A 71,087-nucleotide genomic window follows, 5' to 3' on the forward strand; every position below is an offset into this window, starting at 1 on the left:
AGGTCTTCCTCCTTTCTTTCTAAGCAGACTCCTGTTCACTCCTGTGGCAACAAACGGTTAGCGGGCGATCCCAGAAAGGACCCCTTGTGTTCGCCCTTCCCCCTCAGTGCCATTCCACAGTCTTCCTTCCCCTTTGCCCACCTTGTGTTTACCAACCCCACCCTCGCCTCACAGTCCACCCTCGGTTGAAGCGCTAGTTTCTGAAAGTGGAGGCCTGCATTAGTGCCACACACAGTGGTGTTCCCTCGGGACAATGTAGGCAAAGAGCAGGAGCAGACCAACCCTACAGCCCCAGCAGAGTGGCGTTCATCGCAACAAGACCGGCTCAGGGCTATGGCTGGTAGGCTATGGATGTTCCACTCACCTCGAAGTTACCAGTGAACTGAGGTCTGACTTGTGCAGGTCAGCGCTTTTCAAATGGGTTTGAGGCTGATGTAATTTCCCACAAGATTGGAAGATGTGACACGATTCTGGCGAGCAGCTGGTTTAATGACCGTTCATGAGATGTTAATGAATGCAAATGGCGCTCACAGCACTAGTGTGAGATAACCGACCTGCCATAAACCGGCCATCAGGAGAACTGCAAGCTGTTTTTACAACGGTGGGTTTCTGACTTGTTGCCTACCGCTGGATTCTCCTCTCCCGCCCACCACAAAACCCACCCCGAGCACGATGGGAAAATTCCACCCATAATCTCCAGGCACAGATGTGATTGTGAAGTCATGACAACTGTATGTCTTGAGAAGGCATAAGGTGAAACCACAGAGGGAGGGAATGTGTCAGCGAAAACCAGCTATAGAAAGGGAGTGGCTAGCATTAGAGGGGTTAAGGGTGAAATAAAATAGACTGAATAATGATCAGAGCGTAGGAATTTAACATTTAGGAGCAGGAGTAGGTATATTATTAACATTAGGTGAGTGTGAGGATGGAACTGTTTGGGTAGAGGAGGCAAATCAATATTAAATCAATATGTTGGAAAACCTGAAACAGGGCTGTGAATGCAAATCAACTCCCTGAGGTACTCATGGATTGTTTAGTCACACAATATGTGAGGCATTTTGTAGAGCGAGACTGTGTTCAATTTGCTTTTTAGCAACTTGCTAGAGCCAAACCAGAGATTATTAACCCGGAGATCAGTTATCCAAGATCCAGTAATCGGAGTATTGGTCCAGAATTTAAGAAGCCAAGGCCACAAAGAACAATGGGATCAGGAATCTGGGGTTAGGGATATTGATAGAGAAAATTACAAAGAGACATTAATAGATCAAAAGTGTGGGTGAAGGATTCCAATTCATAAATGTGAGGTCATCCATTTTGAATCAAAAAAGCCAAGGGGGAGGGGCTGGTCAATGGGTGGGGAGGGGGCTGGGCCCTGGGTGGGGTCTGGGGCTCGGTGGAGAAGCTGGGCCTGATGGGGGTGGGGGGAAGATGGGGGAGGGTATGTGTGGAAAGGTAAGGACTGCAACCGTTTGATGCAATTGGTTTATGCCAATGTTTAGGCTCCACATGGCCCTCCAGCCACCTCAGTCTGGTCTCCATATTATAAAAATGTAGAGGAGAAGATGTAAAACAAATATTTACTAGGATGATATCAGAATTGAGAGGTTATATCTATCAGCAAAGATTAAACACACTGGGGCTGTTTTCCCTAGAAAAATGAAGTTTAAGGGGTGGCTAGATAGAGACTTTAATATTAATAAAGGATTTGTTAGGGGTCACATAGAGAAGATGTTTCTGTTTGTTGGGGAGACCAGAACTAACAGGCCATTAATATAAGATAGTCACTAATAAATCCAACAGGAAATTCGGAAGAAACTTTTTTTTACCAAGAGGGGTGAGAATATGGAAGATGAACTCATTATGGCAATGGTTGAGATGAATAGTATAGGTGCATTTAAAGGGGAAGCTAGATAAACATGAGAGGGAATTGTACAGAAGGATATGCTGATGGGGTGAGAAAAGGTTCAGCATTGAACCTGTTGAGTTATATGGCCTGTTTCCGATTGTAAATACTTTGTTATACTTCGTAAGGAGTATTGGCAGTGCACTCAGTGCAGTCCCACTAAAGTTCTAAACAACAAGTTCGATATAACTTGTGGGGGAATCTAGAATGAAGAGGCACAGTTTCAGAATAAGGGGCCTCCCATTTAAGATGGAGATGAGAATGAATTTCTTCTCTAAAAAGGTTGTTAATCTTTGGAATTCAAAGAGAATAGCAGATGCTGGTCATTGAATATATTCAAGGCTGAGTTAGATAGCTTTTTGATCAAGAAGGGAGGGTTGGGGGGGGTGGGATCAGGCAGGAAAGTGGAGTTGAGGCCACAGTCAGGTCAGCCAAGATCTTATTGAATGACAGCGCAGGCTTGAGGGGCCGAATGGTTGCTATGTAACTTCTCTTTTCAATTCTATACCTCTAGAAATTAACCCCTGCATTATTTTTACATAAATGATTTGAGCTGCCGGAGGAGCAGAGTATGGCTGGGACTCAGGAAGGGTAGATGGTGTCTTATCTGTGAGAGAAGTGACTACTCCAGAGACCTGAAGATCTGTGAGAGAAGAGGCTACTCCAGCTCTGAAGAAGTGTCATGCGGACTCGAAACGTTAACTCTGTTTTTCTCCCCACAGATACTGTTAGACCTGCTGAGTTTTTCCAGCATTTCTGATTTTACTCCAGAGACCTAACCAAGTTCAAATGATGTTATATTGGTGCCATCTCTAAGCTACGTGAAAGAGGGACTGCTAGCTGAAAACAAGTACAGAGTTAAAATGACAAGACTTCAGCCATTGGTCAGTTAAACATAGTCACATCATTGTAATTGGAGGCAAAATGCATAGATTTTGGACATTAGAGATGCAGAAGGATATTTACCAAATTAGTCCTAGGGAGAGAAGTCATTAGATCCTTAGAGCAGATAAGTTTGAGGGGTGATTTGAAAGGTGTTTAAAATAAGGAAGGCTATTGATAAAGAAAATAAGAAAATGTTTGCAATGGCAGGAGAGTTGGTAACCAGAGGAAAGGGTTTTAAACTAATTGAATGATGAGGAGATCCTTTTTACACAGTGAGTTGTTGTGATCTGGAATGTGCTGCCTGTGGAAGCAGATTCAATATTTATTCTTTCATGGGATGAGAGTGTCACTGGCAAGGCCAGCATTTGTTGCCCATCCCTAATTGCACTTGAACTGAATGGCTTTGTAGGCCATTTCAGAGGGCAGTTAAGAGTCAACCACACTACTATGAGTCTGGAGTCACATGTAGGCCAGGCCAGGTAAGGACAGCAGATTTCCTTCCCTAAAGGACATTAGTAATTTCAAAAGATCAGAATAATTTATACTGCAGGAGAAAACAGTGCTGATTGGTTGGCAAGTCGATTCTGATTGGCTGAGGTGTTGTCATGGAGAAAGCAATGAGGAACTATAGGTTCCCCAGGCAATTCTTAAAAGGTGCAAGGCTTGAACATATTTCTTTTGTTTGCAGAGGATGGGTCCCTAAGCATGAATGTATTTTGCTTCTAGCAAGCATAAATGAAGCATGTTACAAGCTCAACTGATCATCTTAAATGAGTTGTTAGTGCAGCTATTAGCTCACTCAGAATTGTTCGGCAAGTGTTGTCCAACCAATTCAACACCCTTTTCTCCTGTAGTATAAACTGTTGCATTGTTTGAAATTTGGTATTCTTGCATTTGTCCTGATGAGTGCAAGGTGAAAAGCTTCAGCAACATGTCTCTCCTTTCAGCAATAATCAAGTTCTGTAACACCAAGTGACTGGTATTCTGTAAGTGAAAGGAGGAAAAGCAGGACACAGGGACTGATTGGATAGCTCCTGTTTAAAATCCCAGCTGAAGAATCTGGAAATTACAAATTTGTAGTTCAAATTAAAAAGTGCAGCAAATGAAAGTTTGTAATATCTTGTTTCAATTCTGTGAAGCTGTTTTGTAACTGCTCCTGTGTTTCAGGGAGTGTGTGGAACTGATGTGTCGTTTTTTTGTTCAACTTAGTCTTTAAGAAGGTCAAAGAACCAGCACATACGTGGCGGACCGAATGGCCTCTTTCAGTATCATTCTATGATTTGCACATTGAAGAAGTTGCATGAAGAGCGTTGATTGTATCATTCGGAGTGTGGCTGCAGTCAGGCTACTGCTAGGCCAGGATTGGGGCTGTCACTGGTGACGTTATGTAGAATAGTTGCTTCTATTTTCGAGCATCTCCCTCACTGGTGGGGAGTTCGAGTCCCAGTTTCTGCTAAAGCTGAAAGTTTGTCTAAATTTGGGCTCCAGCCGATTCCCGAGAGGAAAAATCTTTATATCCAAAAATCGGATGTGATATTGAGTCCTGAACACATGAATCAATGATTGTTGGTTCTCAAATGCCTTTAATGAGAAATTTGCAGCAGGTTTTATATGAACAACTAAAGCTGCTGATGCGATGGTTGGAATATAACCCGCCCCAAATACAGGGCAGCACCTTCACTCAATACTAGCCTTTGAATTCTTAGTTATAAATAACAAAGTTAAAAGGTAATTCTGTTTATTCAGTGCTGGTAGTTGTTGAGTTAAACAAATTAAGGAGGATGAGTTGGCTCCGGCTGCACAAGCTCTGATGATGATATGCAAATAATTCTTGTCAGGCACCCGAACTCACACCGAGCGAAACTGTCAAAAGCAACTGCGACCCACCTGCAGCGACTCAGGGAATCCAAATTTGCCTAAATTATACCGAACTCTTAACTGCCTCTCACCTGCCGCTTCAGCGGGGAGTAAGTAGGTTATTTTTTAAAAAGAGGACCAGAAATGAGGGACTATGTGGAGAGACTGTTAGATCTTTCCTGGTGAGTTGGAGAGTTCGGCCCGAGTTAAGCAAGGTCATTATTGCTGAACATTTTACTCATTAGGAAGGGGAAAAGTCTATTCATCTACGTACCTGAAGTGAGTTTCTGTTGTGTTTGAAGGTAAGAGTAGGAGCAAGAAGGAGAATGAATGATTCATTGATTCTGTCATGTTATTACCCATTTGATGGCTTCATTTTACTGGCTGTTTCTGTGTTTTATTAAAATCAGCTGTTTCCTTTCGCGACTGGAGGATGAGTGTCGGCACAAATAAATCATCGGATGTTAGAACTGGTGTCTCGCAGCAACACGAGCGAACAGGTAAAAGCGTTTGGAACTTAAACTTTGTATGTAGGTTATGCACCTCGCTTGTTGTGAATCAGTTTTACAATAGATGAGTCACTAATTGTTTTTACAGCAAGTGTCCTGAATAGAGACAAGTCACAGCCGTTAATCTGGTATCTAACTATTTCCATCAATGATTTAATTTCCATCCTCGGAAATAGTCTCTTCAGAATGGAACAGAATTCATTAATCTTCCGAGAGAGAGTGACCACTTTATTACTCTAAAATGTGATGCACTCCATGGCCTGTCAGCCTTCAGAGGGCCGTTACTAGCAGTTTACCGGCACAGCTATTCCTTTATAAGCTGTTTATCATCAATGACCAGAACAGCAGAAGTTGTTTGAAGAAATCCCTGTCAATGTTTGCAGTATTTTGGGGGGGGTGCGCGGCAGGAAATGTAGCTGCCCCTTTTCAATCTCTCTCTTCGGGTTTAGACTAGTCCCAACACCCAGAGTTTACAGGATGAAAGGCGGTCCCAGATCCCACTGGGGTTTATTGGGGGTTGAGATTGAGGTTTGAATCTGAGTGAATCGATGTACTGGATTAAATTGAAATGATCCTTTACCCGTCCTGCTGCTATTGGCTGTAACAATGTCCGCCATGAACCCTCTTCTCTCCTATTTTGGTTACATTTGTTGGTGACCCTGTGCTGTCCCGGTCTCAAACACTCCTTGTGAAATGATGGAACCTGTGGGTCATTCTTGTTGTTTTCTATGAGAATAACGAGTGTTTCCTGACACTGCTGTAACATTCAGCAGTCACCTGGCGTGTGAAGAGTTAAAGAGGATGTGAAACTCCTGAGGAAGGACAACTCTCTCTAACCAGAGTGTTCCTCACTCCCTCACCTGGCTGCACTTTCCCGGAGGCTGTGGACAGACTATTGTCCTGGTTACTGTTTGATTCAGTCTCGGTGTGAAATTGGGAATTGGCTGTCGGGACACGCGATTTGCTATCTTCACCTAAACCCCTATCGGCCGCGCTTCCCTTGCCCAGGTCTCTCTGGCCACCTCTCGGTGCCTCCCTCTCCTGTTGTGAGCACTGACCATTCCTCCGGGGAGAGGGGAGATCGGGTCTGCTCGCTTCATTCTTTCCCGGGTATTCGGGACATTGTCATTGGTCAGCACACTGGGCAGAAGCAGCCAGTGGGGAGTCTCTGAGACACCGAGTCACAGGATTGGAGCGGAAAGTAAAGTTGCTGCAGCGCTCACACTGCGGGAAAGTGCTGCTTTATGTAGTTGCGGGTAATATTGTGAGGGTCTCCCTCTATTCCAGGCAATTGGAAGGATTTGGGTGCTTCTGGTAATAGCGGCTTGAAGGCTGACAGACCATGGGGTGCATCACAGTCAGTCTAACCTGACTTTAGCTGATATTGAACCATGCAGCCTCCAGCGGGTTAATTTGGAGCAGGATACCCCTCTCGCTGCCTCTTCAAGCTCCGAGTGGAACCCAGCGTGACTGACTCAGACCCCCCGCAGTTTGCGCTCCTGTTCAGCAATTTCATACCTGTTACCCCATTAACAGCACCTATATCAAAGGCCAGTCACTCAACCTCTCGGAGCTCTCTGAAGGGTCATTCAGACCCGAAACCTTAACTCTGTTTCTCTCTCTCCACAAATGCTGTCAGACCTGCTGAGTTTTTCCAGCATTTTTTTGTTTTTATTCCAGAATCCTTCATAAGCCTGAAGGCCTCTGTCAGCTCACCCAGTTCTCCAACTGCAGCCTGAATAAAGCCTTGTCCAAGGCTGACCAGGAATTCTAAGTTGACATTTTGATGTTAGGGGCTGTAGACTGAGTCTCTGTTGGCCAGGCTGTGCAGTCAGGATTTCCAGAGATATTTTCCAACATGTTGATGGATAAGCTGGAAGACAGCTGCACACTAGATTGATAGAATATAAATAATCTCGGAATGGAAACCACATGACAGTATCACAGAATCTTTACAGTGTAGAAGGAGGCCATTCGGCCCATCGAGTCTGCACTGACTCTCTGAAAGAGCATTCCACCTAGTCCCACTCCCCTGCTTTATCCCTGTAACCTTGCACATTCTCTCTTTTCATGTAGCAATCCAATTCCCTTTTGAATACCTCAATCGAACCTGCCTCCACCACCCTCTCAGGAAGTTTGTTCCAGACTCCAGCCACCCTCTGGGTGAAAAAGTTTTCCTCACATCACATTTACTCCTTTTGCCAATTATTTTGAATCTGTGCCCTCTAGTTCTTGATGTTCTCTTGTGTGGGAACAGTTTCTCACTAATTACGCTGTCCATACCCCTCAGGATCTTTAACACTCTGTCAAGTCTACTCTCAGCCTTCTTTTCTCCAAGGAAACCAGTCCCAACCTCTCAAATCTATCCTCATAACTACAGTTCTTCATCACTGGAATCATTCTTGTGAATCTCCTCTGTACTCTCTCCAACATCTTCACATGCTTCCTCAAGTATGGCACCCAGAACTGGATGCAGTACTCCAGAGGCCTAACTAGTGTCTTGTACAAATTCAACATCTGGTGCAATAATTAACTAGTCACTGACAGACTCCAATTAATGCAGGATTGTTAACTGTATATAGAATTAACTTGAGAACACTTGGGAACATAGGAGCAGGAGTAGGTAATTTGGCCCTTCAAGCCTGCTCATGGTTGATCTTCTATCTCAACGCTATCTTCCCGCACAATCCACGTATTCCTGAATGTCATTGGTACCTAGAGATCTATCAACCTCTGCTTTCAACATACTCAATGATTGAGCCTCCACAGCCTTCTGGGGCAAAGAATTCCAAAGATTCACTGCCCTCTAACTGAAGAAATTCCTCCTATCTCCATCCTAAATGGTCTACCTCTATTCTGTGTCCCTGGTTCTAGACAACCCCCTCCCCTCCCAACCAAGAGAAACATCCTTCCACATCTACTCTGTCAAGCTCTGTAAGAATTTTGTACACTTTAGTGAGATCACCTCTCATTATTCTAAACTCTAGAGAATACAGGCCCAATCTCCTCCATCTCTCCTTCTAGGACAATCCTGCCATCCCTGGGATTAGTCTGGTGAAGCTTCATTGCACTCCCTCTAAGGCCAGTATACCCTTAGGAAAGGAGACCAAAAATGTACACAATACTCCAGGTGTGGTTTCACCAAGGCTCTATACAACTGCAACAAGATTTCTTTATTCCTTTACTCAAATCCCCTTGCAATAAAGGCCAACATATCATTTGCCTTCCTAATTGCTTGCTGCACCTGCATGTTAGCTTTCAGTGACTTAAGAACAAGAACAACCAGGTCTCCTTGGACATCAACACTTCCCAATCTCTCCCCATTTAAGAAATCCTCTGCATTTCCACCAAACCTGCCTGCTGTTGGTTAGACAGGTGATAGGGATGATTGGGGAGTCTGGAATGTTGACTGAAAGTTGAAGTTGATATGATTTCAGAGCAAGGGTAAACCATTCAGTCCCTCGAGCCTGCTCCACTATTCGATAAGATTATGGTTGATCTGATTGTGGCTTCTACTTCCTGTCTACCCCTATACTGTTCAACTCCTTAGTCGGTCAAGAATCTATCTAACTCGGCCTCAACCCAGCCTCCACTGCTCTCTGGGGAAGATAATTCCAAAGACTAACAACCCTCTGAGATTAAAAAAAATTCTCCTCATCTCTGTCTTAAATGGGAGAGCTCTTATTTTTAAACTGCGTCCCCTAGTTCTAGTCTCTCCCAAAAGGGGAAACATCCTCTCAGCATCCACCCTGTCAAGTCCCCTCAGGATCTTATGTTTCAATAAGATCACCTCTCATTTGTCTAAAATCTAATGGATACAGAACCAGAAAAAGCAAAATACTGTGGATGCTGAAAATCTGAAATGAAAACAGAAACTGATGGAAAAACTCGAGGTCTGACAGCATCTGTGGAGAGATTAACACTCCCTTTGTCTTGTGTCCATACATCTCTGTCAATCTCTCCTTAGCCCTCACCTATCACTGACCTTCTAACCTGCTCCACCCCCTTAAGCGGTAGAAATTTCATCACATTTCTACTCTTTAGCTCTGAAGGAGAGTCATACGGATTCTCTCCATAGGTACAGAACCAGCCTGCCCAATCTTTCCTCATAAGATAAACCCTTCATCATAGGAATCAGCTGAGTGAACCTTCTCTGAACTGCTTCTAATGCTATTATATCCTTAAAGTAAAGAGACAAAAATTGTACACAGTGCTCCAGATGTGGTCTCAGCAATGTCCTGTAGAGCCGTAGCAAAACGTACCTACTATTACTTTCCATTCTCCCTGCAATATGGGGAGAAGGCGGTAATGTCACTGGACTAGTAATCCAGAGGCCCAGGCTAATGTTCTGGAGACATGGTTCAAATCCCACCCTGGCAGCTGGTAGAATTTAAATTCAGTTAGTAAAATCTGCAATTATAAAGCTAGTCTCAGTAATGGTGACCATTATGAATCTGCAATTTTTGCTTGGTCTGGCTTACATGTGACTCTAGATCCACAGCTGTTCTCTGAAATGACCTAGCAAGCCACTCAGTTTAAGGATAATTAGGGATGTGCAGCAAATGCTGGCCTTGCCAGTGACACTCGCTTCTATGAAAGAATATTTTTTTTAAAATCCCATTTGATAAAGATATTCAAAATCACAAGGGATCTGGACAGAGTAGATAGGGAGAAACTGTTCCCACTCATTAGAGGATTGAGAACGAGAGGGCAAAGATTTAGAGTTATTGGCAAAAGTGATGAGAGGAAAAACTTTTTCACACAGTGAGCGGTTAAGGTCTGGAATGCTCTGCCTGAGTGTGGTGGAGGCAGTATTCAAAACAGAATTAGACTGTTATCTGAAAAGGAAGAATGTGCAGGGTTACGGGAGAAGGCAGGAGAACTGCACTAAGTGAGCTGCTCCTTTGGAGAGCTGGTGCAGACACGATAGGCCGAATGGCCTCCTGTGCTGTAACAGTTCTGTGATTCTGTGAACTGCCTTCCTAATCACCTGCTGTACAGCAACTTTTCCTGATTCAGTTCACTGACAGCACAAAACTAGGTGGGAATGTGAGCGGTGAGGAAGATGTAAAGAGGTTTCAAAGTGATTTAGACAGGTTGAGTGAGTGGGCAAATACATGGCAGATTCAGTATAACGTGGATAAGTGTGAAGTTATCCGCTTTGGTAGGAAAAACAAAATGGCAGAGTATTATTTAAATGGTGATAGATTGGGAAATAAAAACAAAAAGCTACTGCGGATGCTGGAAATCCAAAACAAAAACAAAAACAGAATTACCTGGAAAAGCTCAGCAGTTCTGTTGAAGGGTCATTAGACTCGAAACATCAACTCTTTTCTTCTCCACCGATGCTGCCAGACCTGCTGAGTTTTTCCAGGTAATTCTGTTTTTGTTTTTGTGATAGATTGGGAAATATTGATATACAAAGGGACCTGGATGTCGTTGTACACCAATCACTGAAAGCAAGCATGTAGATGCAGCAAGCAGTTAAGAAGGCAATTGGTATGTTGACCTTCATTGCGAGAGGACTTGAGTACAGGAACAAGGATGTCTTATTGCAGCTGTACAGGGCCTTGGTGAGACCACACCTGGAGTATTGTGTGCAGTTTTAGTCTCCTTACTTAAGAAAGGATATACTTGCCATAGAGGGAGTGCAGTGAAGGTTCACCAGACTGATTCCTGGGATGGCAGGATTGTCATATGAGGAGAGATTGGGCTGACTAGGCCCTGTATTCACTGGAGTTTAGAAGAATGAGAGGATCTCATTGAAACATATAAAATTCTGACAGGGCTGGACAGACTGGATGCAGGATGATGTTTCCTCTGGCTGGGGGACCTAGAACAAGGGGTCACAGTCTCAGGATATGGGGTAGACCATTTAGGACTTGAGATGAGGAGAAACATCTTTATTGAGGGTGGTGAACCTGTGGAATTCTCACCACAGAGCCCTGTGGGGGCCAAGTCACTGAATGTGTTTAAGAAGAAAATAGATAGATTTCTGGACTCTAAAGGCATCAAGGGGTCTGGGGAGAGAGCGGGTGTATGGCGTTGAGATATAGGATCAGCCACGATCATATTGAATGGCGGAACAGACTCGAAGGGCTGAATGGCCTACTCCTGCTCCTATTTTCTTTGTTTCTATGTACCAGGACAGCCAAATGTCTATGTACCTCAGAGTTCTGAATCTTTCTCCATTTAAATAACGCGCTGCTTTTCTATTCTTCCCAAAGTGGACAAGTTCACATTTTCCCACATTATACTCCGTCTGCCAAATGTTTTGCCTATTACTTAACCTATCTATAATCCTTGTGTTCTCTTCACTACTTGCCTATCTTTGCTAAATTTGCTGATGTCCTTCGGTCCCTTCATCTCAGTTCTGTCAGTCCAAGCCCATTCTCTCAATATTGGCTCAGTCCTCGGTTGGTAGGGGTGAAGGCTGGGATTGCGGGGGTACTGGGGGAGTTGGAGACTGGGGTATTTATTGTTCTTTCTCGAAAGGCCCAGTCACCGCATCCTGAATACATTGTTTTTGCTGAACTGTTCCTCATTTGCATATTTATTCGGTTATGTGAAACTAGGACTTATTTTCCTCACCTTTTTAATCACTTACTTTGTCATCTCTCCTCTCGGGGCCAGGAATACTTTACTCAGCAACTGACCAACTTCGTTTTTAATCTCGAGTTTTGACCAGCGGGGACTGTTAAACCTGTTCCGTGTCCGCAAATGGTCAGTGTCTGGTGCTACCTCCTGTTGGGGTAACTGATGCAGTCAGACCAGACACCCCCCGTCGCCACCGGACTCCCCCCCCGTCGCCACCGGACTCCCCCCCCGTCGCCGCCGGACTCCCCCCCCCCCCCGTCGCCGCCGGACTCCCCCCCACCCCCCCCGTCGCCGCCGGACTCCCCCCCCCCCGTCGCTGCCGGACTCCCCCCGTCGCCACCGGACACACCCTATCCCCACCTTTCCTGGAGTAATTAGCCTCTGATCAGCTCATTTATCAGTCAGAGGATCAAAGGACAATCTCTGAACTGGGTGACTCAGTCCTCTACATGGGTACACACACACTCCGAGGCAATGGAGAGGTTGCCATAGAGATGGGCTGCGGCTGATTTGCATTTTTCTAACTAATTTTCATAGTGGAGCCTTGTGAGAAGGAAGGATTTACATACTGGAGGAGGGCAGCCTGGCCGTGTGGGAGCAAAGAGGAGCTTATTTGAAATTCAAATCGGGCACCCATCAGGACTGCAGCGTTTGTGGAGAATTAAATAACATGGAAGTAGCAGCTTTTGTTACGTTCCATTCCCCACAATAAATCCGAGCCTCCCCCCCTCCCCGGAGGCATCGCTTGTTCCCATGGCAATTAGCTATTTGGCTATGGAAGGACATTTTGCTGTCGAGTTAAATCCTCAGGTTACACACTACAGCCAGTTTGTCCCATTGGTATAGTTGGGGAACACCCCACCCCCCGTGTGGACTCAGTCCCGCTGAAGCTAATATGTGGAAACAAACTGCGCCTAGCCCTTCTCGATGTGTGTGCGGGGGTAGGAAGCTGGGGTGGGTGGGTAGGGGATGGGGGTTAGGTGGATGGCGGTGGGTGGGGTGGTAGAGAGAAAGTCACCATATTTAGCAAGTGTACCTATCAAGTGAAGGAAGGCTAGACTGGGCTATGGTGCTTTTCACAGTCAAATAGCTGCCAAACTGTGCCTGACTCATGGTACCACATCAAAGGTTATTATGAAAAGTAAAAGTGCATGGTATTGGGGGCAACAGCATGGATAGAAGATTGGCTGGCTGGCTGGCTGGCTGGCAGAAAGCAGAGAGTATGCATAAATGGGTATTTTCGGATTGGAAGGATGTGTCAAGTGGAGTCCGGCAGGGGGCTGTGTTGGGGCCTCAACATTTTACAATTTACATCAATAATTTAGATGAGGGGAGTGAAGACGTGGTAGCTAAATGTGCAGGTGACACAAAGATAGGTAGGAAGGTAGGTTCTGAAGAGGACATGAGGTTGCAGATGGATATAGATTGAGTGAATAGGCAAAGATCTGGCAAATAGAATTTAATGTGGGGAAAATGTGAAGTTGTTCACTTTGGCAGGAAGAATAAAAAGCAGAGTTTTCCTTAAATGGAGAACGGCTGCATTATTCTGAGATGCAGAGGGATCTCCGTGTTCCAGCACGAGTCACAAAAGTTTAGTATGCAGGTACAGCAAGTAATTAAGGCTAATGGAATGTTATCCTTTATTATGAGAGGGATTGAACATAAAAGTAAGGATGTTATGCTTCAGTTATACAGGGTATTGGTGAGACTGCACCTTGAATACTGTTTGCAGGTCTCCTTATTGAAGGAAGGATGTAAATGCATTGGAGGCAGTTCAGAGGAGGTTTACTAGGTTGATACCTGGAATGAGTGGGTTGTCTTATGAGGAAAGGTTGGACAGACTGGGCTTGTTTCCACTGGAGTTTAGAAGAGTGAGGGGTGATTTGATTGAAGTATATAAGATCCTGAACGGCCTCGACAAGGTGGACGTGGAAAGGATGTTTCCTCTTGTGGGTGACTCCAGAACTAGGGGGCACTGTTTTAAAATTAGGGGTCACCCTTTTAGGACAGAGATGAGGAGAAATTTTTTTTCTCTGATGGTTGTGACTTGAAATCTCTGCTTCAGGTGGTGGAAGTGGGGTCATTGAATATTTTAAAGGCAGAGGTAAATAGATTCTTGTTAGGCAAGGGAATCAAAGGTTATCAGGGGTAGTTGGAAATGTGGAATTCAGCCATTGAATGGCGGAGCAGGCTCCAGGGGCTGTATAGTCTACTCCTGTTCCTATTTCTTATGTGTGATTTTGTGGAAGATAGCTGGAGAAAGGGGACAATACAGCACAGAAGGAGATTGGGCTCGTTTGTGTGGACTCTTTGCAAGAGCAATTTAGTAGTCTCCACTCGCCCACCTTTTTCCCTCTGGTCCTACAATTTTTTTGTTCAGATAATCCAGTTTCCCTTTTTGAAAGCTAAGATTGAACCTGCAGCTTGTCCAGCCCACCACCCAACCACAATCAGGCAGTGCATTCCAGATCCTAACCACATGCCATTCAAAAAGGATTTTCTTTATATTGCCTTTGGTTCTTTTGCCATTCAGCCTCTACTTCTTGACCCTCTTTGACCCTTCTACCAACAAGGAACAGTTTCTGCCTGACGATTCTGTTCAGAACCCTCATGTTTTTGAATGCATTTATCAAATCGTCCTTCAACTTTCTTTAAGGAGAACAGTCTCAACTTCTCCAATCTATCCACGTAACTGAAGTCCCTGATCCCTGAAACTATTCTCGTGAAACTTATCTGCACTCTCTCCAATGCCTTTGCATCCTTCCAAAAGTGTGGTGCTTGGGGTTGGACACACCAATCGAGTTGAGACCAAACTAGTGTTTTATAAAGGGTCGTCATTTCCTTGCTTTTGTATTCTATGACTCTATTTTTAAAGAGACATCTTATAAAAGATCTCTATGCCTCATTAACTGCTTTTTCAACCTTCTGTACAACTTCAATGATTTCATACACCCCTGGATCGCTCTTGTCATACATCACTTTTGAAATTGTAGCCCTTGTTATATATTGCCTCTCCACATACTTCCTATCAAAATGAATCACCACACTTTTCTCTGCATCAAATTCATTTGCCACTTGTCTGCCCATTCCACCAACCTGTCATGTTCTTGTGAAGTCTATCACTCTCTTCCTCACAGTTCACAATATTTCCAAGTTTTGTCATCTGCAAATTTTGAAATTATGCCCTGCCCACCCAAGTCTAGGTCATTAATATAGATCAAGAAAAGCAGTTGCCCTAATGCTGATCCCTTGGGAACTCCACTATATAATTTCTTCCAGTCTGATGAACAACTGTTCACCACTACTGTCACTCAGGCAAAATATTGTATCTATGCTGCCACTTTCCCTTTTATTCCATAGGCTTTATCTTTGCTGACAAGCTTGTTATGTGGCACAATATCAAACACATTTTGGAAATCCAAGCACACCAAATCAACCTTTATTACCCTCATCAAAAAAACTTACTCAATCAGGTTAGTTAAAAACAATTTGTCCTGAACCAAAGCAGAAAATGCTGGAAAAACTCAGCAGGTCTGGCAGCTTCTGTGGGGAGAGAAACAGAACTAATGTTTCAAGAGCTCTGAAGAAGAGTCACACAGACTCAAAACATTAACCCTGTTTCTGTCTCCACAGAGGCTGTCAGACCTGCTGAGTTTTTCCAGCATGTTCTGTTTTTATTTCTGATTTCCAGCATCCGCAGTATTTTGTTTTTGTCCTGAACAAATCTGTGCTCGATTCTCTTAATTAGTCCACCTGGTACAAGTGACTATTAATAAGGATTATTGTTTCTAAAAGCTTTCCCACTATTGAGGTTACACTGACTGGCCTGTAGTTGCTCCCTTTTTGAACGAGGGTGTATGATTTCCAATTCTCCAGTATTCTGGTACCACTCCTGTTTCTAGGGAGAATTGGAAGATTATGGTCATTTGCTCCTGCAATTTTCACCCTTACTTCTCTGTGTCCTGGCATTGAGTCTGATCTGGTCCTGATGGCTTAACAACTTTTGAGTTCTGCCAGCCTTTCTATACCTCCTTTATCAATTTTTAGCCCACCCAGTGTCTCAGGTACTTCCTCCTTCACTTTTGGCAGCATCTTCCTTGGTAAAAGCAGATGCAAAGCACTTATTTAGTACCTCCTCCATGCATTAAATCCCTTTTTAGATCTCTAATTGACCTTACCCCTTTTTGCCACCCTTCCACTATTTATATGCCTATAAGGTTGCTTTTGGATTCCCTTTTATGTTAGCTGCCAATCTCTTCTCATGCTTTCTCTTTGCTTCTCATTACTTTTTTCATTTTCCTCTCTGAACTTTGTATATACAGCCTAGGTTTTGCTTGTTTTATCAATCTGACATCTGTCACATGCACCTTTTTTCTGCTTCATCTAACTCTCTACCTCTTGTATCCAGGGAGCTCTGTCTTTGTTTGTCCTACTGCTCCTTTTTGAGAATATACCTTGACTAGGTACAATCTAGTCATTAGAGGCAGCCCATTGTTTTATTGCAGTTTTGCATGCCAATCTTTGATTCCAATTTATCTGGGCCAGGTCTGTTCTTGCCCCACTGATATTAGCCCTCCCCCAGTTAATTACTTTTACTCTGGATTATTCCTTGTTCTTCCTGAACTAGTTTAAACCTTATGCTATGATCATTGTTTGTAAATGTTCCCTTCTGATATTTGATCCACTTGACTCCACCTCATTTCCCCGAGAACCAGATCCAGGAATGATTCCTTCCTCATTTGGCTGGAAACACATTAATCTTGAATATTCTCCTGACCTTAGAAACGCTTCTACCTCTCTTCATTATCCAGTCTATATTTGGGTAGCTAAAATCCATTATAACAACTCTCTTTGCGCATCTCTGTAATTAAGAAAAAATTGTTCCTCTGTTTTTCCCACTAGTGGCCTATAGAATACACCCATCAGTGTAATGGCATCTCTCTCTCTCTCTTCTTGGCTCCAAGCGCGTAGTTTCATCTTGACCCCCCTAGCACATCCTCTCTCTCTCTCTCTCTCTCCAGCACTGTAAGTTCTTAATCAATACAGACACCCCTCCTCCCTTCTTTCCTGAACACCTTGCATCCAGGGATACTTAGTACCTAGTCCTACCCATTTTTGAACCAGGGCTCCATTTATCACCACATCCTATTTCCATTTGGACATCTGTACTCCATGAGCTCACGTGCATGCACCAACCTAATTTAGACCTTATTGCATTCCCTTTTACTGACCCCACCAAATGTCCTCCTATTTCTCACTCCAGTGCTGTCAGTCAGTCCCAGGGCTTTGTGCACCCTTTTTTCCTTTCTAACATTTATATCCTGGTTCCCATTCCCCCTCCCAATTATAATCTCAACCCTCCTCAACAGCAACAATTGTTTGGGGTGAATACTGACTTATTGACTTGGTGTTGAGAGCAGGTATCAACTTTGGCTATCCAAAAGGATAACTTGCCTTTGACTCCTAGTATGTAAGGGGTGAATGTGGCATAGTGTCCTGTGGTTTAAGATGCTGCTGAACTCCCTCTGCTTCCCTGCCCATACATCAGCTTGTGCTCTGGCACAGTAGGTGGTGCTGCTCTGGGCTTTCATCATGTTTTTTTTTCTGTCAGGTATTGAACGAAACAGCCTGGATTTCACTCGACAGGTGAGTGTTGGATATGCAGGTGTGAGACTGACAATGTACCGCACTCTTGACACACTTTGTTGTTTTATTCGACTTGGTCATTGAATCTTTTCCTTACTAAGTACCAAACACTGCAATATTAAAAGTAAAACTAAATATCATTCATAAAAGCAAAATACTGTAGATGCTGGGGATCTGAAACAAAAACAAGTTCTGAAAAAAACTCTGGACTGGCAGCATCAGTGGAGAGAGAAACAGTTAACGTTTCGAGTCCAATAAGACCCTGCTTCGGATATCATTCATGTTGGGTTTAGGGTTCGACATTATGGTTTTTAAAATTCATTTCTGAGGTATTGACATCGCTGGCTCAGCCAGCATTTGTTGCCCATCTGTAATTACCCTTGAAAGTGGTGGTGAGCTGCCTTCTTGAACCACTGCAGTCCATCTGGTGTAGGTACACCCACTGTGCTGTTAGGGAGGGAGTTCCAGGATTTTGACCCAGTGACAGTGAAGGAACGGCGATATATTTCCAAGTCAGGATGGTGTGTGACTTGGAGGGGAACTCGCAGGTGATGATGTTCCAATGTATCTGCTGCCCTTGGGGTTTAGTCATTGGGATTATGGTTAAGGTTAGCAATGAGATTTGAGTTGGTTAGAGATGGGGCTAGATTTTGGTCAGGTTAGAAGTTGAAGCAATATTTGAGGTTAATTAAGTTGGGATTTAGGTACCGGATGAGTTTTGATTGGAATGTTCTAGTAGTTGGAGATTGTTCCAGTTAAGGGAATAGGATTCGGGTAGGATAGATGGGTCAGACAGGCAGGAACCTAACCCATGTGTCTATCATCCCTTCTATCACTTAGCTCTATTTGATAATATTTAAATTCCTTATCTGAGATTTTAATCAAATTTTAGCTGTTCAGAGTGAGATTTTAAAATTTTTTTGTATTCAATCCCGGGATGGCTATGCTGGCTGGGCCAACATTTATTGCCCATCCCCCACTGCCGTAGTTGTACCATGCTAGGGTTAGTCTACAAACAGTGGCCAGCAAGGTTAGGGGTACCAGAGCCAAGGCTACAGACTTGGTCAGCAATCAAAGTTGGGACCATTCCATAAACTCTGCTGGGATATGAGAGATGGATCCTGGGATTGTGCCAGAGGCTTCTGAAGGGTTAGCAAAGAGTGAAATCCATAATCCCAACTTCCTGCAATCCTCTGCTGAGTCTTAACCCCACATCTTCACGTGACATTCACTGCATCTCACCAGGTCACATTCTCTGTCACTGAAACCCTTACTCAGGCTGCTTCATCTCCAGATTCGACTCCAACACTGTTTGCAGTCCTCCTGTCCACCATCCTCCACAAAGTCCGAAACTTTGCTGCATTTATTGTGTCCCAAACTAAGTCCAGCCCTTTACTGGCTTCAAGTCTCCCAGCTCTATATATACACACGCACATGCACTAATCTTTGCAAATCTCCTATTGGCACCACATCTCCTGGCAAATGCTGTATTCCTCTACATCTGGACTTTGGCACCGTGTAGAAGTAGCTTTCCTCTGTATCTAACCCCGTGCTGTACCTGTCCTGGGAGTGTTTGGAACAGTGCAGATTATAGATGAAATCTTTGATCCTTTGCTGCGATGGTGACCAGGGTAACTAAACAGCTAACATGATGAATGGCCCAAGGGTGGGCACAACAGGTATCTGTCAATTAAATTTTGCCTGAAAAGAATCGGTGCCTTCAGGAAATAGGGGTGAGTAATAGATTCTGTATGAAGCCTCATGCTGTGCCCAGTTCATTCAGATAATCCTAGTTGGAACCAAAGTGACATTTGAAATGTTTAGTTAGCTGAAGCCCCTCTGAAGCTAAGGGAAGGACTGCCTTTCTGTATTTGGGATTTTCAGTCTGTATTAGTTGTTTTTGCCTGTATTCTGGGATCACTAGTTGAGCTGTTTGCTGTGGTGGATCTTGAGGTTGTGGTTAGGCTCAGGAAATGGAGACCTGGAGTAACTGTAATTTGCATACAGAGAGAAGGTGGGGCCCGAGTCTACCCAGTCTAACCAGTTTGTTTCCGGACCTGTGACTGCATATCCAGTGACATTTAACACACTCGGTGCATGCATTTAGTTTCAGGCTGAAAAACCTGGGTCTGAAACTAGTATCTTACATTTTAAAGGCAATTACAAAGGTATGAAGACAGAATTGGCTAAAGTGTACTGGGAAAATAGATTAAAAGGTAAGATGGCCAATGAGCTGTGGCAGATATTTTATATTTCTCAAAAAGATATTCCAATGAGAAAGCCAGTCACTACAAGAAAGCTGAACCATCTGTGGCTAGCTAAGGATAGTAATCTGGCTGAAAGAGAAGATATACAATGTTGTGAAGATTGATGAATTAATCCAGAAGATTGGGATTTTTTTGGAAACCAGCAAAGGATGACTCTAAATAGATTTAGAATAAACTAGCAAGAAATATAAAAAGACATATTAGCTTCTACAGGTATATAAAAAGAGAGTAGCTAAAGTAAATTGGTTACTTGGATGAGATGGGAAACTAATACAGGGATATAAAGAAATAGTAGAGGCTCTGAACAAGTTATTTTGCATCTGTTTTCACATTAAAAGACACTAAAAGCATCCCAATAACAGTAGAAAATCAGGGGGTGGTGAGGGGGCGGTGCAGAGGAAAGGGGAGTGAGGAAAACCTATTACTAGGAAAGGGACTATGGGGTGACGAGTCCCCTAGCTGGACCTGATGACCTGCATCCTAGGGTCTTAAAGGAAGTAGCTGCAAAGATAGTGGATACATTGATTGTAAATCTCTCTAGATTCCAGGCAGGGCCCAGCAGATTAAAAAGCTGGAAATGTAACATCTCTATTCATCAAAGGAGGGACTGGTCTAACGTCTGTCATTGCAGAAAATGGTGGAGTCCATTAGTAAGGGCATTTAGAAAATCATAATCAGACAGTCAACATAGTTTATGAAAGAGAAATCAAGTTTAACAAGTGTTTGAGGATGGTGGATAAAGGGGAACCAGTGGATGTACTGTATTTGGATTTCCTAAAGGCATTTGATAAGGTGCCACATAAAAGATTAATGCAAAGGATAAGAGCTCATGGTGTTGGTGGTCGTAGATTAACATGGAGGAGTGAACTGGCTAACTAACAGGAATCAAAATTGGGATAAATGGGGCACTTTTAGGTTGGCACCTGTAACTAGCGGAATTCCACAGGGATCAGAGCAGGGACCTCAACAATTTACAATCTATATAAATAACTTGGATGAAGGGACCAATTGTATTGTAGCCAGATTTGCTGCTGATACAAGAGGTGGGAAAGCAAGTTTGTGAGACGGACTTGAGTCTGAAAAAAGGATATAGATGGGTTAAGTGGGCAAAAAAATAGCAGATGGGAATATAATGTGGGAAAATGCGATATTACTCACTTGGTAGAAAAGCAGAATATTTAAATGGATCTGGGTATCCTTGTACATGGAAAAAAAGTTGGCATCCAGGTACAGTAAATAATTAGGAAAATAAGTAGAATGATGGTGTTTATTGCAAAGGAGTTGGAGTATAAAAGTAGGGAAGTCTTGCTAGAATTGTGCAGAGCATTGGTGAGGTTCTTCCTAGAGCAGTGTACAGTTTTGGTCTCCTTATTTAAGGGGGGATATACTTGCATTGGAAGTAGTTCAAAGATGCTTCACCAGGTTGATTCCTGATATGAAGATGTTGTCTTATGAGGAAAGATTAAGCACTTTAGGCCTATACTTACTGAAGTTTAGAAGAATGAGAGATGATCTTATTGGAACTTGAGGGAATCTAGAACTAGGGGGCACGGTTTCAGAACAAGGTTGTCCATTTAAGGAGATGAGGATTTTCTGAGGGTTATGATTCTTTGGACTTCTCTACCCCAATGCTGTGGGGGTCTGTGTATTGAATATATTCAAAGCTGAGTTAGGCAGATTTTTGAATTACAGGGAAGGCAGGAAAGTGAAGTTGAAGCTCAGCTCAGATCAGATCAGCCATGACTTCATTGAATGGTGGAGCAGGCTTGGTGGTCCCTGTGCCCTACTCCTCCTCTTTCTTATGCTCATGCTGAGTCCCAATGGAGGCTCCGACTTCTGACCCCTTCATTGATCTGCATATTGGGCAGCAGGGGCAGGGGTGACCATGTGCCTCTTGAATGCATCACCTTGTTTGGTTCAGAACCATTCTGATAGGGAAGGACAAAGCTGCATTGGAGATACCAGATGGTTAGTCTCCATGACCCTGGGCAAGAGGAGGGTGGGTTCTTGCAGTCTGGAGCAACACAGTCATTTTGTGTGAATTTTTTGTTGGATGTCTGACATCAGCTACCTTCCAACTTCTAGATCAAAACGGAGGACCGGAGTGATTCTCCTGCTCGGGTATCAGCAGAAACAGTTCCCCTTCGGCCTTGTGAGGCCTCTTCTATTGTGTCGGGGAGCCAGATGTCAGTGGTAAGTACTTGCACAGGTCACAATGACCCCATTGCAAGATGGTCCGTCCAATGGGATATTTCTTGCTGAGAGTGACCAAGACTCCTCTCGGCTCACTCATTGGCTCAGGGAGGGGAGAGCTACAGTCAGGACTGTTTCCCTGCTAAACATTTCTTGCAGGCAATGTGTGGATGCTGGGATTACTCAGTGTGGAGTTTTTGCAGGGTGGGGAAGGGGAAGAGAGGGAATTGGACTGCATTTGAATCACTGACCGTCTTCCCCACAAAGGGAAACTTTCCTTTAAAATTGAGATCTTTCACCACCAGTGAGCTTTGTGCTCATGTGTAAGACAAACCTGAGTGTTTTAAAACAGGGGGTGAGGTGGTGGTGGTGGTGGGGGGGTGGGTGTTGCTGACACGGAACTGGGGCATCTGAGGTTATCCAATACCTTGTTTATGTTCAGGACCTGCAGCCACTTCACACCCTGCAGCAGCTTGTGGTGGTACCTGGACATCACTTGCAAACCGCAGCAACATTCCTGCTCCCTCAGACGCAACAAAGTCAGCAAGGTAAGGTCTATTGCTTCTGTTCGGTTACTGATAGACTGCAATTGTAGCTCTGTAGCCCCAAATTGTAATGGGAAGGGGCTATAAGTACATTAGAAATAGGCCCTACTACTTCTCCAACACTTGGTTTTCCGCTCACTTGAGTAGGAATGAGATGGGAACTGTGGGAATCTGCTGGGATCATCAGTATCAGCTCCCTGTTGCATCATGGGATCCTCTACCAGCACCAGGATCAACTGGAACAGTGCTTCTACAAGAGGGAGCCACTGTTTGCTATCTTCCCCATCTCTCTCTCTCTCTCGAGGATGTTCACAACAGGTTTTTGTCATGGATTTCATTGCTTCTGTGATTTGAGTTTGGTTTTTAATGTTTTTGTCTCCCTATAGATAATTTTGTGCATTATTGTAATGGTTTGTAATATGTAAATATCTTCTCAGGTTCGCTACAATCTCCAAATCTGCTCCCATTATCCCAGCAGTCACAAAGCAGCCTCCTGCCATCTCAACCTGGCATGGGGGTCACTCCACAGGTTAGTGAGCCTTGCAAACTGTTCCATTATATCTTATCCCAAAGCAGCTTCACTCTTGAGTTGAGGGGCAGTTTTCAGATTCCACTTAAACTCCTGTAGCTCAGCTGGTAAAGACTCTCTGTAGGGACCATGTAGCATAGGCTGGAAGGTTAAGGTGCAAATAGTCATTGACCATCAAAGAATGTTGCAGATGGGACCAATGCCAGACTCAGACCTTTGTGGTATCAGTCTGTCCAAATGGAATTGGGATTTTAACCATTAGAACTATATTGATTATTGTGAAAGCTGTTTCCAGATCAAACAGCTTTCTTGCTAAAAATCCTGCTTGTTGAGAAGAATTTAAAAGTTTCTCTGGATGACTCAGTTTCCATAATTTTGCTGCTCTAATCAATGAATTTAATTTATTTTCACAGGCAGTCATTCGCCCAAGTCTCATGGGCTCAGCCCTGGAATCTCATTTGGAAACTCTTCCTCCACTCCAGATCCCAAAACACATTGCCCCAAAGCACGTCACATCTGTTCAGGCAGATGAACCCAGCGACCTGGAAGAGCTCGAACAGTTTGCAAAAACGTTCAAGCAAAGGCGGATCAAACTGGGGTTCACACAGGTAAAAGGACAGGGTCTGGGGATACAGTGCAGTGAAGGAGGCTTGTATTTGTGTATTACCAGGATCCTATATCTTCTGACGATTGGGGGGTGTGGGAATGCTGGCGTCTCTGCAGATGTTTGTGCTCAGTGAGGATTGCTGTGCCCTTATCAAGGCCTGTCTAAGCCAAGCTGACCATGTGCTACTGCCTAACAGGGTGGGTTGATGGGGGGAATGAGGTTGATGTGGTGTACATGAATTTCCAACAGGTGTTTGTTAAAGTGTCACTTAGCAGGCTTGTCAGCAAAGTTAAAGCTTATGGAATAAAAGGGACAGTGGCAGCATGGATACAAAATTGCCTGAGTGTCAGGTAACAGTGGTGAAAGGTTTCTCAATGGATTAGAGGACAGTATGTAATAGGGTTCCCCAGGGATCAAGTGTGAAGTGATGCGTTTTGGGAAGTACAGGAGCAAGTGAAGCTGGGGGTATATGTGCACAAATTGTTGAAAATGGCAGGACTGGTTGAAAGCCATAGGATACAAAAGCAAGCTGAATATGGTAAACCCTTATAAAACCACCGATATGGCCTCAACAGGAGTATTATCCAAGTACCAGATTTTTGGAAGGATGTGAAAGCATTAGAGGGTGCCGAAGAGAGATTGGTTCCAAGGATGAGACGCCTAAATTATATGGATAGACCTGTGAAGCTGGGGTTGTGCTTGGAGAAAGTTGACAGGAGATTTGATAGAGGTGCTCAAAATCCTGATGTGTGGACAGGCTAGATAGAGAGAACTTGGGTGGTAAGTTCGAGAACTAGACGATACTGATTTTTAAGGAGAAACTAGCTGGTAAGTTCGAGAACCAGAGGATACTGATTTTCAAGGTGTTTGGCAAAAGAACCAAAGATGACATTAGGAAAAGCGATTTTACATAGAGTGTGCTTAGGATCTGGAATACACTGCCTGAGTGTGGTGGAGGCAGGGTCAGTTATGGCCTTCAAAACAGGAACTAATAATTACCTGAAGAGAAGAAAATTGCAGGGAAATGGTGTGGGAGTGGTACTAGCTGAAATGTTTTTGCGGAGATCTCACACAGGATCGATGGGCTGAACAGCCTCCTCCTGTGCAGTTATTATTCTATAATTCTAGGTTAGAATAATTCCCCAAATGCACCGTTCTGTTGGGTGAAATCACGTAGTCAGAAGTTCCCCACCAGCTTGGATCTAGACTAGACAATAACCTAGGAGCTCCCTTCTACAATACAGCCAGGTGAAACGGACAATAATATTAGTGCGAGCATTTGGTCTCTGTTACAACCCACTCAGTTCATTTCAGGGTGAAAAATGACAATGTAGAGAAGTGAGTGATGGTCTGTGTGTCCCTAAAATCCCTTTGATTCTTCACAGGGTGATGTGGGATTAGCAATGGGCAAACTGTATGGAAACGATTTTAGTCAAACGACAATCTCCCGGTTCGAGGCTTTGAACCTGAGCTTCAAGAACATGTGTAAACTCAAACCGCTGTTGGAGAAGTGGCTGAGTGATGCAGGTATGCCCTCACAACCCCCAGCAGTCTGTGCAGGGGTAAAAATGGGCCATCAAAGCAAACCCCTCCTGCACTCTAACTTTCCTATTGTGGCAGGTCTGAAATATCTGTCTACTTTTTTCATTTTTGGTTGAGCTTCAAAATGTACTTGCAAACATTTTTATCTGTCCCCTGTTGTTTTACTTTCTTCCCCCATCCTCCCTGTTTCTTTTTCTCCCCTCTCGTATTTAATATTTGCCTTTTTAACTCTTTCCCTAATAGATTAAAGTTTTCCTGATCTTTTGACAATTTACCCCTTTTATACTGGGTCCTCTCTTGCATCCTTTCTAGGGCTGGGATTTGATTGGTGGTGGGTTGATCAAATTTGGCAGGAATATATCTAACTTATACTCACAATTGCACACACCTGATGTGATGAGGAAGTGAGCCGCTTCCAATAGTGGGTCAATGTATATGTTCCCTCTAATACATGTGCATGTACTCTCTCTCATGTTTAGATACATATTTAAATGGCTTTTTCTTTGGTAGAAAATGTCCCCTCTGATTCCACACTGAACAGCCTGACATCTCTCCCTCCACAACTGACTGGGTTGGAAGGTCTCGGCCGCAAAAGGAAGAAGCGAACGAGCATTGAGACCAATATTCGCGTAACCCTGGAGAAGCGTTTCCACGAGGTGAGCAGGTCAGGGGTGTTATCTCTGATCAGATCTGCGCTCAGATTGGAGTGAATGGGTTCCTCAATTGCCTGACACAATTTGTCCAACTAATATCTGGGCCCTGGGCATTTTTTTCCACTTTCCCCCTTCTCTAGCTCTTACCTGCACCTCCATTATTACTAATATAAAAGCAAAATGCGGGACATACTCAGCAGGTTTGGCAGCATCTGTGCAAAGAGAATGTTTCCTCACAAAAGCTGCCAGACCTGAGTGTTTCCAGCATTTTGTTTTTATTTCAGATTTCCAGCATCCACAATATTTTGCTTTTATTTCAGTCTTCCATTATTATGTTTGTCATCTTTTCTCCAACAGGTGTTTTCCCCTCATCTTCTTTAATATTTATCCTTTTGACCTTTCTATAGATAGGAGTTTTCCTGATCTTTGACCGCTAACCCTTTATACTGGGACCAAGCCTGCACCCCTTTTTTAGGGCTGGGATTTGGTTGGTGGTGGATTGATCAGGAATATATCTATTTAGTGCTGCTCCAGGAGAGTACAAAAATCCAGTTCAGGACTGAGGGAGTGCTGCATAGTTATATCTTTGAGATATTAAGCCAAACAAGGCCCTGCTTTCGTACTCAGGTAGATGTAACAGATCCCATGGCACTAATTTGGAGAAAAGCAGGGGCATTACCCTGGTGTTGCGGCCAATGTTTATCCCCCAATAAACATTCTAAGAAATGATTGTGGTCATTTATCACGTTGCAGTTTGTAGAAATTTGCTTTGCACAAATTGGCTGCCACATGCTCATTACAACAATAACCACACCTCAAAATCACTTCATTGGCTATAAAGCACTTTGAGACACCCAGTGGTTGTTACAAGTAAGTCTTTTCTCAGTCTCAAGTCTGTTCTGCTATTCAGGGATGATACAGTGGCAAAGTGGAGTTGATGTGAAAGTTTAGCCATGATCTGACCGAATGGTGGTGCAAGTTCAAAGGGCCATATGAATTACTCTTACTTCTTAGGTTCTAAGGGTATTGTTAACCAAAAGGTGTCTGAATTTCCAATTTAAAATTAACAATTGACTGAGCATTCAACTATCACTTGGGGAAGAAAGTTCCAAACTTCTACCCTTTGTGTGCAGAAGTGCTTCCTGATTTCACTCCTGAAAAAACTGACTCTAACTGTTTAGGTTATGTCCCTTTTTCCTAGCCTCTGACCAGAATAAATTGGATTGAGAGAAACTATCTGTTTTCTTTAATACTTAGACTTCAATAACATTACCTTTTAAACCTTCTAAATTTCAGGGAATACAACCCTAGTTTGTGTAATCTCTCCCCAGATTTAACCCTTGAAGTCCAGGTAACACTCCAGTAAATCTGCACTGCACTCCATCCAAAGATCCATCCTTCCTAAGGTGTGGGCTCAGAACTGCACTCAATTTCCCAGCTGTGATCTACCCATGACTTGTATAGCTGAAGCATAACATCTACCCTTTAATTCCTCCAGATATATAAAGGCCAAAATTCCATTAGCCTTTTGGATTCCTTCCTCTCCTGGCATGTACCTGGACCCCCAAGTCCCTTTAGGCCTCCACTCTTTCTAGCTTTTCAGCATTTAGAAAGTACTCTGTTTTATTCTTTTTGACCTCACATTTGCAGACACAGACATCCATTTGCTACCACGTTGTCCAATCACTTGATCTATCAATGTCTCTTTGTAATTTATGCTTCCAATACCAACCTAGTTCTGTGGCATCAGCAATCTTGTCTATGTGACTTTGTATCCCATCATTAGATTATTTATAAATAGTTGAGGCCCAACACAGATCCTGGGGGCACACCACTAGTCACACTCTGCAAAGTATCTGTCCATTTTCCCAACTCTGCTTCTGCTGCCACTCAGCTAATTTCCAATACGGGTCAATAATTTGCCTTCAATTCCATGAATTTCAACTTTAGCCAACAATCTCCTGGGGGCCTTATATAGACATCCAGAAGGTATTCAATAAATAACATCCAGAGACATTTTTCTGTCTACTGCTTTAGTCACATTTTCAAAAAATTCAATTGAGTTTCTTGGTCATGACCTACCCTTTACAAATACATCCTTAAATTAGATTCCAGTAATTTCCCAGCAATAGATGTCAGGTGAGCAGCTCCGTAACTGCATGGTTTCCAGCTCCTCCTCAGACATGTGCAAGGAGGAAACCATTCAGCTCCTCTCAAACCTTTTCCTCCATTCAATTAGATCATGGTTGATCCATATCTTAATGCTACCTATCTGCCTTGATTCTGTAACACTTTGAGGTTTGTCTAGCAAACCTCTATCAAAACAATTCCTCAATTCAACTCTCCTCTCCTGTGCATGCCAATTATATATTTTTCCTCAGACTCTCAGACTGCAGTGCAGAATGCAGCAACTTTTCAGTTTAGGAATTATCTAATTCCATGTCTGCTTCACATCAGAATTCAAAACCCAGTTCTGAGGAAATTGTGATGATTGCAGAGCAGTTGTCTATGGAAAAAGAAGTAGTCCGTGTGTGGTTCTGTAACCGGCGTCAGAAAGAGAAGAGGATTAACTATCCAATCACTCCATCCATCAAATCTCCAATGTACAGCTCGCGGCTGGTGAGTCTTGTTATTGAAGGTGGCTGTTACTGATTTTTGTTTGTCTTGCCCAGTCCTCTTGGGAACTGTCTCACCCAGTACATCTGGTTTGACGCAGCAGATGATGTGTGTCAGGCAGATCAAATCCACGAGGGAAACTTGATCACGCGGTCATAACGATTTTGTAATTTATATTTTATTTCAAGGTGCATGTCTTGACTTGGATTTTTTTACAAAACTAAATTGAACATTGATTAACAAAAGAAAAGATTTCAAGCACATATAACTCTACAAATTGCTACAATAATAACTCCTAAAAACCCCTAATTAATCTGGCTTCCAGTTATACCGCTTTTAAGGCAGCAGTAAAAACAAATGGATTTCAACAGACCCAGGCAAAGCAACACAATACCCTGGACAGTAGAATTCAAAGTGAGTTTTCTCAGCTTTGGTTCCTGTAGACAGCAACTTGCTGCACAGAGGCTGGAGGCTTTTCACACCTGTGTAAGATCTTAGAATGCCTTCTCCTCTGACACACAGCCTCATCTCCTTTTATACCTGTTTCTCTCTTAATGTGAATTCCAATGTTCTGATATGTCTTTGGAACTTTACCTTTCACGTTAAATATTTTCATTGTACTAATTTTTATTATCAATAACCTTTTGTGGAAAAATAAACACACTGTTTGTTTAGCTTCTTCTGGCTAGGTGTAACATCTTACCATCTCTTTGAAATTCAAGCTATTCTGGTTTATCTAAAAATGCAAATTTTCCTTATACCTCACATTCTAAAACTTCAGCATATTCAGCATTTCAAACCTAGCTTTTTGATGACTCAAAGCCTCCAGAATAGCTATCTCCAATTCCGTTAAATCCTACCCGCCACACACACCGACATCAAAAACTAATCCAGACCCCACTATTAATCCACCTTTACAATAAATCACAATATTGAGAATTATTATATTTTCATGACGCACCTATATTCTGTACCACAACTGCTCTCTCTTGCCATTTAAAACTGATGAACATTGACAGGATTTTACACAAATTTCTGTAACCAGTCAATGGACAGTGCCTACCATGAGTTGGACTTGCCCTGTCCATTTAATCATCCATTTTTTTCTAGCAAGTTGCTGTAAATGGGGGTTAGAAACAGCACAGTGCTCTCTACATGGAAAGCAACTTTATCTCCCTAACCAATCAGTTTGAAGAATTGTAAAATTTAACTGCGCAAGGCCTGAATATGTCATATGAACATGTGAATTAGGAACAAGAATAGGCCACTCTGTCCTTTGAGCCTGCTATGCCACTCAATAAGATCATGGCTGATCCAATTGTAACCTCAACTTCCACAGTCCTGCCTACCCCCAATAGCCTACACAGTAAGATCAATATTGATTAAGATTTTAAAAAGTTTATTTTAATAAAAAATCATTTTGTAAAAATCTCCAACAGTTAAAACCTGCGAATGAGACTCCACACTTGTAATGGTTCATTTTCAATGCTGGAGAGGCACAACTGACAACAATTAACACATCACATCAAAATTCCTATGTTCCTACAAGACGTGCAACTGAAAGTTTTGCACCATTACAGTATCTGCCACTGATCTGGTGAAATAGGAAATCTGCCTCAATTGTTCATTGGCTCCATGTTGCTATTGTACATGCCAGGAACTCTGTCTAATCCACTGATAATCAGTCCAATAAACCCAGAGCTGTTGTTACTTGATGCATTTAACCTGTGACCTAATTAATCTGGAACTTCACTGTTATAGGTTTCTGCATCAGGATCCCTCGACCCTATGATTGTGACACAGGTGCACAGCAGTCGGAGTGCAACGGGTAAGAACTGCCCCAATGTCATCTGTTTATCAAACCTCTGCTCTGGAATTCACTGCGGAGACATCGTAGGTTTATATAGGAAATGGATGTTGAAGATTGTGAAGGTGATGAACATTTCTGGGTCAGCTCTGAGTGATATTCTTCCATCATCAAATTTTTCTTAATTGATTCTCTTGTTGCTGTCACCCTAGCCTGGTCGAGGGAGTTATTTCTGGGGTACAGATGTTATGAGGCAATTGAGGGGACTCTGCTTCCTCCAGACTCTGCTTGAATAGAGGGTGATTCTAAGCGCTTTGTTCCTTTCCCTCCCAGCAGTGTCTTCCAGTTTGTCCAGCAGCTCCAGCAGGCCATCATCACCGATCGCCACATCCACTGTAAGTGGCCACACCTCAATGAGCAGTCAGACTGGCCTCAGCAGCACTCCAGGGTAAGGAGGAGCACAGCAGAGGGAACTCTTTGTTCTGACATAAGAAATAAAAACTGGAGTAGACCATTTAGTCCTTTGTGCCAACTCCACCACTCTAAAATCATGACTGATTTTCTACCTCAACTCCATCATAACTCCATCATCCTACACTATCCCCATATCTCTTTAGTACCCAAAAATCTTTCAACCCATAACCTGAATATGCTCAATATGAGTATCTACAGCTCTCTGGGCTAGAGAATTCCAAAGATTCACAGCCTTTTGAATGTCCGCCCCTTTATTCTGTGACTTGTAACTGAATTCCCCAGCCAGGGAAACCAATTCTTACCAGGTCAAGCCCCTTTTTTAAAAAAAAAATTGTTTCCATTGGAACACCTTTCGTTGTTCTTAACCCCTGGGGCATATAGACCTAGTTTACTTGACCTTTTCTTGTAGATGTTACACCCAAAACAGGATTTTCTACATATAAGATGAACAGGAGTTGGAAGCAATGAAATTTACACCTAATGACTTGAGAAATTGGCAACTGTGCTGCGTTTTTGTTCTGGGTTAGAAGAGTCCGCAAAATGATATGAATTTTATATCCAGTTTGAAAGGGAGAAGAGTGGGTCTAAGACTAGTATCTTGCACTTAAATAAGGGAAACGATGTGGGGATGAAAGTTGAGCTAGCTGAAATGAACTGGGAAACTAGGCTAGAGGATAGATCAATAGGGGAGCAGTGGCAGACATTTAAGGGGATATTTCAGAGTATTCAGAATAAGAACATTCCTATTACAAAGAAAAGTTCAAGTGGAGGACCCACCATCTGTGGTTAGCTAAAGAAGTTGAGGAAAGCATCAAAGCAGAGATGAGTGGCAGGACAGATGATTGGTCAGAATATAAGAACGGCAGAGAATGACCAAGGTTAACCAGGAGTTTGAGAGGAAGCTAGCTAGAAATGTAAGAACAGATAGCAAGAGTTTCTACAGGTATTTTAAAAAGGAAAAAAGTAAGCAAAGTGAGTGTTGGTCCTCTAGAGTGACAGTGGGGAGTTAATAGTAGATAATAAGGAAATGGTAGAAGAAATGAACAAATATTTTGCTTCTGTTCACTAAAGGATACAAAAAACATTTCAGTAATAGCTGCAAATCAGGAGGTGAACGGGAGAAAGGAACTTAGTGAAATTGAAATCACTAGGGAAATGGTACTGAGCAAATTGATGGATCTGCAGGCTGGCAAGTCTCCGGATCCCAATGGATTACATCCTAGGGTCTTGAGGTGGCTAATGAGGTAGTTGATGCGCTGGTGTTAATTTTCCAAAATTCGCTAGATTCTGGAAAGGTTCCATCAGACTGGAAAGTAGCAAATATAACCCCTCTATTCAAGGAGGGAGGCAGAAAACAGGAAACTATAGGCCAGTTAGCTTGACATCTGTCATGGGGAAGTTGTTAGAATCGATCATTAAGGAGGTTATAGCTGGGCACTTAAAGCTCAAGGCAACAGGGAAGAGTCGGTGTGGTTTTGTGAAAGGAAAATCAAGTTTAACAAATTTATTGGACATTTTTGAAGAAGTAACATGTGCGGTCAATAAAGGGGAGCCTATAGATATACTGTACTTGGTTTTCCAGGGGGCATTTGATAAGATGCCAAATCAAAGAATTATTACAGAAAATAAAAGTGCATGGTGTGAGGTGTAACATATTAGCATGGATAGAAGATTGGCTGGCTGGCAGAAAGCAGAGAGTATGCATTAATGGGTCTTTTTCTGATTAGCAGGATGTGATGAGTGGAGTCCCACGGGTCTGAACTGGGGCCTCAACTTTTTACGATTTACATCAATGACTGAGAAAAGGGGAGTGAAGACAGTAGCTAAATTTGCAGATGACACAAAGATAGGTAGGTAGGAAAGTATGTTGTGAAGAGGACATGAGGTTGCAGATGGATATAGATAGATAGATTGATTGAGTGAGTGGGCAAAGATCTGGAAAATGGAGTTTAATGTGGAAAAATGTGAAGTTGTTCACTTTGGCAGGAAGAACAAAAAAGCAGAGTATTAAATGGAGAACAGCTGCATTATTCTGAGGTGTAGAAGGATCTAGGTGCTCTAGTGCACGAGTCTCAAAAGGATAGAATACAGGTACAGGAAATAATTAGAAGGCTAATGGAATGCTATCCTTTATTATGAGAGGGATATACAGGGCACTGGTGAGACTGCACCTTGTGTGTGCAGTTTTGGTCTCCTTATTTAAGGAAGGATGTAAATGCATTGGAGCCGGTTCAGAGGAGGTTTACTAGATTGATACCTGGAATGAGTGGGTTGTCTTATGAGGAAAGGTTGGACAGAGTGGGCTTGTTTCCACTGGAGTTTAGAAGAGTGAGGGATGATTTGAAGTATACAAGATCCTGAATGGCCTTGACACAGTGGACATCGAAAGGATGTTTCCTCTTGTGGATGAGTCCAGAACTAGGGAGCAATGTTTTTAAAATTAGAGGTCGCCCTTTTAGGACAGAAATGAGGATGTTTTTCTCTCGAGGATTGTGCGACTCTGGAACACTCCGCCTCAGAAGGTGCTGGAGGTGGGGTCATTGAATATTTTAAGGCAGAGGTAGATAGATTCTTTATTAGGAAAGGGAATCGCAGGTTATCGGGGGGTAGATAGGAATGTGGAAATCGAAACACAAGATGATCAGCCATGATCTTATTGAACAGCAGAGCAGATTTGAGGGGCTGAATGGTCTATTCCTGTTCCTATTTCTTATGTTTTTATGTACTTTGTGTTGTAATCCTAACACACACAATACACTGCCTTCTAAGCTTCATGAAGGTGTAAACCTTTGCAATGGGGGCAGCCAATCACCTCAATCGCACATGACCATAGTGGGAGGAACAGCTCCAATAGAGATTTGTGAGTGATCTCTGCCGATACCCCTTGATCTACATGCCTCTGATTACGGTGCATATAGCCATACAGTGCTCAGAAACAGGTTGTTTATTTTCTTTTACAGCTCACGGTTCTGGTGGAATGGTCCCTCGTTCCTGCACTGAGGATTTAGCATTCTGGTGACTCCATTCTATGATGAGCTTTATCTTTAGCCTTCCGCACTCCTCAATGTCCAGTGTCCAAACACATGGTGAGGATGGATCAGACCAAACCTGCACACAACAATGTTTTATACCAGAGTTTTATAATGAGTTTTGTAGAGAGAAGACAAACCAGGCAATCAGCAACTATACTCCAATGGATTGATTAATGTGTTGTCTTTATTACTAATCAAAGCCAATGGACCATTAAAACTTGAGCTATTATGATCTTCTCACTGTGCCCTCCATATGCAAGATCCAATAATACGTTCCTGCAAATCTTTTACTGTATGGGCCTTGACCTGCAGAGGATAGTGTATGATAAGTATTTAAGGCACATTGTGTTCAGATGAGATGGGCTCCATTTTACTTAATTTAAATTGGAATTTGATGTTGTACACATCATTGATTTTTTTTTTTGTATTTGACTGAGATTTATTGGTTATAGCCCCCACAATGTTAATGAAGGGCTGGTAACAGCATTAAGGAAAGTAGTCACAGGTGTAATGGATTGAGATTAACAGTTGGATCTAGGGTTTTTGTGTATTCTACCTACTATTTGGACCTTGAATTCTACAGGAAAGCAATTATTTAACAAATGGGAGAAGTCACTGCTGAGAAAAGATTGTGTGGTTTCTCCATAATCAACCCTCTGGCTCTCCATTATAAAGCCAAGGGTTTCTGATCACCACTTGATGCTGTAAACACAACAGTTAATGTCCCACCACTGCAGTACATGGCTCTGGCCCCTGTGCCCAGACAGCAATCTCAGAATTGTAGAGATCAGTAGGCAGTCAATCCTCTAGGTCAGTGTAAACAGTAGCATCGTGAGGATGGTTGACGATACAAATCCTGCTAATGGTTTCTCTATCCCTACAAAATAAAACTGCACAGTAATTATTCTTGCTTTGCTGCTTTCTGCATCTAATTCCCCTGTGCTGCAAAGTGTCCCAAGATCACGTTCCTCTGAATATCATCCACTGCTTTATTTGGAGAAAAAAACAAAGTTGGAGAAAATAGAACTGTAAATGTTAGATTTACCTGTGCTAAATCATTATATACTTCATAGAGAGCCTCTGCTAGTCCTGTTGGAAGTACATGCCACCATTGTGGCAATATAATTTTATATAGGAAAAGTGACGACAATTACGGCCGGGCCCTCTAAGTTTTCTGCATTAACTGAATCCTATTCTTTATGAACTTTGCAACAAATGTGTAAAGGTTTACTGAAGTTCTTTTAATTCTTCTCTTCCTGAAAGCAAGAATGGAATATGGCACAGTAGCATATACAATGAATAACAACTTGTGCTATTTCTATGTTCTGCAGTTGCGGTTGATTGCTATTAGACTATTTTGAATGTGGAAATGCATTATGTAGACATCCGATCCTGTACCACAGCTGTGTACTACACTGAAATACAATGTCTTTGGAATGGTTTGATTGTTTTCCCTACATATATTGCCTTGGTCATTGGTTACTGAAGGATACATTTCAGCTCTGAATCTATTACCAATCTGACATCTACTCTCAGAGCTGCAGTAGACTGTTTGCTAACCATAAAATGGCTGGAATGTATAAAGCAGTGACAATGCAAGATTTGCTTCTACTGGTAAGTGTGCCCTGGCCTCTTCAGTCATAGCACTGCCATCAGTCTCAATTCACCCCCCCTGCCCCCAAACCCCCACCCACAATCAGTGCCATGAACTGTTGGAAGATAATAGAGACTGGGCCAGCGGGCAGATTGTTTCTTGCTTAAAAAAGCAAACTGGAATACTCCAAGATCACGGAATGAAATTCAGTTGACTACAGTAAAAGTTCAGAGCTAAAGCCAGCCCCTGGTGCCTGAGCAGACCCAGCTTTCCCACGTTTCTCAAAGAGAAGTAGTTCAGTTGACTTTTTGAAGTTTTAAATTATATGGGATTAGTAATATTGTGGGAAAGGAACCTAAGAATAATGGGAGTAGATTCTGGTAAGATTGTGGTCAGCCTTCAGTTGAGGGAGTGTTCGAAAACTTGCTGCAAGTAATCAGTAACTCCAAATGATTGTTAATGGTTTCAAATGTTTGTTTTCCAATTCTTTTGATAGCTTAATTTATTGTGAGTTTTGTGAATATTCACGAGACTTGTTCCTGGCAAATGGAACTCCTGCCCTGAATTTTGTACATTTTTAAAAATAAACTTTGTATTAAAACTGCCCCTTTGCAGCCTGGACTCTGGTTACTTGCAGCATTTCATAGATTTTACTGGACTGGAAGCATCAGCTTCAACCACCAGATTTCAATAAAGCGCATTATAAATACCAGGGGTGGGGCACCGACTCCCCGCATTCAAAATACCAGGGGTGGGGCACCGAACCCCCCCATTCAAAATACCAGGGGTGGGGCACCGACCCCCCCCATTCAAAATACCAGGGGTGGGGCACCGACCCCCCCCATTCAAAATACCAGGGGTGGGGCACCGACCCCCCCCCATTCAAAATACCAGGGGTGGGGCACCGACCCCCCCCCATTCAAAATACCAGGGGTGGGGCACCGACCCCCCCCCATTCAAAATACCAGGGGTGGGGCACCGACCCCCCCCCCCCCCATTCAAAATACCAGGGGTGGGGCACCGACCCCCCCCCCCCTCATTAAAAATACCAGGGGTGGGGCACCTACCCCCCCCCCTCATTCAAAATACCAGGGGTGGGGCACCTATCTCCCCCCCTCATTAAAAATACCAGGGGTGGGGCACCTATCTCCCCCCCTCATTCAAAATACCAGGGGTGGGGCACCTACCCCCCCCCTCATTCAAAATACCAGGGGTGGGGCACCGACTCCCCGCATTCAAAATACCAGGGGTGGGGCACCGACCCCCCCCATTCAAAATACCAGGGGTGGGGCACCGACCCCCCCCATTCAAAATACCAGGGGTGGGGCACCGACCCCCCCCCATTCTAAATACCAGGGGTGGGGCACCTAACCCCTCATTCACTCCCTTACCCACCCAGCCCTGGGCTTCAGCCCCTCCCCCAGGGCCGGGAGGGGGCGGCACCCGCACCCCTGGCAGTCACCACCTGCTCTCCCCGGTGCTACCGGCTGATGGCGCTGCCGCTGGAGGCCGCGGGCTGAGTATCTGCGGCCGGTGCCGGGAGCGGTGGAGCCGGGGCGGCCGGTGCCGGGAGCGGTGGAGCCGGAGCGGGTGAGTCCGGCCCGGGGGAGGGACCTGCTCTATGTCATTCATTCCGGACAGTTTCCATGGAAACGGGGCCTAGACTCAGTCTCTCCACCTGCTCGAGCTGGCGTCATTTCGATGCCGGGGGAATGGTGAGGCCCGGCCCCTCACACCGACTGAGGTTTCCTGAGAGACTGAAATTCACACCGGGCCTCCCGGTCGTTCGTCTTTAACCGCTGGGCGGGGTTAGGGTCAATGGGCGGGGTTACAGCTAGGGGGCGGGGTTAGTTAGGGGCGGGGTTCGGTTACGTGGGGTGGGGTCCGAGCAAGGGGGTGGGGTTAGGGCTTGTGGGAGGAGTTAGAGCTGGAGGGCGGGGTTAGGGTCAAGGGCGGGGTTAGGGTCAAGGGCAGGGTTAGTGTTAGTGGGTGGGGATAGAGGTAGGGGGTGGGGTTAGGACTGGGGGTAGCATTAAGATCAGGGTGAGATTAGGATTGGTGGTGGGGTTAGAGATAGTGTGGGGGTTAAGGTTAGGATTGGGGCAGGGGCAGGGGCAGGGACAGAGGGGTCAGGGTGGAGGCCGGGGTTAGGTTGGCAGTGGGGTTGGGGTCGGGGTCTGGGGTCTGGGGTCTGGGGTCGGGGTCTGGGGTCAGGGTCTGGGGTCGGGGTCGGGGTTTGGGGTCGGGGTCTGGGGTCGGGGTCTGGGGTCGGGGTCTGGGGTCGGGGTCTGGGGTCGGGGTCTGGGTCGCGGTTGGGGTCGGGGTCTGGGTTGGGGTTAGAGTTAGAGTCGGGGTCTGGGTCGGGGTCGGGGTCTGGGTCGGGGTCTGGGTCGGGGTCTGGGTCGGGGTCTGGGTCGGGGTCTGGGTCGGGGTCGGTGTCTGGATCGGGGTCGGGGTCTGGGTCTGGGGTCGGGGTCTGGGTCGGGGTCGGGGTCGGGGTCGCAGTCGGGGTCTGGGTCGGGGTCGGGGTCGGGGTCTGGGTCGGGGTCTGGGTCGGCGTCTGGGTCGGGGTCTGAGTCGGGGTCGGGGTCGGGGTCGGGGTCTGGGGTCGGGGTCGGGGTTGGGGTTAGAGTTAGAGTCGGGGTCTGGGTTGGAGTCGCGGTCGGGGTCGGGGTCTGGGTTGGGGTTGGGGTCGGGGTCTGGGTCTGGGTTGGGGTCTGGGTCGGGGTCGGGGTCGGGGTCGGGGTCAGGGTCTGGGTCGGGGTCGGGGTCTGGGTTGGGGTCGCGGTCGGGGTCTGGGTTGGGGTCGGGGCCTGGGTCGGGGTCGCGGTTGGCGTTGGGGTCGCGGTCGGGGTCTGGGTTGGGGTTGGGGTCGGGGTCTGGGTTGGGGTCGGGGTCGGGGTCTGGGGTCGGGGTCGGGGTCTGGGGTCGGGGTCTGGGGTCGGGGTCTGGGGTCGGGGTCGGGGTCTGGGGTCGGGGTCGGGGTCTGGGGTCGGAGTCGGGGTCTGGGGTTGGGGTCTGGGGTCGGGGTCGCGGTTGGGGTCGGGGTCTGGGTTGGGGTTAGAGTTAGAGTCGGGGTCTGGGTTGGGGTCGCGGTCGGGGTCTGGGTTGGGGTCGGGGTCTGTGTCGGGGTCGGGGTCTGGGGTCGGGGTCTGGGGTCGGGGTCTGGGGTCGGGGTCTGGGGTCGGGGTCGGGGTCTGAGTCTGGGTCGGGGTCTGGGGTCGGGGTCGGGGTCTGGGGTCGGGGTCGGGGTCTGGGGTCTGGGGTCGGGGTCGCGGTTGGGGTCGGGGTCTGGGTTGGGGTTAGAGTTAGAGTCGGGGTCTAGGTTGGGGTCGCGGTCGGGGTCTGGGTTGGGGTTGGGGTCGAGGTCTGGGTTGGGGTCGGGGTTGGGGTCGGGGTCTGGGTTGGGGTCTGGGTTGGGGTCGCGGTCGGGGTCGGGGTCTGGGTCGGGGTCTGGGTTGGGGTCGGGGTCGGGGTCGCGGTCGGGGTTGGGGTCGGGGTCTGGGTTGGGGTCGGGGTCTGGGTTGGGGTCGCGGTCGGGGTCTGGGTTGGGTTTGGGGTCGGGGTCTGGGTTGGGGTCAGGATCTGGGTTGGGGTCGGGGTCTGGGTTGAGGTTAGGGTTAGAGTTGGGGTCTGGGTTGGGGTCTGGGTCTGGGTCGGGGTCTGGGTCGGGGTCTGGGCCGGGGTCTGGGTCAGGGTCGGGTTCGGGGTCGGGGTCGGGGTCTGGGTCGGGGTCTGGGTCTGGGTCTGGGTCGGGGTCGGGGTCGGAGTCTGGGTCGGGGTCGGGGTCGGTGTCGGGGTCGGGGTCGGGGTCGGGGTCTGGGTCGGGGTCGGGGTCGCGGTCGGGGTCGGGGTCGGGGTTGGGGTCAGGGTTAGAGTTGGGGTCAGGGTTAGGATCAGGAGCATGTTAGTGTGGGAGTCAGGATTAGAGCTGAGGGCTTATTAGGGTAGGGGATGGGTTTAGGGTTGGGGCGGGGCTAGAACTGGGAGGCGTGTTAGGGTCGGGAGCATGTTAGGGTTCGAGTTGTGTTGGGATTAAGTTCGGGGATGGGGTCAGGGCGAAGGGCGTGGTTAGAGTTAGAGGTGGGATCGGGTTCGGGTTAGGGTCAGGGTGGAGTTAATGGTGGGAGGTATTACGGTTGGGGCAGGGTTATAGCTGGGTGCTGGGTTAGGGTTGGGGGGTGAGGTTAGTCAGGTCGGGGTTAGGGACAGGGCTGGGTTATAGCTACGGATGGGGTTAGGATCAGTGGGTGGCATTAGAGCTCGGTGTGGGGTTAGAGGTAGGGGACAGGGGACAGAGCTGGGGGCAGGGTTAGGGTCAGGATAGGGATAGAGTTGGTGTGGAGTTAGAATCAATGGTGGTGTTAGGGTTGAGGATGCAGTTAGGGTCTGGGCCAGGGTTAGAGGTGGGGCCAGGGTTAGGGTTAGATCAGGGTGAGGTTAGGGGTGGAGATGGGGGTTAGAGTCGGAGCTGGGTTAAAGCCAGGGCAGGGTTAGGGTCAGGGTCAGGAACGGGTTAGGGTCGGGTCGGGGGCAGGGGCGGGTCGGGGCCGGGTCCGGGTTGGGAACAGGGTTCGGGTCGGGAGCGGGTCCGGGTTGGGAACAGGGTTCGGGTCGGGAGCGGGTCCGGGTCGGGAGCGGGTCAGGATTGGGAGTCGGTTAGGGTTGGGGCGGGTTAGGGTCGGGATGGGGGTTTGTGTCGGGGCAGAGTTAGGGTAGAGGGTGAGGTTAGGGTGGGGTGAGTGGGATAGGTTCTGGAGCGGGTTAGGGTTGTTAGTGGGTTAGGATCAGGAACAGGGTTAGGGTCGGGATCGGTGTTAGGGTCAGGAGTGGGTTAGTGTCGGGCGGGGTTAGGGTCTCGTGTGGAGTTAGGACTGGGGTTGTGGTTAGGTTCGGGAGCGGGTTAGGGTCAGGGTGGGGGTTTGTGTCGGGGCAGAGTTAGGGTAGAGGGTGAGGTTAGGGTGGGGTGAGTGGGATAGGTTCTAGAGCGGGTTAGTGCTGTTAGTGGGTTAGGGTCGGGATTGGTGTTAGGGTCAGGAGTGGGTTAGTGTCGGGCGGGGTTAGGGTCTCGTGTGGAGTTAGGGCTGGGGTTGTGGTTAGGTTCGGGAGCGGGGCAGGGGCAGGGTTGGGGGCGGGGTTATAGTTGGGAGTTGGTTAGGATCAGTCGCGGGGTCAGAGTCATGGGCAGGATTAGGGTCGTGGGCTGGTTAGGGGCAGGGTGAGGGTCAGGTTCGTGGTTCGTGTTGGGAACAGGGTTAGGGCCGGGCAAGGGCAGGGTATAGGGTGGGGCTGTGGAAGGGTCAGTGGATGGCGGGGGGTGGGTTCAGTATGAGTTGGTGGCAGATCGGGTTCAAGGATAGTGACATAGGGGATGGGCATGGTGGATAGGGTGTTCTGTATTGGGGTGGGGGTGAGGATGTGGGCCAGGTAGGTGCAGCACCTACAAGATCCTCTCCGACTCTCACCCTATCCTGACTTGGAACGATTTATCTGTTCTTTCACTGTCTCTGGGTCAAAATCCTGGAACTCTCTCCCTCACAGCACTGTGGGTGTACCTGCACCAGATGGACTGCAGCGGTTCAAGAAGGCAGCTCACCACCACCTGACCTCATTACAGCCTTGGTTCAAACATGCACAAAAGAGCTGAACTCTCAAGGTGAAGTGAGAGTCACTGCCCTTGACATGAAGGCTGCATTTGACAGAGTGTGGCATCAAGGAGCCCTAGCAAAACTGGAGTCAATAGGAATCGGGGGGAAAACTCTCCACTGTACTAGTCATACCTAGCACAGAGAAAGATTGTTGTGGTTGTTGGAGGTCAATCATCTCAGCTCCAGGACATCACTGCAGGAGTTCCTCAGGGTAGTGTCCTCAGCCCAACCATCTTCTGCTGCTTCATCAATGACCTTGCTTCCATCATAAGGTCAGAAGTGGGGATGTTCGCTGATGATTGCACAATGTTCAGCACCATTCATGACTCCTCAGATACTGAAGCAGTCCATGTCCAAATGCAGCAAGACCTGGACAATATCCAGGCTTGGGCTGACAAGTGGCAAGTAACATACACGCCTCACAAGTGTCAGGCAATGTCCGTCTCCAACAAGAGAGAAGCCAACTATCGCCCCTTGATGTTCAATGGCATTACCATCACTGGTCAATGGTAACCCCCACTATCAACACCCTGGGGGTTACCATTGACCAGAAACTGAACTGGATTAGCCATATAAATACTGTAGCTACAAGAGCAGATCAGAGGCTAGGAATTGTGCGACGAGTAACTCACCTCCTGATTCCCCAAAGCCTGTCCACCATCTACAAGGCACAAGTCAGGAGTGTGATGGAATACTCCCCACTTGCCTGGATGAGTGAAGCTCCCACAATGCTCAAGAAACTCAACACCATCCCGGACAAAACAGCCTGTTTGATTGGCACCACATCCACAAACATTCACTCCCTCCACCACCAACGCACAGTAGCAGCAGTGTGTACCATCTACAAGATGCACTGCAGGAACTCACCAAGGCTCCTTAAACAGCACCTTCCAAACCCACGAACACTACCAACTAAAAGGACAAGGGTAGCAGATAGCTGGGAACACCACCACCTGGAAGTTCCCCTCCAAGTCACTCACCATCCTGACTTGGAAATATATCACCGTTCCTTCACTGTCGCTGGGTCAAAATCCTGGAACTCCCTCCCTAACAGCACTGTGGGTGTGCCTACACCACATGGACTGCAGCGGTTCAAGAAGGCAGCTCACCACCACCTTCTCAAGGGCAATTAGGGATGGGAAATAAATGCTGGCCCAGGCAGTGAAGCCCACATCCCATGAGTGAATAAAAAAAATCCTTCTCAAGGGAATGAGCAAATAAATGTGGCTGTGCCAAGACGCTCACAACCTATGAATGAATTTTAAAAAAACACAGGAAGTTAGAACAAAACCGACAAATCACAGACTAGCTAGGCTAATGCCAGTGAAGGAAAGGTACTGGAATCTGTACTAAAGGAAGTGATAGAAGATCATCTAGCCACAGAAAATATTTATAAAAAGTCAGCATAGATTCCAAAAGGTGAAGTCATGTTTAACTGACCTGATTAAAGAGGCAGCGGGAGTCCGCAAGGGTAGATGTCATATACTTGGATTTCCAAAATGCCTTTAAGAAAGTACCACAATATAGACTTGTAAGAAAGGTTGGGATCAGGTGGAGTCAGGGAAAATAGCTGATTGGATAGAAAATTGGCTAATAAAAAGCAGAGAGGAGGGATAAAGGGTTGTTATTCAGTTTGGACCAAGGTAGAAAGTGGTGTTCCAGAATTTCAGTGCTGGGGCCACTGTAATGCATCAGAATTTACAGTAAGAATTTAGATTTAGGAATAATAACTCAATATCAAAGTTTGCAGATGAAACCAAACTAAGGGTCATAGCTAACACTGAGAAAGTGTGCAGCACGATGCAAGAAGGCATTAGAAAAATCCCATTCCAACCAAATGTGTAGCTGCTGATGAGAAAATTGACCCAGTGAAGTGTGAGCTACGACATAGAGGAGCTTTTAATCTCAGCTAGAGACAGTGATCACTAAATTACTGAGTGCAGCAGATAAAGAGGATTAACCCAAAAGCCTGACTCACACCACGCTGAAACTGGTCACTGGGTTCAATGTCACCTTTTCTGTTATAGGATCACAAAATGCATGCATGAAAGGCTGTATAGAATCCATTGTGCGCGGACAATGTATTAACAATAAGAAAGAGCTGGGAGTTGCTGGGACTCGGGAGTAATGGCAAGATACAGCCTGTCATCTAATCGAGGGTTTAAAGGTGTTTTCCTTCTCTCCTGATGTGAACGGGAACTGCAAAGGATCCAAGACTCTGGCGTAAGTTGTCTGTAGACTTGCTGACAGCTGTGAGGTATAGATGCAGAGATGGAAATGCTGATAGCAAAGGCAAGGCAGTTATATGGGAAGATTTTAATTTTTGTATTGATGGTAGTAATTTCTAGAGTGTATCCAGAACAGGTTACTCAAACAATATGTTTTAGATCTGACAAGGGAACAGGCCAGATGGGATTTAGTAACAATAATCTCACAACTGAAGCACAACTGTTTACAGATGAAATCAGGAAGCGATTTTTTTCAGAAATGATAGTAGACATCTGGAGCTCTTGCCCACAAAAGCCAGGGATGCTGGGGTTCAATTGGAGCTTTCAAGGTTCAGATTGAAAGATTTTAGTTCGGGAACGATATCATGGAGCTAAATGGAATTGAGGTGTAAATCAGCCATAATTTCATTGAATGGTGAAACATGCTTGAGGGCCTGAACAGCATCCTCTTGTTCCTAATGATCCATTGTTACTTGGTCAAAATCCCAGAACCCCCCCACCACCCCTCTCCCTAACAGCACTTTGGGTGTACCTACACCTCAGGGACTGCAGCTGTTCAAGAAGGCAGCTCACCACCTTGCCCATCCCCTACGTCACTATCCTTGAACCTGATCTGCCACCAACTAGTAGTGCCCCACCCCATCCACTGACCCTTCCACAGCCCCACCCTATACCCTGTCCTTCTTAAGGGCAATTAGGGATGGGCAGTAAATGCTAGCCTAACCAGTGACACCCACATCCCATGAATAAATATAAAAAATATAGAATAACAGATGCCTGGGAGTGAGTTACAGGCTGGTGTCTAAACTTGGGGGCTATATTGTGTGACCACCACCATACACAGGGTATTGAGCAAGAGCTGTACTGGACTGTTATTGATGCTGGTTTCTCTGACCTGAGAAAGAGTGAATTTTGAACCCTAATCTGTGAGGTTTTGTATCAACTTTCTCAGCAGCTGCTGTAGTGGAAATAACTTCATGGCATTTGTGAATTTTGAATGATTTATCATCCAATTTGTTTGTACCTGGCCTGGTGAGACAGGCAATTTCTTATAATAATATAATAGTTTATATATTATTTATAATATCATAGTTTCTTATATTTTATTGTCCTATAGGTCTTAGCTGACCCCTGGCGCCCACTTGGCATCAGATCATTGCTGTACTGTAACTAGCTGCAGAAAGCTGTGGGTGAACATAATATAAGAAATAGGAGCAGGAGTAGTCCACACGGCCTGTTGAGCCTGCTCCACCATTCAATACCATCATGGATGAACTTGGGCTTCAATTCCATTTTCCCTCCTACTCCCTTAATTTCCTGAGAGACCAAAATTCTGTCTATCCTAACCTTAAATATATTAAATGATGGAGCACCCACAACCCTCTGGGGTAGAGAATGCAAAGATTCACAACCTCTGAGTGAAGAAATGTTTCCTCATCAGTTCTAAATGATCGGCCACTTATCCTGAGTCTGTGATCTCGTGTTTTAGATTCCCGACCAGAGGAAACAATCTCTCAGCGTTCACCCTATCAAACCCCCTCAGAATTTTGTAGGTTTCAATAAGATCACCTCTTATTTTTCTAAAATCCAGAGAATATAGGCCCAATTTAGTCAGCCTATCATTAGGCAATCCCCTCATCCAGGGACTAATCTAGTGAACCTTCCCTGTACCACCTCCAATGCAAGTATATCCTTTCTTAAATATGTAGACTAAAAACTGCACACAGTATTCCAGATGTGGTCTCACCAAAACCCTGTACAACTGTAGCAACACTTCTTTATTCTTGTACTCTAAGCCCTTGAAATAAAGGCCAACAGGCCATTCGCCTTCCTAATTACTTGTTGGACCTGCATGTTAAATTTCTGCATTCCTTGCACAAGCACGCCCAAGTCTTTTTGAACACAAGGGTTACCCTTGCTGATGTGTTTATTGGTTTGATATATGCAGCTTATGAAGATACTCTTCCTTCCCAAACCTGCTCTGCCCCCATCCTGTCTCCTGCAGTATCTTTCACATCTGTGTGCACATGTTTTAATGTTTTTATTCTTTCTAGTGAGATGGCTTCCCCTATGCTCCTGGTGCTGTGCAGTTTGATCAGTTGGGTGTCACTTTACATCTCCTTCTGTCAGATCAACAGCCAATGTCGTTATGAGTGGAACTGTCGCCTGGTAACCCTCATACATGGAGTTCTCATTGTTTCTTTCTCTGCATATGTTGGATTTGTCGATGGACCCTGGCCCTTCACTCATCCAGGTGAGTTCTGGTTTAAGCTGGGGTTAGGAAAAGATCATTATTGGCATCAATTCTTAATTAACAAGGCGGATGATAAAAGCAAGTCAGCATTAGCTGGCTCTGAGTTGCTGAGACTGTCAGACCGGCAGAAATGAGGGGCTTGTTATCCTACACCATTTTGGTTGAATTTGTGATACCCCTGAATCCAAGGTTGTAGTCGCTGTCTGAGTGGTTTGCTCTTTCCAGGATCAGTGCTCAGCAGCGTACTTGGCTACGCCTTATCTTCATGTGCTGACCCTGGAGAATGAAGATTAAGTTACATGTAGAACACTCAGTAATGATGTGATGACATGTTCTGCTTTTCCATGCTTGAAGTAGACTAACCCAGTGTACCACACTGTAATACATTGTTATACTCACGATAGCCAGTCAGTGGAGGAAGAAATAAGAGCCAGCCTTCACTTGGTATAGATTTATTCACGGAATGAATCATTACAGGTATATACCTCCTAGCTTGACTCATATCCTGTGTAGGTAAATGTCTCTTTGTATGTGCTCAAGTACCCCTCCAATCAATGCCCTCCACCTATAGACATTTAATCTCAATTGATAAAATTAACATACACGCCAGGGAGTTTAATTCTGTCACAACCTAAGGTTCTAAGTAAGTTGTGAATTTTCTGCTGTTGTTCACCAATCTGTGCGCACATTTATTCATTTTGCCTGAAGTTTGGACTTTGCTCTGTGGAGACCAACAGGTGACAAGCAGGCTGGCCGGCTTCCAGCGCACAACTCATGTGCTTTGTGTCCTGAAGGCCCTTGGTGTAAGTAATACCAGCAGCATGGATTCTGATCTTGCCCAAGGCAAAAAAGGCCATCAAGCCTGATCCTCATGCAATGGGATAAACAGCTCTACCATTGACAGAGCAATTCATCATTCACATCACCTCTCTACTGCTTATGTTTATCACATAACACCCTTGGCTGGGATAAGTGTATTTATTTATTTCAGGTTGGGATTTTCTCTCTAACACAAACTTCCTCCTGTTTTTCTCTTGGTTAAATCATTTGAAGGAAGGAATGGTCAGAGGTCAGACAGTGCTTGGCGATGAGTCGTGGGGCCTAGCAGGAACAGTCTAGGGTGATGAGATCAGAGTTTATGGAGCAGTCTGGGATGACGAGGTCAGGGTTTATGGGGAATAGTCTGGGGTGAAGAGGTCAGGGTTTATGGAGCAGTTTGAGGTAACCAGGTCAGAGTTTATGGAGCTGTCTGGGGTGATGAAGTCGGGGTTTATGGGGAACAGACTGGGGTGACAAGGTCAGAGCTTATGGGAACAGTCTGGGGTGACGAGATCAAGAGTTTATGGGGAACAGTCTGGGGTGATGAGGTCAGAGTTTATGGGGAACAGTCTAGAGTGACGAGGTCAGGGTTTATGGGGAACAGTCTGGGGTGATGAGGTCAGAGTTTATGGGGAACAGTCTAGAGTGACAAGGTCAGGGTTTATGGGGAACAGTCTGGGGTGATGAGGTCAGAGTTTATGGGGAACAGTCTGGGGTGATGAAGTCAGAGTTTATGGGGAACAGTCTGGGGTGATGAGGTCAGAGTTTATGGGAAACAGTCTGGGGTGATGAGGTCAGGGTTTATGGGGAACAGTCTGGGGTGATGAGGTCAGAGTTTATGGGGAACAGTCTGGGGTGATGAGGTCAGAGTTTATGGGGAACAGTCTGGGGTGATGAGGTCAGAGTTTATGGAGCTGTCCGGGTGACTTTCCCTCTTTTTCCCTCCTCCCAATGGGGATTAATCTGCTTTCACTCCTATCACATATCTGACATTATCACCATAATGCCCACATTTTGCTCTTCACACAGATACTGTAATTGGGGTCTCGAGTTGATACTCTTCAATCCTTTATTACACAAGGTTACTGGACTCAGTATTTTAGTTATATTGGTTTCAAAGCTACTCTCGAAAGGTTACGTACAACATGTTGATTTTCTCAGGGTGTTCAAACAGTTCCGATGAAAATTCGTTGACCTGAAACATTAACTCTGCTTTTCTCTCCCTATTTACTGTCTGACCTGTTGAGTATTTCCATCATTTTATGTTTTTATTCAGTTTGCCAACATCTGCAGTATTTGATTTTTATATTTTTTTTTAACTTGTTCCTCAGTGGTTTAACACCAAAAAAACCTGCAATGATGTCACTGTGAATGTTGGAACTACAGGTTTTGAGCTGGTGAAATATTTGTTAAGTGGAAATAATTTAGTTTCAAAGTTACTAGAGTTAAATGCAATTTGTCTATTTTTCAGGCTCTCCAAACACTGCGCTTCAGATCCAGGTGCTGTGCCTGTCGTTGGGTTATTTTATATTTGATATGTGCTGGTGTATCTATTTCCAAACGGAGGGCCTGGTGATGCTCTCTCACCACAGCCTCAGTATCCTGGGCATTGTCATGGTGCTGGCTTTGGAACACTCAGCTGTTGAAGTCAATGCTGTCATCTTTGGCAGTGAGGTGACCAATCCCTTCCTTCAGATCCGCTGGTTTCTTCGAGAATCTGGCTATTACCACTCCTGGCTGGGAGATGTTGTCGATTTTCTGTTTGTGCTGCTGTTTTTGGGTGTGAGGATTGGGGTTGGAGGCAGGCTGCTGTATTGTGAGTTATCTTCCCCTGTGCCCCTCCCTATTGTGAAGCTGGCAGGAGCTGCAATGTATGCAGTGTCCTGGATATTCATGCTGAGCATTGGCAGGTTTGCCTGGAGGAAGAGTAATCACAAATACAAGACATGGAGAGAACAGAGCAGACACCCTTTACACTCACACAGCAATGGACACATAAAGAAAGCTTTCTAGCCTGTGACAGTGAAGAGCAGTGCTGAGAGGCAGCCAGAAACAGCCAGCGATATGACTTAACTTCTATCATCTCCTTGGTCACGCTCTGTAATGACTTATTTCAAACCCATTTTTCATCACACCATTTTTCACTGCCCTCATCAAAGGGGAACCATGTCTCAGTGAAGCACATGTTATGGGCATCTCCTCCCAATCACTGTGAGCTTAAAGTCTCACCTAGACTGAGCAATGTTCTCAATGATGTATCAATCACACAAACCGTACCTCTGCATCGTGTATAATATTGATTCCCTAGCGATGTGGAACAAACAGCTTTGGTTGAATTTTGACTGATGATCTGGAACTCTTCTCTACCTGTCACTTAATCTCTCTTTTGAAGAGTCTGGTTCATCATGTGGTGTAGTTCCGTTGTGATTTCAGGCAAACGCCATCGATACAGTGAGGGTCAGAGACAGGGGTCACTGGACAGTGATCAGGAGCAAGAACCCTGGCTGATTTTTGTCCTCTTCTACCGTAGGGGTGGTTGAAGCCAGTTTTCATGTGCCTGGCCCCACCTCAGATGAGACAGTGAACCGAGCACAGGTGAAGGATGGACCTTGTGCTCAGCTAATTGCAGAGTGAGTTTACTGAGCCATTAGGCAGCCATCCTGGATTGTCATTGGCTGTAGGGGAGATTCTCAAATCTCCCTGCATCTCCTCAACTCCAGCAGCGAATTCAATAACTTGAGTCGCTGATGGTGCAGTTTGTGAATGGTCTGTCCAAAGGAAGGGCTTATTCCAGACTTAATGCTCTGAAAAGTTACACTTATCCAACTGAAAGTTAGATGGGGTTGAAGGAAAAGGGGTTTGAAGGGATGTGGAAACAGGGCGGCTCAATGTGAATGAGACTGTTTGCTTGTGTGGAGGGTAAAGGCCGACACAGATTGGATGGACCGAATGGCCATTTTACATGTTGTGTATAATTCCTGCTTCAGTCCAGTTTGATGACTTGTTGGTGACAAAGGGAGGCTTTGGGCCATTGTGCCTGTGTTGGTGCTAGTTCAGCTACTTCAGCTAATGCCATTTCCCTGCTCCTTCCCCATTTTCCTAATGTTTCTCTTCAAGTGTTTATCTAATTCCCCCTTGAATGTCACAATGAGATTCAGGCTCAATCTGGCTGTGGTCAAACATTCTGTACTTAATGACCATTTGCATGATAACAATTTCCCTGCTCTCCCTCTTACACTGTCCCTCTTGCGAGCTTAGTGACCAAAGCAATGTCCACTGCTTTTTACATCCAGCAGATTGTGCTTCTGGTTCTTTCCAGAACATGTGACAGATTTTTAGCCTGACTTAGAAACTCGACTGGGAGAGCTGGTTTGAGAAGATGGGGGTGGGGTTGGGGTCAGGAATCACCCCCCAGCTTGAGAACCCTACTGGACGTCAACCCAGTTTTAAATGCAAGAATTTAAGCTTGTTGCAGAGATCCAAACTTCTTGATTCACACAGTAGTGGAAATCATCTGTCACTATTTACACTTGCAAACCCAGTCTTCACTTTAAGCACTTCTGTTAGATCTCTTGCACCTTAAACAAAGCCTCCTATCTCCGGCAGCACCTAGTGAGCCCTGCTGCAGCTCTTACAGGAATAGGCCATTCAGCCCCTCGAACCTATTACACAGGAATAGGAAGAGGCCATTCAACCTCTCGAACCTGTTCTGTGGTTTTCATGTTCTTTCTTTAATAAAGATCCCAAAACTGCGTGCATTACTGCAATGTGATCTATCAATGGTTGATAGGTTCCTCATCACATCCTTGTCTTCATATTCAGTGCCCTGTATATAAAACCCACAATCCCTTTTCTCCCTTTCATAACTTTATTCTCCTCCTGTTCTGCTTTGCAGTACCTGTGCCTGCACCCCTCAGTCAGCCTTTTCTAGCACTCCACAAGGCATTTTTCTGTGCTGTATTTAATTCTGATTTCTGTTGTTTTCTCCATCTCATGTTTATCTGTAGTGAAAAGTATCTGCATCAAACCTCTGACTGTAATCTGCAGTCTGACACGGCCCTGCTATTCCCCCAAATGTGGTGTTAGCAGCAACTTTTGATATTATTCCCTCTGAGCCCATAGACAAAATATTGGAAATCAAGAGAGGCCCCTAGACAGACCCTAGGATACAACAGCCACCTCACCAAACACAGAGCATCCATTTCCATCCAGTCTTCCTTCCAACCTTCAGCCATTGCTCTATCTGTGCTACCACTTTACCTTTAACACAATCGGTCTTAATCAGTGCACCAAGTGACTTATGTTATGTTAAAAAAAACAAATATAGACTTCCTTTGTCTATCCCTCAATTATTTCTTCAGGAAGTTAATTAAATTCTTGCTCCTGTGAGTGGCTGGGTTGGCACAGTCTGCAAAATGAGCAGGAAAATGGAGCTGAGGCCATGATCAGATCAACCATGATCTTACTGAATGGCAGGGCAGGCTTGAGGGGCCGAATGGCCTACTCCTGCTTTTACTTCTTATGAACAGTGACAGATGTTGAAAAGTGAGCTGATGTTGCAGTTTGAGCTAGATTCCAGCAGGTGGCAATAATGTGCTGAGCCAGAGCTTCCGATCAAAAGCCACTGTTTCTGGAGTGAAGGAAGTGAAAATTCTCTCGTGGTTATTGGGAGTTTCACGGCCTCACAAATCAACAGTCACTTAAAACCACAACAATGTTGTGAAGCTGCTTTCATATTGCAGTACAATTACACCTTCTATCCAAAGGGTAGCAAAGAGGTCCGTTAGCAGAGTGGTTATGTTACTGGACTAGTTCAAATCATGCCATGCAGCTGGAGAAATTAGATTTGATTAAATAAATATGGAATAAAATGCTAGTCTCAGTGGTGGTGACCATGAAACGAATGGATTGTTGTATAGAAACAACTAACGTCACTCATGTCCTTTAGGGAAGGGAATCTGCCATGTTAATAAATGCTGGCCTTGCTAATGACGCCCACATTGGACGTATGAATAAAAACACATTCCTTTTTATTATTGATTTGAAAAAGTTTGTAATTGTTTGATAAGACTAAATATCTTGGAAAATTAACATATAAAGATATAAACATATATTAACTTATAAAGTTTAATATTTAACAATTAAAAATGAAGATATTTCACACCCATGTCCAGTTTCTGAGCATGATTCATCCCTGAGGGCACATCTTTGTATGGAGTTGTTTACAGCACAGAATGAGGCCATTCACCCCCCCTCCATGCTGCTTCTCTGTGCAGTAATCCAGTCAGTCCCCTGCTCAATCCTGGTCACCCTGCAGGTTTATATTCTTCAAGCGTCTACTCAATTTCCTTTTGAGATCATTGATTGTTTTTGCTTCCACCTGCCTCAGGTCATTACCACTCGCAGTGTAAAAAAATTCTTCTTCACATTTCCCCCCTGCATCTCTTGCCAAAAACCTTAAATCTGTGTCCTTTAGTCCTTGCACCATCAGCTTTCCTTGTCTACCTTATCTAAACCTGTCATAATCTTGTAAACCCCTATCAAATCTCACCTCAATCTCCTTAGCTGCAAGAGAACAACCCCAGCTTCTCCGACCTAACCTTGTAACCAAGCCCACCCCCCCACCCGCCCCCACCACCACCATCACTTCCCTCACACCCCCAACCATCCCTGGAATCATTCTGGTAAATCGTTTCTGCATCTTTCTAAGGACTCTCACATCTTTCCTAAAGTGTTGTGATCAGAACTGGGATGTGCAATACTCTAGTTGGGGCCTAAACAGAGCTTTATAAAGCTTCAGTATAAACTCCCTGCTTTTGTACTCAATGTCTTTATTTATGAAGCTCAAGTTCCCACTCTTTCAATATGTCCTGTCGCCTTCAAAGATTGATGCACATGAAACCCCTGGTCCCTCTGTCCTTGCAAACTTATTAGAATTGTGTGATTAAGTCTCTCTCTATCCTTTCTGCAAAAATGGATCACCTCACGTTTCTCTGTATTAAATTCCACCTGCCACTTGTCGGCCCCGCTAGCCTATCTACGTCCTGTTACTGGGGTTTGGTATCATCCTTACCGTTTGCCAGTCCTTCAAGTTTGGTATCATTGGCTGTATTCCAAGATCAGTCATTTATATATAGCAAAAAATGCAGTTGTCCTAGCACTGACCCTTGGGGGACATCACTCTCTACCATCCTCCAGTCCAAAAACAACCATTTACCACAACTCACTGTTTTTAGTCCTTAAGCCATTTTTTAAATGCAGGTTGATACTGACCCTCCTATTCCATCAGCCTCAATTTTGTTAACCAGCCTTTTATGTGATAACTTGTCAAACACTTTCTTAAAATCCACGTAGACAACAAGTATCACAATTCCTTCATCAACCTTCTCTGTTACTTCATCAGCAAATTCTGTTAGATTACTCAAACACAATTTGCCTTTTACAAATCTGTGCTGGTTCTCCTTAATGAACTCATACCTCTCCATGTGCCTGTTCATTATTTTCCCTGGTTATTGTTTCTAAAACGTTACCCCCTATGGATGTTAAACTGACCGGCCTGTAATTGCTAGGAATATGCTTACATTCTTTTTTGAATAATGGTGTCACATTTGCCATTCTCCAATCCTCTGACACCTCTCCTATATCCAGAGTGTGGGTCTCTCAGCGGAGCCCATCGCAGGGTTAGCTATGGAATTACAGGGAATTATTCCCAGCCTGTTCAGCATTTCCTGATAGCTTCATTTTCTCAGTTCTGATATCATCCTTGTGAATCCTTTATGTAATTTCTTCAGTAACCTTTGTATATTGTTGAGATTTGCTAACTCACAGCTCAGGTGAAAATTAAATGATGTACTTCAGTCAGGAGTAGCCACCAGGAGGAAATGATGGACAATCGTCACCAAATATGGATAGAGATACAGTAATGAACACAAACAGGACATTCAACCCATTGGAACCTGGTACTGCAGTGCTTCTCGAACCCCCTATTCCTGTGTAATAGGTTCGAGGGGCTGAATGGCCTATTCCTGTGTAACAGATGTGAGGGGCTGAATGGCCTATTCCTGTAAGAGCTGCAGCAGGGCTCACTAGGTGCTGCCAGAGATAGGAGGCTTTGTTTAAGGTGCAAGAGATCTAACAGAAGTGCTTAAAGTGAAGACTGGGTTTGCAAGTGTAAATAGTGACAGATGATTTCCACTACTGTGTGAATCAAGAAGTTTGGATCTCTGCAACAAGCTTAAATTCTTGCATTTAAAACTGGGTTGACATCCAGTGGGGTTCTCAAGCTGGGGGGTGATTCCTGACCCCAACCCCACCCCCATCCCACCATCATCTCAAACCAGCTCTCCCAGTCGAGTTTCTAAGTCAGGCTAAAAATCTGTCACATGTTCTGGAAAGAACCAGAAGCACAATCTGCTGGATGTAAAAAGCAGTGGACATTGCTTTGGTCACTAAGCTCGCAAGAGGGACAGTGTAAGAGGGAGAGCAGGGAAATTGTTATCATGCAAATGGTCATTAAGTACAGAATGTTTGACCACAGCCAGATTGAGCCTGAATCTCATTGTGACATTCAAGGGGGAATTAGATAAACACTTGAAGAGAAACATTAGGAAAATGGGGAAGGAGCAGGGAAATGGCATTAGCTGAAGTAGCTGAACTAGCACCAACACAGGCACAATGGCCCAAAGCCTCCCTTTGTCACCAACAAGTCATCAAACTGGACTGAAGTAGGAATTATACACAACATGTAAAATGGCCATTCGGTCCATCCAATCTGTGTCGGCCTTTACCCTCCACACAAGCAAACAGTCTCATTCACATTAAGCCGTCCTGTTTCCACATCCCTTCAAACCCCTTTTCCTTCAACCCCTTCTACAATCTCATCTCAACTGTTGACACAGTTTCTGCTTGAACCATTACCCCTGGGATTGAATCCCACAGACTCCCAAGTTTCTTTGTGAAATTTCTTTACCTCTGTTCTAGATCTCCTACAATCAACCTCCATTCTTGACCCCTCAACCACTAGAGAAGCTTGACTTAAGGATTGATCATTTTTTTTAAGTCTGAGCAGGTTGACAGGTCAGTGTGAATGCCCCAGTGTATTGGAGCTAAGCACAGTGATCCATTGGGCCCAAAGGGAGATGGAGGTCCTCCATCTTACAAACTCTGTCAGGATGCAATTTCTTGAATGGCAAGCAGCGGGTAGATTTTCCCCTCCTCTGACCTCCTCTACTCTCTCCATCTTCCCCTCCTCCTGTCCCCTCTACTATTTCATCTCCCCATTTTCCCTCAGTCTCCATTACCCTCAACCCCTTCCAGCTCACTCCCTCTCTGCTTCATCCTCCTCTCTCTCACCTCACCCACCCCCGCCCTCTATAATACATGAATGGATCAAAGAAGGGGTTTTTTTTCTGAATTTCTAAATTATTGGAATTAAGACTTTGGATGTGAAGCCAGACAATCTTGTGAGTAGATTGAGAATCAGCCAGAGTCCGATCCTTACAGAGAGAATCATTGGACCTGATTTCAGCTCTGTGTCAGTGAATGGATTTGAGGGAGTTAAAATCAGGCCCACAGAGTGTGTGACAAGTTTAAACTCAGACTTTCTTGTTGACATGGGGAGAATAGAAGCTGATCCCAGCACAAAAGATTGATCAGTTTATGAACTGTGAAGTTAATGGATTGTTCATTGGTCAGCTGACTGAAACCCATGGTAACGGCTGTGGAAGTTACTGGAGCCTTTCAATGTAGTGAACATGTAAAGCACATTCGAAGCAGAATTTAATACTTCATCTTTCACATCTTCAAATCTGACAGATATTTTCTGCAATGATGATTATAAGACACTGATGTGAGCACTTGTTATTATGGATTTTAAGATTATTAAACAACTGCCGTTTATTCTATTTCATAACTGACCTGAAGGATAATAATAGCGAGAGTAACAATGGAAGTAACAGTGGAATTGTATTATTTTACACAATTTACTCAATAGAAGGGAAGCCTATTTATCCATGAAAAAATAAAAAAAGATAAAAGCCCTTCAGACTCTCGGAGTCTCAGATATTTGGACAATTGGGGTCTCAGCATCTCGGGTCTCAGATATTTGGACAATTGGGGTCTCAGCATCTCGGGTCTCAGATACTTCAGCACAATTTTCTGTTCTGTGGGCAGGCGCGTGTCCGACCCAATCGGGCGTGAAATCCTGCGAGATGACTTTGGGCGATCATTCCAACACCATGCCGCACTCATGCAATATTTCACTTGGCGGCAGTCGAGAGCGTGGCCGCCAACAATTAAGCCCATTAATGGCGCAATTGAATGCGATTTTTTGTGGTCTGACCAACCTTGCAGTTGGCGGACGGGCGAATCGGCCAGGCGACATTTATATTTTTCATGAAACCTCAACCAAGGGTGGGATGAAATCTCTGTTAGGAAATAAAATAAAAAGAAATATTTGGGGACAGCATTTTTATGAGGTATGGTTTCAGGTGCTTGATTGTGCTGCATGGGCATTTTTTTGCAGCTCGTTTTATGCTTTATTTAATTATTTGCAGGTCTGTCTGCCTTCAGGGAGCTCGCACAGCGTTCACCTGCGCCCATGGTGACATCATCACCTGCCTTCTTCCTGCACCCACCCCAGCAGTGCTGAGCTTTTCAGCGCGCGTTTCACGCTGGCCGTTAATTGGCCAGTTAGCGTGAAATCGTGGTCGGGGGCCAATCGCAGTTGGGGGCCCACCATTTCCCGACCACTCCCAGGCCCACTGAACACGTGTGGCAGATGAGGGAAAAATTCAGGTGTTAGAGTTTTGGACACTCAGACTCTTGGATGCCAGCTCCCTCAGCGTACAGATTAAACAACACCAAATGATGAAGCTGAATGTTTTATTGAACAAATCTTCACTGACAAATGATGCATTATATTCTGTTTCTACTTAGTAAAGAGAGAAAAATATAATTATATATGCACATTTCATTGTTTTGAATAATGTGATCATTACTTTTCTGAGCAGAATTGAAACAGATTTGGATAAATACTTCAAAAGGAAATATAGAGAAATGGGGAAATGGCAGGAGAGTGGGATTAAATAAACTTTTAAAGAGCTTGCACAGGCATAATGGGCTGAATGGCCTCCACCTGTGTTACACGACTCAATGGCCCAAAACTCCTGATGAGAGTTGGAACCCCAGTTTCCAACTCCGATCAGACAGAAATTAATCGAAAAGATTCCAACTTCCGCTCCACGATGCAGAAGAACTCCCTTGGCGCAGGAATCCTCACAGAGAGCAGCAGAGAGGATCAGCGCAGATCAGGTGCCCCCTTGTTACAGAACCAGCTGCTGTGAGGTTCATTTAAATGTCCAGTGTGGATGGGATTGGTTGGTAGGTGGGTGAAGTAAGTGGGTACAGTGGCTGATGGGTGAGCTGGGTCGGGGGGGGTTAGTCAGATTAGGAGGAGCTGACAGGTGGTGGCTAGTTAGGTCTGGTCGGGGGGGAGTGGCTGGGTGCTCAGGGGGGTGTTGGGTGTTGGGGGCTAGTCAGGTTGGGTTGGGGATCAGGGGGGATAGTCAGGGGTTGGGGGGTAGTGGGAAGGTTCGAGGGGGAAGTTGGGAGCGTCAGTTTATAGTAACCCAGGAATTAAAATAGGATTTTTCTGTCTAACATTTCCTGAGTAACTAGTTAAATAAGCTGGAACTGTACGAAGTCTCCAAATTTAACTCAGGGTCAGAGACCTTCTCGGAGGGTCCCTCGGAGCTGGGCAATTGCCCACCAGAAATTCAAATTTCCTTGGAAATTCCCACAGGTTCAGCATGCCGGGACTTCCGCAGGGTCCCGACACACATCTTGTGGGGGTCTGGAGGCTGGATGCCCTCGGCCATTGATTCGCTGACAGCTCATCACAGTGGGAATCACATCCGAGCTTTTGTCTATCGCTGTGTATCCGATCGACAGTGAGAGGACCCAAAACCCAACACTTCGGAGCTCGCCAGATGCTTACACTCATCCTGGCTCTGGGGGAGGGGTGAGTGCAGCCCCTGGGGGAGGGCGGCCCCTGGGGGAGGGGTGAGTGCAGCCCCTGGGGGAGGGGTGAGGGCAGCCCCTGGGGGAGGGGTGAGGGCAGCCCCTGGGGGAAGGGGTGAGTGCAGCCCCTGGGGGAGGGGTGGGTGCAGCCCCTGGGGGAGGGGTGAGGGCAGCCCCTGGGGGAGGGGTGAGGGCAGCCCCTTGGGGTGGGGGGGGTAAGTGCAGCCCCTGAGGGAGGGGTGAGCACAGCCCCTGGGGGAGGGGTGAGCGCGGCCCCTGGGGGAGGGGTGAGGGCGGCGCCTGGGGGAGGGGTGAGGGCGGCCCCTGGGGGAGGGGTGAGCACAGCCCCTGGGGGAAGGGGTGAGCACAGCCCCTGGGGGAGGGGGTGAGCACAGCCCCTGGGGGAGGGGTGAGTACAGCCCCTGGGAGAGGGGTGAGCACAGCCCCTGGGGGAGGGGTGAGCGCGGCCCCTGGGGGAGGGGTGAGGGCGGCGCCTGGGGGAGGGGTGAGGGCGGCCCCTGGGGGAAGGGGTGAGCACAGCCCCTGGGGGAGGGGGTGAGCACAGCCCCTGGGGGAGGGGTGGGTGCAGCCCCTGGGGGAGGGGTGAGGGCGGCCCCTGGGGGAGGGGGTGAGCACAGCCCCTTGGGGTGGGGGGGGTAAGTGCAGCCCCTGAGGGAGGGGTGAGCACAGCCCCTGGGGGAGGGGTGAGCGCGGCCCCTGGGGGAGGGGTGAGGGCGGCGCCTGGGGGAGGGGTGAGGGCGGCCCCTGGGGGAAGGGGTGAGCACAGCCCCTGGGGGAGGGGGTGAGCACAGCCCCTGGGGGAGGGGTGAGTACAGCCCCTGGGAGAGGGGTGAGCACAGCCCCTGGGGCAGCTGTGTGCACAGCCCCTGGGGCAGCTGTGTGCACAGCCCCTGGGGCAGCTGTGTGTACAGCTGTGTGATTGCGACCCTGCTCTTGCCCCTTCATTTTGCAGCTGCTTCTTTGAGTTGTGGATTTTGGAGTAATTCCTACTGAGAACATGCACCAAGGCTATGACCTTTGACTTTGTTCACTTTGGTATGACTTTTTAAATTTGTCTTTATTAAAGGATTTAATATAATGAGATTTCAGACTTTCCCTTTAAGAAGCAGTCTCGAGAAGTGTATTGCAGGCAAGCAGAGAGAACTGACCTCAGGAGAGTAACTGTGCTTCACTTCTGCAATCTACCTCACTGTTCTGCAGAGAGGGGGTTTGGGGTCTTTATATAAACGAGTCACTGTGTACTTCTGAAGACAGGATTTTAATGATGTCAGTCACCTGAGTTTGATTCATTTTTAGATGTCAACTTACACCTACTTTTAAAGTCTCCAAGGATGTAAATGCAATACAGCGTTCAGCCTTGGAATGCCTCTATTGTGCAATGTTTACTTGCACCTTAGACTGAACATTGCTTGATATCATTTCAGCCAGAGATCATAGTCCATTTTGGTACTAATGACATATGTAGAAAGGGATAAGGACCTGGAGGCAGAGTTTAGGAAGCTAATAAAGAATCTAGCAAGCAGGACCTCAGAGGTAGGAATCTCTGGTTTACTCCCAGTGCCACTGTGAGGATAGATCAGAAAAAGACTATCTTGTAGTGCTGACTTTGTCTGCACTGGAGTGCTGTTTTGGCTGCAGTAGAGTGCTTCAGTTGGAGTTTGGTGACTGAGGGAGTTCGGGGAGGAGGTGCTCCTTTCCTTTTCTACCTTTCCTCAGAAAGAAGAGTGGCAAGAGCCTTGGTAAGTAGGACCTGGTGAGTAAATTAGAAAAGTATAATATTTTTAAACAAGTTGCTATACTTGGATTTAACTGAGAAGCGCCAGGAATAAAGGAGATTTGGGGCCAATATAATAAAATAATATAAATAATCCAAAGTAGAATAATGTTAAGGGAAGTAGAGTTAATTCATGGCAGAGCAGCTCAGTCAAGTGGAATGTGTGTCCTGTAATATGTACAAAGTCATGGACGTTACCGGTGTCCTAGACGACCACATGTGCAGGAAGTGCTGTCAGCTGCAGGAACTTGAGCTCCGGGTTTCAGAGCTCGAGCAGCAGCTGGAGTTACTGTGGCACATCCACGAGGCTGAGAGCTACGTGGATAACACGTTCAGAGAGGTGGTCACACCGCAGCTTAAGGGCCATGGAGACGGGGAATAGGCGACCACCAGGCAGTATAAGAGAAGTAGGCAGGTAGTGCAGGAGTCCCGCTCACCAATTGGTTTTCCATTTTGGAAGCTGGAGAGGGCGCTGGTTCCTCAAAGGAGCGCAGTCAGAGACAAGTTTGTGGCACCATGAGTGGCTTGGCTGCACAGGAGGGGAGAAGAAAGGAGGAGCAAAAATAATGGGGGATTCATTGGTTAGGGGAGCAGAATGGCTTTTCTGTGGCTGTAGACATGACTGAGCGGCTGCAGGACATTCTTTTGGGAGAGGGTGATCAACCGTGCTCTACATTGGTACCAATGACTTAGGTAAGAAGGGGAATGCAGTCCTGCAATCAGAATTTAGGGAGCTAGGTAGAAAATTAGCAAGCAGGCCTCATGTGTAGTAATCTCCAGATTACTCCCAGTGCCACGTGCCAGTGAGTACAGAGATGGAGGATAAGGCAGATGAATGCGTGGCTGGAAAGATGGTGCAGGAGGGAGGGCTTTAGATTCCTGGGACACTGGAACTGGCTCTGGGGGAGATGGCACCTGTACAAGCCGGATGGGTTGCACCTGAACAGAGCTGGGACTGAGTTCCTTGCGAGGCATTTTGCTAATGCTGTTAGGAGGGCTTTAAATTAACTTGGCAGGGGTGTGAGAACCAAGAGGAAATATTAGAGAGGGATACCAGGGTGCACAAAATACTGGGAGGGACAGATAGCACTAGTATAGAGAATAGTAAGTTAACAGGTAAATTTGGGGTAAATGGGGTAAGGGAGAAAGTAACAAAATCTAAATCGGGGTTACAATGCATGTATGTGAATGCACAGCGTACTGTAAATAAGATTGGGGAGTTACAGGCGCAGATTGCCATGTGGAAATATGATGTTGTGGCGATAACAGAGACCTGGCTCAAGGAAGGGCAGAACTGGGTGTTAAATATTCCCGGGTACAAGGTGTTCAGAAGAGATAGGAAAGGAGGAGGGGTGGTGGTATTGGTTAAGGAGAGCATTGCAGTGCTGGAGAAAGAGGATGTCCCAGAGGGTTCAAGGACAGAATCAATTTGGCCAGAGCTAAGGAACAAAAAGGATGCAATTACATTGCTTGGTGTAGTCTATAGACCGGCAAATAGTGAGAAGGACGTAGAGGAACAAATCTGCAGGGAAATTAAAGGGAGATGCAGGAATTATAGAGTAGTTATAATGGGAGACTTTAATTACCCGAATGTAGACTGGGACAGTGGCAGTGTAAAGGGTGGAAAGGGGCAAAAGTTTCTAGATTGTGTTCAGGGGAATCTTCTACAGCAGTATGTGTCCAATCCAACTAGAAAAGATGTACTGTTGGACCTGGTTCTTGGAAATGAGGTGGGCCGAATAGATCAAGTGTCAATGGGGGAACATTTAGGAGACAGTGATCATTGTATTATATGTTTTAGGATGATAGAAAAGGATGATAGGCAATCCAGAGTAAGAATAATTAACTAGATGAGAGCCGACTTCAATGGGGCAGGAATGAAGCTGGGCCAGATAGACTGGAACAAAAGATTGGCAGGAAAAGCTGTAGCTCAACAATGAGCTACCTTCGAAAAAGAATTGGTTCGGGCACAGTCAAGGAATATTCCATCGAAAGGGAAAGGTAGGGCAAACAAATCCAGAGCCCCCTGGATGAAAAAGGAGATTGAAATTAAGATAAAGAAGAAAATGTGTGTTTATGACAGGTGTCAAATAGAAAATACAATTGAGAACCAAGAGAAATACAGAAGGTTCAGAGGGGAGGTGAAAAAGCATGTTAGAGAAGCGAAGAGGGATTATGAGAAAAGACTGGCAGCCAACATAAAGGGGAATCCCAAAGTCTTCTATAGACATATAAATAGTAAAAGGGTGGTAAAAGGAGGAGTAGGGAATTTACACATGGACAAAGGGGCTGTGGCTGAGGTGGTAAATGAATACTTTGCTTCCGTCTTTACTAAGAAGGTAGATGCTACCCAGGCCATGGTGCCAGACAAGGAAACTCTGTCACTAGAAGGGTTCAAAATTGATAAGGAGGAAGTGTTGAATAGACTGTTGGTACTTAAAGTTGACAAGGCACCGGGACTGGATGAGATACACCCAAGGATATTGAATGAAGTGAGAGTAGAAATTGCAGGGGCACTGGCCACAATCTTTCAGTCTTCCCTGGACTCAGGAGAGGTGCCAGAGGACTGGAGAATTGCAAACATTACGCTCTTACAGACCAGTCAGTTTAACATCAGTGGTGGGTAAGATTCTAGAAACCATTATTTGGGGTAGAATTAATAGTCACATGGAAAAATATGGGTTGATAAGGAAAGCCAGCATGGATTTCTGAAGGGGAAATTGTGTTTAACTTGCTGGAGTTTTTTGAAGAGGTAACATAAAAGGTCGATGAGGGTAATGCTGTTAATGTGGTGTACATGGACTTTAAAAAGGCATTTGATACAGTGCCACACAACAGACTTGTGAGAAAAGTTATTTCTCATGGAATAAAAGGGACAGAAGCAACGTGGATACAAAATTGGCTGAAAAATCGGAAGCAGAGAGTAATGGTCAATGGAAGTTTTTTGGGCTGGAGGGAGGTTTGTAGTGGAGTTCCCCAGGGGTCGATACTGGGACCCTTGTTTTTCATGATTATATATTAATGATCTAGATCTTGGTGTGCAGGGGACAATTTCAAAGTTTGTAGATGATAAGAAGCTTGGGAATGTTGTGAACCACGAGGAGGACGGTGTAGAACTTCAAGAGGACATAGACAAGTTGGTGGAGTGGGCAGATAGGTGGCGGATGAAGTTCAATGTGGAGAAGTGTGAGGTGATGCATTTTGGTAGGAAGAACATGGACAGACAATATAAAATAAGGGGTGAAATTTTGAAGGGGGTGCAGGAGCAGAAAGACCTGGGTGTATATGTGCATAGATCATTGAAGGTGGCAGAACAGGTGGAGAGAGCAGTTAATAAAGCCTATAGTATCCTGGGCTTTATTAATAGGGGCACAGAGTACAAGTGCAAGGAGGTTATGTTGAATTTATGTAAGACACTCGTTAGACCTCAGCTGGAGTATTGTGCACAGTTCTGGGCTCCACGTTATAGGAAGGATGTGAACACATTGGAGAGAGTGCAGAAGAGGTTTGCAAGAATGGTTCTAGGACTGAGAAACTTCAGCTATGAGGATAGATTGGAGAGGTTGCGTCTGTTCTCCTTGGAGAGAAGAAAGTTAAGAGGCGATTTGATAAAAATGTTCAAAATCATGAGGGGGCTGGATGGGGTAGATAGGGAGAAGCTGTTCCCTCTCGTAAAAGGATCAAGAACGAGAGGGCACAGATTTAAAGTGATTTGCAAAAGATGCAAATGTGATGTGAGAAAAATCTTTTCCATACAACGAGTGGTTTGGGTCTAGAATGCACTGCCTGGAAGTGTGGTGGAGGCAGGTTCAATCGAGGCATTCAAGAGGGCATTGGATGATTATTTGAATAGAAACAATGTGCAGGGAAAAGGCAGGGCAATGGCACTAGGTCATAATGCTCATTTGGAGAGCCGGTGCAGACACAATGGGCCAAATGGCCTCCTTCTGTGTTGTTAAAATTCTGTGATTCTGTGAATTACGTTGCTTGGTGTAGTCTATAGGCCACCAACTATTGGGATGTAGAGGAACACATTTGCGAGGAAATTATAGAGAGAAAAAATTCTAGAGTAGTTATAATGGGGGACTTTAATTATCTGAATATAGACTGGGATAGTAGTAGTGTAAAGGGCAGAGAGAGGCAAGAGTTCTTGGAATGTGTTCAGGAAAATTTCCTACAGCGGTATGTTTCCAGTCCAACCAGAAAAGAGGCCCTGTCCAAAAGACACCATTGAAGCATTTGCAACAATCTTCTACCAGAAGTGCCGAGTGGATGATCCATCTCGGCCTCCTCCGGAGGTCCCCAGCATCACAGATGCCAGTCTTCAGCCAATTTGATTCACTCCACGTGATATCAAAAACAGCTGAAGGCACTGGATACTGCAAAGGCTATGGGCCCTGACAACATTCCGGCAATTGTACTGAAGACTTGTGCTCCAGAACTAGCCACAGCACTAGCTAAGCTGTTCCAGTACAGCTACAACACTGGCATCTACCTGCCATTTGGAAAATTGCCCAGGTATCTCCTGTACACAAAAAGCAGGACAAATCCAAACCAGCCAATTACTGCCCCATCAGTCCACTCTCAATCATCAACAAAGTAATGGAAGGGGTCGTCGATAGTGCTATCAAGCAGCACTTACATAGCAATAACCTGCTCACTGACACGCAGTTTGGGTTCCACCCTGTCCACTCAGCTCCTGACCTCACGACAGCCTTGGTTCAAACATGAACAAAAAAGCTGAACTCCTGAGGTGAGGTGAGAGTGACTGCCCTTGACATCAATGCCGCATTTGACCAAGTGGCATCAACGAACCCTAGCAAAACTGAAGCCATTGGGAATTGGGGAAAACTCTCTGCTGGTTGGACTCATACCTAGCACAAAGGAAGATGGTTGTGGTTGTTGGAGGTCTTTAATTTCAGCTCCAGGATATTGCTGCAGGAGTTCCTCGGGGTAGTGTCCTCAGCCCAACCACCTTTCCTCCATCATTTTGTCAGAAGTGGGGATGTTCGCTGATAATTGCACAATGTTCAGCACTGTTCGCAACTCCTACAGCAGTCCATATCCATATGCAGCAAGAGTTGGGCAACATTCAGGCTTCAGCTTATAGGTGGCAAGTAGGTGACACACAAGTGCAAGGCAATGACCATCTCCAATAAGAGAGAATTCAACCATCTTCCCTTGACATTCAATGGCATTAACATTGCTGAATCCCCCACTATCAACAGCCTGGGAGTTACCATTGACCAGAAACTGAACTGAACCAGCCATATAGATACTGTGCCTACAAGAGCAGATCAAAGGCTGGGAATCCTGTGGTGAGTAAATCACTTGACTCCCAAAGCCTGTCCATCAACTTCAAGGCACAAATCAGGAGTGTGATGGAATACTCTCCACTTGCCTGGATTAGTGCAGTTCCAACAACAAGACCTCTACCTTCTAGAATGACAAGGGCAACAGACACATGGGAACATCACCATCCTGACTTGGAAATATATCGCCATTCCTTCACTGTCGCTGGGCCAAAATCCTGGAACTCCTTTCCTAACAGCACTATGGGTGTACCTACACCCTCATGGACTGCAGCTCACCACCGCCTTCGCAATAAATGCTTGCCTAGCCAGCGATGCCCACATCCATGAATGAATTTTTTAAAAAGCTGAACAATGGGCTCCCTTCAAAGAGGAGATACTTCATGCACAGTCAAGGCGTATTCCCTCGAAAGGGAAAGGTAGGGCAAACAAATCCAAAGCTCCCTGGATGACAAAAGAGATAGAAATTAAGACAAAGAGGAAAAAATATGCTTATGACAGATGTCAGGTAGAAAATACAATTGAGAACCAGGCTGATTTTGAAGGTTCAAAGGGGAAGTAAAAAGCAAATAAGAGAAGCAAAGAGTGAGTGTGAAAAGAGAGTGGCAGCTAATATAAAAGGGAAACCCAAAGTCTTCTATAGGCATATAAATAGTAAAAGGATGGTAAACGAGGAGTAGGGCTGAGCAGGAACCAAAAAGACGATTTACGCTTGCAGACAGTGAGCATATAAACCTTATTCATATTAAATGAATACATTGCATCTGTCTTTACCAAGGAAGAAGATGCTGTACAGGTCTTGGTGAAAGAGGAGGTACTCAAGATGTGGTCTCACCAATGCCCTGTATAACTGAAGCATAACCTCCCTACTTTTGTATTCATTAACCTCCCAACTTTTGTGTTCAATTCCCCTTGCAATAAACAATAACATTCTATTAGCTTTTCTAATTACTTGCTGTACCTGTATACTAACCTTTTGTGATTCATGCACTAGGACACCCAGATCCCTCTGAATCTCAGAGCTCTGCAATCTCTCACCATTTAGATAAAATGCTTCTTTGTTATTCTTTCTGCCAAACTGGACAATTTCACATTTTTGACAGGAAAAACATGGAGAGACAATATAAACTAAAGGATACAACTCTAAAGAGGGTGCAGGAGCAGAGGGACTTGGGTGTTTATGTGCATAAGTCATGTGCAGGACATTGAGAGAGCAGTTAATAAAGCATATAGTATCCTAGGCTTTATTAATAGGGGCACAGAGTACAAGAGCAAGGAGGTTATGTTGAACTTGTTCAGCATCAGTTGGACTATTATGTCCAGTTCTGGGCACTGCACTTTAGGAAAGATGTGAAGGCATTGGAGAGAGTGCAGAAAAGATTCACAAGAATGGTTCCAGGGTTGAGGAACTTCAGTTAGGAAGATAGATTGGAGAATTAGGACTGTTTCCCTTGGAGAAGGCTGAGAAGAGATTCAATAGAGGAATTCGAAATCATGAGTGGTCTGGACAGAGTAGATAGGGAGAAACTGTTCCAACTCATGAAAGGATTAAGAACAAGAGGGCACAGATTTAAAATAATTGACAAAAGAAGCAGAAGTGATATGAGAAAAATCTTTTTCACGCTGTCAGTGGTTAAGGTCTGGGATGCACTGCCTAAGAGAGTGTGCTAGAGGCAACTTCAGTCAAAACTGCTCTCTGAAAAAGGCAGAACGTGCAGGGTCACAGGGAGAAGGCGGGAAAATGGCACTAAGTGAATTGCTCTTCTGGAGAGCTGGTGCAGAACGATGGACCCAATGGCTTCCCTCTGCACATAACTTCTGTGAGTTGCAAAAAAGAGTAAGTATGAAATGAGAAAAGAGGCATTGCTGGATTTGATTCTGGGGAATGATGTGGGTCAAGAGGATCAAGTGTCAGTAGAGGAACATTTAGAGGACAATGATCATAGTATGATAAGTTTTAGGTTAGCTATGGAAAAGGACAACAAGCAATCCAGAGTAAAAATAATTAACTGGGGGAGGGCTGATTTCAGTGGGGTGAGAACAGATCTGGTCCATGTAAATTGGAATCAAAGATTGGCTGGTAAAAGTGTAATTGAATAATGGTCTAACCTTAAAGAGGAGATAGTTTGGATGCAGTTGGGGCACATTCCCTTGAGGGGGAAGGTTGGACAAACAGAACCAGAGCTACCTGGGTGATGAAGAGTTAGAGAATAAGATGAAGCAGAAAAAGGGACTATATGACATTGTAAGGAACATATCTTTTTATTTCTGTTGGACTGTGGATTAAAATTACAATGGCTACACTTTGAAAGACACAAAAAAAAACACAAAACGGGTGTGTACTATAGGCCCCCAAACAGTCAGGGAGAGAGAGAGGATCAAATATGTAATCAAATTTCAGAGAAGTGTAAGAATAATAGGGCAGTAATAGTAAGGATTTTAATTACCCAAATATTAACGGATAGTTTTAATGTGCAAGGTAGGGAGGGAGCAAAATTCTTAAGTTGCATCCAGGAGAGCTTTTTTAGCCAATGTGTAGAAAGCCCAACAAGGGAGGGGGCAGTTCTGGACTTAATATTCGGAAATGAGCCCAGGCAGCTGGAGGCCTATCAGTAGAGGAGCATTTTGGAGATAGTGACCGAACTCAGTTAGATTTAGGATAGTTATGGAAAAGGATAAGGTTGGGCCAGGAATAAAAGTTCTAAACTGGGGAAAGGCTAATTTTACTAAGATGAGATGCAATTTGGCCCAAGTGGACTGGGAGCAGCTACTTGCAGATAAAGATGTGTCAGAGCAGTGGGAGGCATTCAAGGAGGAAATAACGAGAGTACAGGGCAAATATGTTCCCGTAAAGACAAAGGGGGGACCAAGTCTGGAGAATTCTGGATGTCAAGGGACATAAAGGTTAGGATTAAGATAAAAAAGAGAAGCTTATGGCAGATACCGAGGGCTCAATACGGCAGCTTCCCTGGAGGAGTGTAAAAAGGGCAGGGGGGAACTTAAAAAGGAAATTAGGAAAGCTAAGAGAATGCATGAGAAAGCATTGGTGGGTAGAATAAAGGAAAACCCAAAGGGGTTTTTTAAAATTATGTAAAGGCAAGAGAATAACTAGGGAAAGAGTCGGGCCAATTAGGGACCATAGAGGTAATCTGTGTGTGGACCCGGAATACATGGGTACAGTTCTCAATGAATACTTTGCATCGGTCTTCACAATGGAAAAGGACGACGCAGGTATAGACATCAGGGTGGAGGACTGTGAAATATTAGAGGAAATTAACATAGAGAGAGAGGAGGTACTAGCTGGTTTAGCCGCCTTAAAAGTGAATAAATCCGCAGGCCCGGATGAGATGTATCTCAGGCTGTTGAGGGAGGCAAGGGAAGAAATATCAGGGACCCTGGCAGTAATTTTCAATCCTCTCTGGCCACAGGTGAGGTGCCAGAAGACTGGAGGACTACTAACGTTGTCCCATTATTAAAAAAGGGAGAAAGAGATAGACCAGGAAATTTACAGGCCAGTCAGCCTAACCTCAGTGGTGGGGAAGTTACTAGAGAGAATTCTGAGGGACAGAATATATCTGCACTTGGAGAGACATGGATTAATCAGGGATAGTCAGCATGGATTTGTTAAGGGGAGGTCGTGTTTGATAAATTTGATCGAATTTTTTGAGGAGGTAACTAGGAGTGTTGATGAGGGTAATGCATTTGATGTGGTCTACATAGACTTTAGCAAGGCTTTTAATAAGGTCCCTCATGGCAGACTGGTCAAGAAAGGAAGAGCCCATGGGATTCAAGGCAAAGTGGCACGTTGGATCCAAAATTGGCTGAGAGGCAGGAAGCAGAGGGTGATGGTAGAGGGATGTTTCTGTGACTGGAAGTCTGTTTCCAGTGGGGTTCCACAGGGCTCAGTGCTGAGGCCCTTGCTGTATGTTGTGTACATAAATGATTTGGACTTAAATATAGGAGATATGATCAAGATGTTCGCGGATGATACGAAAATTGGTAGGGTGGTAAATAGTGAGGAGGATAGCCATCAACTGCAGGAGGATATCAATGGACTGGTCAGGTAGGCAGGGAAGTGGCAAATGTAATTCAACCTGGAAAAGTGTGAGGTAATGCACTGGGGGAGGGCTAACAAGGCAAGGGATTAAACTATAAATGGTAGGACCCTGGAAAGTGCTGAAGATCAGAGAGACCTCGGTAAGCACATCCACATATCCCTGAAGGTAGCAGGGCAGGTAGATAAGGTGGTTAAGAAGGCATATAGGATACTTGCCTTTATTAGCCGAGGCATAGAGTACAAGAGCAGGGAGGTTATGCTGGAACTGTATAAAACACTGGTTAGGCCACAACTGGAGTACTGTGTGCAGTACTGGTCACCACATTATAGGAAGGATGTGATTGCACTGGAGAGGGTGCAGAGGAGATTCACCAGGATGTTACCTGGGCTGGTCTGAGCTATGAGGAATGATTGGATAGGCTGGGGTTGTTTTCCTTGGAGCAGCGAAGTTTGAGAGGGGACCTGATCGAGGTGTATAAGATTATGAGGGACATAGATAGAGTGGATAGGAAGGAACTTTTTCCATTAGCAGAGGGGTCAATAACCAGGGCGCATAGATTTAAGGTAAGAGGTAGAAGGCTAAGAGGGGAGCTGAGGGGAATTTTTTTCACCCAGAGGGTGGTGGGAGTCTGGAACTCACTGCCTGAAAGGGTGGTTGAGGCAGAAACTCTTGTAACATTTAAGAAGTATTTAGGTATTCACTTGCGTTGCTATAGCCTCCAGGGCTATGGGCCAAGCACTGGAACATGGGAATAGTGTCGTCAGATCTTTGTCGACCGGTGCAGACACGATGGGCTGAATGGCCTCCTTCTCTGCTGTAAACATCAATGAGTCTATGTCTACTGGAACATTGTAAGGGATATATATAAAGTTGCTGTCCTGGAACAGAGTGTGCCATGAAAGACAGGATGGTGCAGAGGTCTAATGGGGAACTGTGTGGCAACAACATTTTAATTGGCTTCTGACCAGGTGACCAGGGTTTGTGTGAGAGCAGAGCAGCAGAAAAAAAAGCTCCTAGCCTGAAAAGAGAAAAGACCTAAACCGTCTCTCTCCTGTGTGGGTCAGACTCCAGTAATTCTACAATAATAGCTAGCTGTTTCTTTTCTCTCATATCTCTGTAACCTGCTCTGTCTCTGAAAAACCCCTGTCAAAAGGAAAAGAGGAAAATCACTGTTAGAGACATTGAAAAGCAAGTGCTCAGCCAATGAACTAAATACGGAAAGTGCTAGAAGACCACCGCGTGTCATCAACAAGAACTGAAAGGAATTTGGAAGACATCGATCAAAATCAACCCATTGAATCCTGTACTCTGGAATTGGTGCTGTTGAACTGTTTTACCCCGCCCTTAAAATCCATGTTTTTGTGTGTCTTACGTGTCTTGTATGTGTGTGTATAGGGATTTAAGAAGGGGTAGAGTTTATGTTATAGAGTTACAAATTAGCAGTTCATATTTCTTTCTTTTGCCATTGGTTAAAGACAAATTTGTTCAATAAACAGTTATTTGCTTATTAAGTTTACAAACCTGGTGCTTGTATTCTGTTAACCTAAATTAAACAGTTAGATGGTCGGATCAAACTTTTCACATTTGTCGCGGCTCGGGGAGCAGTGGGACTTGATATTACAGCGCAATATCCCCAGTGAGTCATGACAACATATGTCATGTTAATAATACAAGCATGCCTGGTATAAAGGAAGATGGTTGTGATCCTTGGAGACCAATCATCTCAGCCCTGAGACATCACTGCAGGAGTTCCTCGGGATAGTGTCCCAGCCTCAACCATCTTCATCATTGTTCTTCCCTTCATCATAAGGTCAGAAGTGGGAATGTTCATTGATGATTGCACACTGTTCAGTAGCATTTTCAACTCCTCAGTTACTGAAGCTGTCTGTGCCTGCATGCACTAAGGCCTAGTCATTCAGAAATAAAAACAGAAAATGCTGGAAAAACTCAGCAGGTCTGGCAGCATCTGTGGAGAGAGAAACAGAGTTAACGTTTTGAGTCTGTATGACTCTTCTTCAGAGCAGTACATTCATGTTTGGCCTGATATCTGAATTCTGAATATTGAATATCTGAATATTTGGCTCTTTATCTGAATGAACACAGCATGTGTAACAAGGTAGATGAGCTGATGGCACAAATAGAAATAAATGGATATGACTTGATAGCTATTACAGAGACATGGTTGCAGGGTGACCAAGACTGGGAACTCAATATTCAAGGGTATTTGACATTAGAAAAATAGGCGAAAAGGAGGTGGGGTAACTTTGTTAATAAAGGAAGGTATCAGTGCGGTGGTGAGTACTGATATAGGGTGCAACAGATCGTGATGTGGAATCAGTTTGGGTAGAAATAAGGAATGGCAAGGGGAAGAAGTCACGGATGGGTGTCGTCTATAGGCCCCCGAAGAGTTGCCTCACTGTAGGACAAAGTATAAATCAGGAAATAATGGAGGTGTAAGAAGGGCGCTACAATTATCATGGGTGATTTTAATCTGCATATTGGCTGGACAAATCAGATTGGCAGGGGTAACATGGAAAGCGAATTTGTAGAGTGTATCAGGGAATGTTTCTTAGAGTGATATATTGCAGAACCTACCTGGGAACAGGCTATTTTAGATCTAGTAATGTGTAATGAGGTAGGATTAACAAGAGATCTTGTAGTTAATGATCCTCTAGGGGGTGGGGGGGGTAGAATTTCA

The 71,087-nt window shown here is 45.3% G+C and overlaps 2 protein-coding genes across 7 annotated transcripts; both read left to right on the plus strand.

The window, feature by feature from the left end:
• Positions 1-4,680: 4,680 nt before the first annotated feature.
• pou2f3 (POU class 2 homeobox 3) lies at positions 4,681-35,104 on the plus strand. Of its 4 annotated transcripts, none has more exons than XM_078533419.1 (13): positions 4,681-4,947; positions 5,056-5,145; positions 17,363-17,397; positions 21,750-21,857; positions 22,300-22,405; positions 22,840-22,931; positions 23,345-23,539; positions 24,924-25,065; positions 25,591-25,736; positions 28,191-28,352; positions 30,111-30,177; positions 30,490-30,604; positions 33,591-35,104. In XM_078533419.1, exons 2-13 carry the CDS (start codon positions 5,079-5,081, stop codon positions 33,628-33,630), a joined length of 1,275 nt encoding a protein of 424 aa, XP_078389545.1. In that variant the 5' UTR covers positions 4,681-4,947; positions 5,056-5,078; the 3' UTR covers positions 33,631-35,104. The 4 variants fall into 4 exon arrangements, with proteins under 4 accessions (XP_078389545.1, XP_078389554.1, XP_078389564.1 ...); XM_078533428.1 differs by having other exon boundaries at positions 30,493-30,604; XM_078533438.1 differs by lacking the exon at positions 30,490-30,604.
• Positions 35,105-36,788: 1,684 nt separating this feature from the next.
• On the plus strand, positions 36,789-56,176 carry LOC144671501 (TLC domain-containing protein 5-like). 3 transcript variants are annotated; one of them, XM_078533469.1, is made up of 4 exons: positions 36,789-36,846; positions 45,187-45,386; positions 47,677-47,705; positions 55,760-56,176. In XM_078533469.1, exons 2-4 carry the CDS (start codon positions 45,191-45,193, stop codon positions 55,808-55,810), a joined length of 276 nt encoding a protein of 91 aa, XP_078389595.1. In that variant the 5' UTR covers positions 36,789-36,846; positions 45,187-45,190; the 3' UTR covers positions 55,811-56,176. The 3 variants fall into 3 exon arrangements, with proteins under 3 accessions (XP_078389595.1, XP_078389584.1, XP_078389593.1); XM_078533458.1 differs by lacking the exon at positions 55,760-56,176 and having other exon boundaries at positions 47,677-49,523; XM_078533467.1 differs by lacking the exons at positions 36,789-36,846; positions 55,760-56,176 and adding an exon at positions 43,050-43,127 and having other exon boundaries at positions 47,677-49,523.
• Positions 56,177-71,087: the final 14,911 nt, after the last annotated feature.

Source organism: Cetorhinus maximus, chromosome 2, assembly GCF_964194155.1.
Source record: "Cetorhinus maximus chromosome 2, sCetMax3.hap1.1, whole genome shotgun sequence".
Taxonomy (NCBI): Eukaryota; Metazoa; Chordata; class Chondrichthyes; order Lamniformes; family Cetorhinidae; genus Cetorhinus; species Cetorhinus maximus.

Excerpts from the sequence above, each read along its gene's own strand:
- LOC144671501 (XM_078533458.1), top strand. The coding sequence starts at position 45,191 with ATGGCTTCCCCTATGCTCCTGGTGCTGTGCAGTTTGATCAGTTGGGTG. Across the intron at positions 45,387-47,676 it reads CTGGCCCTTCACTCATCCAG|GCTCTCCAAACACTGCGCTT; the intron begins GTGAGTTCTGGT and ends TCTATTTTTCAG.
- pou2f3 (XM_078533419.1), top strand. The coding sequence starts at position 5,079 with ATGAGTGTCGGCACAAATAAATCATCGGATGTTAGAACTGGTGTCTCG. Across the intron at positions 22,932-23,344 it reads GCATGGGGGTCACTCCACAG|GCAGTCATTCGCCCAAGTCT; the intron begins GTTAGTGAGCCT and ends TTATTTTCACAG. Across the intron at positions 23,540-24,923 it reads TCAAACTGGGGTTCACACAG|GGTGATGTGGGATTAGCAAT; the intron begins GTAAAAGGACAG and ends GATTCTTCACAG.